At 45.1% G+C, this 70,327-nt stretch overlaps 4 protein-coding genes across 4 annotated transcripts; 3 read left to right on the forward strand and 1 right to left on the reverse strand.

Moving 5' to 3' along the window:
* The first annotated feature begins 7,697 nt into the window (after nt 1–7,697).
* On the forward strand, nt 7,698–10,375 carry pars2 (prolyl-tRNA synthetase 2, mitochondrial). Its single transcript, XM_080550356.1, has 3 exons — nt 7,698–7,809; nt 8,209–8,839; nt 8,979–10,375. The coding sequence occupies exons 2-3, from the start codon at nt 8,243–8,245 to the stop codon at nt 9,858–9,860; spliced, it is 1,479 nt and encodes a 492-aa protein (XP_080406482.1). The 5' UTR covers nt 7,698–7,809; nt 8,209–8,242; the 3' UTR covers nt 9,861–10,375.
* Nucleotides 10,376–10,941: 566 nt separating this feature from the next.
* Nucleotides 10,942–26,934, forward strand: ttc4 (tetratricopeptide repeat domain 4). The gene is made up of 10 exons (XM_080532257.1): nt 10,942–11,115; nt 22,113–22,230; nt 22,508–22,669; nt 22,994–23,071; nt 23,544–23,668; nt 24,493–24,579; nt 24,702–24,934; nt 25,178–25,262; nt 25,617–25,699; nt 25,811–26,934. Exons 1-10 carry the CDS (start codon nt 11,011–11,013, stop codon nt 25,908–25,910), a joined length of 1,176 nt encoding a protein of 391 aa, XP_080388383.1. The 5' UTR covers nt 10,942–11,010; the 3' UTR covers nt 25,911–26,934.
* A 1,052-nt stretch (nt 26,935–27,986) lies between these two features.
* ttc22 (tetratricopeptide repeat domain 22) lies at nt 27,987–35,871 on the reverse strand (the record flags this gene model as incomplete). Its single annotated transcript, XM_080528271.1, has 7 exons — nt 27,987–28,520; nt 31,731–31,883; nt 32,118–32,279; nt 33,857–33,975; nt 34,560–34,672; nt 35,015–35,070; nt 35,302–35,871. 7 exons carry the CDS (start codon nt 35,869–35,871, stop codon nt 27,987–27,989), a joined length of 1,707 nt encoding a protein of 568 aa, XP_080384397.1.
* A 6,020-nt stretch (nt 35,872–41,891) lies between these two features.
* On the forward strand, nt 41,892–52,007 carry lurap1 (leucine rich adaptor protein 1; the record flags this gene model as incomplete). The annotated part of the gene is made up of 3 exons (XM_080541009.1): nt 41,892–42,107; nt 51,096–51,421; nt 51,659–52,007. The coding sequence occupies 3 exons, from the start codon at nt 41,892–41,894 to the stop codon at nt 52,005–52,007; spliced, it is 891 nt and encodes a 296-aa protein (XP_080397135.1).
* Nucleotides 52,008–70,327: the final 18,320 nt, after the last annotated feature.

The raw sequence follows: 70,327 nt of genomic DNA on the forward strand, positions 1-70,327 counted from the left end.
GTTCGCTGAGCTCCGTGGAGCCACAGTCTTTTCTACTATAGACTTAGCCTCTGCTTATCACCAGTTGCCATTGCATCCAGATAGCCGTGATTTAACTGCGTTTATCACGCATGAGGGTCTCTTTCGTTTCTGCCGAGTGCCATTTGGCCTCGCTTCTGCTCCTTCAGCTTTTCAGAAAATGATGTCGACTGTACTGACAGGCCTGCCAGGCGTACAGGCCTACCTGGATGATGTGATTTGCTACGGCATCACACAGCAGGATCACGATGTCAGCCTACGGAGAGATTTACAGGCTCTAAATGAAGTGGGACTTAAACTGAACATGCACAAGTGTAAGTTCAACCAGAAAGCTCTGCGCTTCCTGGGCCACACTGTGTCCAAAGATGGTCTTCATCCTGACCAAGACGGGGTCAGTGCTGTGGCGAACGCGCCTGCCCCGCACGACACATCCTCCCTGCGGTCCTTCCTAGGACTTGCATCGTGGTATAGTAAATTCATACCTGACTTCTCTACTGTGGTGGAACCGCTACGTGCTACACTCAGGGAATCTACTGACACTAAGTTTGAATGGACAGCGGATGCAGAGTCCAGTTTTACTGAGGTTAAGAGACTGATTACTGAGAGTCCTACCTTAGCATTATATGATCCTGAGTTACCTACTTATGTCACTACCGATGCTTCTAACTATGGATTGGGGGCTGTAATGAGCCAGATTCACCCAGACAATACAGAGAGAACCATAGCTTTTGCGTCCAGGACACTTTCTCCTGCAGAGAGAAAGTACTCTACCGTCGAGCGTGAGGCGCTGGCATGCGTTTGGGCGGTGGAAAGGTGGAGAACCTACCTGTGGGGACATCGTTTTGTCCTACGCACAGACCACCAAGCGTTGACAACCCTACTCACTTCCAGGGGTACGGGTCGCGCAGGTCTGAGAATAGCGAGATGGTCTGCACGTCTACTATGCTTTACTTATGATGTCACTTACCATCCAGGGAAACGTAATGTGACTGCTGACTGCTTGTCCAGACTCCCTCTGCCTTCGACAGGAGAGGTGGAGGAGGAGCCAGACATGGTGGCTACTGTGTTCACAGGTTCCTCACATGCCATATCTGTGACCGAGTTCACTGCTGCCTGTGAGGCCTGTCCTGAACTGACTCAACTGAGACAGCAGATACAGAAAGGTTGGCCAAAATGCAGTAAGAATGTGACAAAGGAACTTGCTCCATATTTTAGAGTGAGAGATGAACTGGCTGTGGATGAACTACTTGTCATGAGAGGCCCCGACCGTGTGGTGGTTCCTACTACACTACGGTCTAAAGTTGTAAATTTAGCTCATGAAGCGCATCAGGGAATAGTGCGTACTAAACAGAGACTACGAGAGCTATATTGGTGGCCGCAAATGGACAGATGTGTCCAGACATTAGTAGGCTCATGTGTACCCTGTCAATACAATGACAAAACAGCCAAAACTGCGCCTGCACCACTTACCCCAGTGGAACTGCCAGGTGGACCATGGGAGAAGGTGGCCATTGACATTGTTGGTCCCTTTGACTGTGCGACATGGGACTGCCGTTATGCTATTACACTCACAGACTATTACAGTAAGTGGCCAGAGGTGGCGTTTGTCTCTACTGTAACTACAGAGGCGGTTATTAGCTTCTTGACTACAGTGTTTAGTCGTGAAGGTAACCCTTCCTTCCTGGTCTCTGACAACGGATGTCAGTTTACCTCCCATGCTTTTGCAAGCTTTCTGGGAGAGAGAGAGATAAAGCACCTGCGTTCCAGTGTTTATTATCCAAGAGCCAACGGGGCTATTGAGAGATTTAATCGAGTTCTCAAAGAGTGTATTCAGACGGCTGAGAGAATGCACAAGCCATGGAAACATGCAGTAACAGAGTTCTTACTGAACTATCGCGCTACGCCGCATGCTACTACAGGAGCTACTCCCTTTGAGTTGCTGAGGAACAGAAAGATGCGTACAAAACTAAATGTCCTCCCTGTCTCACAACAAAGTAAGTCACATGAGAAAGTGCAGGAGACAGTGAGACGCAAGCAACAGGAGAGTAAGGAGTACACAGACAGAATGAGGGGAGCGAAAGTGCCCATGTTCCAAGTGAATGACACCGTACGTGTCCGCAGACCGGAGCATGTAAAAAAGGGATCATCAAGATTCACAGAACCGCTGACAGTAGTTAGTAAAGCAGGACAGAATACATACCTGCTCAGTGATGGTCGAAAATGGAATGCATCCAAGCTTACACGCTTCCCCAAGGATGCTCTGTCTGGCACCAGTGGTGAAAAGGAGATTGAGCTAGAGGAGTTCATGGTGCCCGAGACAGAGAATGTGTTTAATGAATCAGGTCCAAGAAGGAACCTTAGAGTCAGAAACCCACCTAGGTGGCTGGTAGACTTTGTGCCGTAGAGAACGTACTAAAAGGGTAGGATAGAACACGGTTCTAACTTAGTACAAAAAGGTCCTACAATGCAATGACAAAAGTGAATGTTCATTTCATGTTTCACTGTCATAAACTGTTTATTGTTGTTATTCATTCTGCTGATTCATTCATTTTCATTTCCTTAGTTTTCATTTTATTTCAATTGTACTGACACCAGTCTACAGAATATTGCATTCTTTGAGTACTGTAATTCCTTTAAGAAAGGGGGAAATGTTGTGTCCTGTTTATACCGCCAGTGGGCGCTAGTAGGTTAGTGATGTATGCAGTGACGGAAGTGATGTATGCACTTACGGATGTGAAGAAGAAGAAGTTGAATAAACGTGCGAAGTGAATAGCAGCTGCGTGTCTCCCGGTCTCATTCTTTCCTAACTACTTTCTTACTACAGAATACCACATGGTGCTTATTTTTTTACTTTCCTGTTTTTTTGCTGCTTTTGACAACCGATCAATTCTCACTTAAAATATAGCTTTTGGTCTTTATTCATTTGTAAATGTTGAGTATCAGTACCTGTACTGGACATACATCGGGGCTTTGGGACAAGCTAGCTAACTATGATTGGAAATGAAGTAGTATCCAGTTGTGGAATTATATTCATCACTACTTTGGCTTGGTTAATTAGCCAATTCCGTAACATTAGCGGAGCAAACCAAAAGTACAAAGTGAGAAACTACTCGCTATCTTGGTTAACTTGTTAGTGAAAACGTGAAACGTGAAAACGTCTTGCGTCAGACATACGTAACCCTTTACGTGACGGACCAGGCAATGTTCAGGCTTCTGTTACACCTAAGCCGTCCTGGTAAATTCCATGGAATCATACAAGGTCCTGACCAAGGTAATTGCCTGAGCGAATTTCCCTGTAAATCGCTTTCACACATACCCCTTACCAGGTAAATTCCATGGAATATACTGAGAAGGCTTGTATGTGGGAAAGGGGTTTTCAGATTAATTCATGGGAGGCTGGTGGAGGCAGCCTCCACTAGATTCATTTAAGGTTTCTTAAACTTGGGGAGACAGTCAGTACGCACAACCTGGCTCTCATAAAGGTACCATACACAGAGGAGATCGTATCACACACTCAGTTCCCTGAATCCAAGCAGGAACATGTAATATAAAACAAAAACAATTGGAAATGAAGTAGGTCTACAGACGTTTCTCTTCCCTAATATGATTGTTGGTCCAAAATTAAGATCTGCTGCCGGCATCTCAGGGGACCAAACATTACAGCGACAGACGATAACTGCCAAGTGGATGTGGCAGGCGTGTGTGTGTGTGTGTGTGTGTGTGTGTGTGTGTGTGTGTGTGTGTGTGTGTGTGTGTGTGTGTGTGTGTGTGTGTGTGTGCGTGTGCGTGTGCGTGTGCGTTTGTGCGTGTGTGTTTGTGCGTGTGTGTTTGTCCGCTGTTATTGGTAGCCGCTCAATATGGAGAAGGCGGTGCTTCCTGTACCCATGAGCGGGATACTGTCTGTCTTATTGTATTGATACTGTATCTGTCAACCCACTGGTATCATCTGGTGCGAATAACATCCTGTGTGTGGCAGAACTGGTTGTTGGCTCAGCATTACTGTAACAGATTGTTTCCATGATATCAAAATGCACTGTTAGTATTTATGTCCTTTAGAATTGTACATGTATGTGGACATAAATAAAGCATTTAAAATGTGTGTGTGTGCCTGTCCCCCTCCACCTGGCTGTATCTGGGTGGCTCTCACAGCTGGCTGGCCAGGGTGTGTCTGGGTGTCTCACATCCTGGCTGGCCAGGATGGAGCCGATGATGTCCTCTAATGTGTCCAGCTGAGAGAGAAGAGGAGACTCTCAGCTCTGTTTGCTCAGCAGGAGATAAGTGCAGTGACCCACCCACTCACAAAAGAAACAGTGGTTTCAACTGTACTACAAAAAGGCTAAATGTTGTGGCCTGGGGTGGTCCAGTGGTCTAGCACCGCAGTCTACAGTGCACACATATGCCCATGTTGGCATGGGTTCGAATCCGGCCCATGCCCTGCTGCCCATGTCCTCTCTCCTTACTTTCCTGTCTGTCTTCACTATCTCTGTCAAATAAAATGAAAGATATGAGTGGGACTGCCCCACTCCTAAAAAAAATTTTTAAAAAAAAAAGGCTAAATGTCTTAAATGTTTTAAAGGCTACATTCTCACTGATTATGGAGAGTGATATAGGTCTTAGGGTACATATTGTACTATGATCAGTGATGTACTGTAATGGAGGAGAAATAAAGGTAATTGTTACATTAAATAAAGGTAAATTTTACCCACCCATTCAATCCATGATGTTCAGGGTTTATCCACTCCATCCCTGACTAGGATCATCCATTTCTAAGAACAGCCCTACAACACTGTATTCGCCTGATATATACAGTGGCTATATCCACATTTTGTTGTGTTATAGACTCAATTGAAGATTTATTAAATCCCAAAAAATTGGCATCAATCCACACGCAATACCCCATAATGACAAAGTGGAAACAAGTTATTGTAATTGATTCCTATGCAAATCAGAGACCCTGAATACAAACATTATAGATTAAAGATATTGATTCCAAAATGACATAAACTATTATCCTTGCGTTAAGATCAGCGTAATTGGATGGCTCTGCTCTGCATAGCTTCCCTGCCTGAAGTAACACCACCACAACATACACAAGTACAAACTGACATGGAGCCCGTGACTTATCAGACCCTGCTGGGGGTGGTGGGTGGGATGAGGTGAGGTGAGGAGTGTTAGCCTGGCTGCTTATAGGCATCTGTCTCTTTGAACATGTGATGAATATATGCACAAGTAAGAGAGAGAGAGGGCTATATTTTTGAGATGCAAAAGTCTTAGTATTAGCAGTGGCGCTACTCCACCCGCCTGAGTGCAGGCGAGACAGTGCTCCAGCGCTGTGGTAATTTCACCTGTTACCACAGACACACATGACCTGTTTTTACCTGTGTCTGTGTTGTGCCCACTGAGAGGGACAGAGAGAGAGAGAGGCAGAAAGAGAAAGAGAGAGAGAGATAGAAATGGAAAGAGAGAGATAGCTAGTTCCCTCACATGCTGGCCCCCAGGTCCCAGATCTCCACCCTGTCCTCTTTGACGACTCCGAACATGGCGGCCCACTTGGGGGACCACATGACATCAAAGACGGCTCTCGGAAGTCGAGGTGAAGCCCAGCTCAGGCAGTGAACAGGTCCTGCCTCCACATCTGGAGGATCCAATCAGAGGAGCCGATCAGGAAGACGTCGGGGCAGAAAGGAGACCATGCGGTACAGAGGGCCCTGAGGACGAGGAGAGAGAAGAAAGAGGAGAGAAGAGGTTAGGGTCAGAGAACATGGGGATTACAGTCTTAGAAAAAAGGCTTCCAAAAGGGTTCTTCGGCTGTCCCTGAGGAAGAACCCCTTATAGAACCCTGTTGGGTTCCATTTAGAAGGTTTTATGGAAGTAGAATCCAAAAGCTTTTTTTTGTTTGTTTTGTACGCTTGAAGGCCCATCCTGCCATGAAGGCCCTGTGTATTTCTGTTCATTTAAGCAGGGGAGTGGGTAACTCTCCTACTGTACAGCAGGGAGGCTGTATATGTATGTATGTATGTATGTATGTATGTACGTACGTATGTATGTATGTGTGTGCATGTAATGTATGGCATTTACAACCCTCCTACCTTGTGTGCTCTGTATGTCTCCAGGAACTGTCCGTTGTAGGAACAGGAGTACTTGTGGATGTGACCCTCCTCTGTGCCTGCCAGATAGATGTTGGAGTCATGGAAGCACAGCCCAAACAACAAGGTAGATATGGTAGATATGCATCACTCAATTAGATTTTACATGTCTAACCAGCTACTATCGGAGAAAGGCTGTGGAAACAAGGGTAATACTGCCAAAGGCTTATTAAATGTTTGTTTTGGCTGGGAAGTCTGCGGTTGTTTCCTTTACTACATCACGTTTGGCCTTTCCCTTTCAGTGTACATGCATCCTGTTTCCAGGAATGTTGGTGGATGTTTGCTACGCAGTGAAAATGACTGTCTGTCTGTGAGTAAACAGCTCCACCTACTGTCCATAATAGGGCGCCCCCCTCCCCTCTCTGGAAGAGCTGTACAACACAAGCTGCCTCAGGAAGGCCTCCAAGATCTCCAGAGACGAGAGACCCATCCCACCCTGGGTACGAACACTTTGCTCGGCTGCCCTCGAACAGGCGGTTCAGGACCATGTTCGCAAGGACAAACAGACTGAAGCTCAGCTTCTACCCCAGGGCCATTCAGGCCCTGAACACAGCAAAGACCTAGGTTCTGGGCCCTGGACAGTCTGGACGGATTGATGGCAGCTGCTGGATTGAAATCAGGTGTAGTGCTGAGGCACAAATGTGCACATTTCAAGCCTGCAAACTGCGACACTTTAAATGAATGTGCAATAACACTATGTGCAATATGACAACCCTGGGGTACATAAGGTTGCAGAGAATAGGAAATGTTAGAATAGGTATAGCATAGCATAGAGTACAGCACAGTGTTTTATTTGTATAGTATAGTATAGTGGATAGTGTACATAGCCTTTATTTATGTAAACCAGCTCCTTTCCCTTCTTGTTTTTTAGTTGTTTTTTTTCCTAGTACCAGGGGAGCCCCCCTCCCAAATTTCGTTGTTTGGTACCTGTACTATATCAATGACAATAAAGACCATTCATTCATTCATTCATTCATTCATTCTCACTCTCCTGTCTCTCCCTCCCTCCCTCCCTTCCTCCTCTCACTCTCTCTGTCTCTCTCTGTCTCTCTGTCTCTCTCTCTCTCTCTCTCTCTCTCTCTCTCTCTCTCTCTCTCTCTCTCTCTCTCTCTCTCTCTCTCTCTCTCTCTCTCTCTCTCTCTCTCTCTCTCTCTCTCTCTCTGAGGACCCTGACCCACCTGCTGTCTATGACAGGTGTCCTCTCCTCACTGCTTGCAGTTGATAATTTTTCAGTTTGAGGTTACTATAGCAACATACTCCTCCCCTCAAATCCTGATCGGTCGAGAACGAAATAGTATCCACAGTTGTGTGTTACTCCAGTCATTTTGTTTATTTCTTTCATTTTTTTTCCCCCTGTCAAATATACCGTCCATACACAGTCCGGTAGGTGGCGGTAATGCGCCTTAAGTTGGTCGCAAACCGCCATTCAAACTGGGAAGAAGAAGAAGAAGTTACTCCAGTCCCGTAGGTGGCGGTATAACGTTGAAGGCTATCCCGCCCACCCAGCAGCACACAGAGAGAGAGAGGAAGCAAGGCAGTGTTATTTAGCTAACAACATGTTTACAATGTGGCCGTATAAACTTAAATCGTCAACTTAGATTAATTATAATTGATTATTTACCTTCAGTCAGTTAGCAACATATAGGTGAGTTATTCTCCATCAGTTTGTTCGCGATATGGTACTGATATATAACCTGATATGTCAGCTGTCAGTCTTTTAGCTGGCTAGCTACCAGAGGATTGACCAACACTTGGAGTTTAAAAAAAAAATTCATGCATGTGATAACATGCTGGTTGAATGGTTATGATTTCAGCAGGAACAGGACACTAAAGTTGGCTTTTTGGAGTTTAATGCATGCCAAACCTATTCTAACTATAGCTACAGTAGCTGCTACTGACCTTGAGGTTATGATTCCAGACTTGAGCTTTATACCAAACATAGAGATATAACTGCAATATCTGTTTCCAAACGTATATGACTTTACATTGTAGGAGCCGTTATACTTGATACTGTCATGCTAATCTTAACTCGCATCTTTCACAGATTTTTAGGAGATTGATTCACCTGAATCTGGTCTATGGAGGTCCTAATGCATCAGTTTAGGCAGAGAGTCCTGCCATGTTTGCCCAGAGCCATGACCATTCCTTGTAAAAGTCATTCAAGCTGTACTGGACATGCCTCAAATCCTAACCCCGACTCCACCACCACCACCACCCCCATGTACTCCAGACCGGCCACACCCATGCCCCTGGTGTCCCGTCTCTTCCAGCCCTCTAACCTACGTGATATGGGCCAGGAGGGCCGGGCTCAGAGTGGGGAATTGACCTGCAAGAGCCAGAGACTTATGCAGCAGGCGGGTCTCATCTACCCCTCCAACCCCGGCTGCTACTACTACCTCCCGGCCACCGTGCGCTCCATGGAGAAGCTGGTGAGGCTCATCGACCAGGAGATGCAGGGCGTTGGCGGACAGAAGCTGGACATGCCCAGCCTGTGCTCCGCCGAGCTGTGGAAACGCAGCGAGCGCTGGAACCTGATGGGGAAAGAGCTACTCCGTCTGAAGGACCGCCACGGGATGGAGTACTGCCTCGGCCCCACCCATGAGGAGGCTGTGACGGAGCTGCTGGCCTCCCAGGGCACCCTGTCCTACAGACAGCTCCCTCTCCTGCTCTACCAGGTAGGCTACTTAGTATGGCACCCGTCCTGTCCTGTTATCACCCTGTTTTGAGCTGATGAGTCTATTCAGAGTAGGGGCTGCACTTATTGTTGTGATGTCGGCGTCCTAAAATAAAATCATCATTTTATTTCTTTCGCAGATCACCCGTAAATTCCGCGACGAGCTGAAGCCTCGGTTCGGGCTGCTACGAGGGCGTGAGTTCTACATGAAGGACATGTACTCGTTCGACGTGAGCGAGGAGGCCGCCTACCACACGTACGAGTCCGTGTGCCGGGCGTACGCCAGGCTCTTCTCCCGCCTGGGCTTGCGCTGCGTCAAGGTCCAGGCCGACACCGGGAACATCGGAGGTAAACTGTCCCACGAGTTCCAGCTCCCCGCGGACATCGGAGAGGACAGGCTATTGGTCTGCGAGAGCTGCTCCTTTTCTGCCAACGTGGAAACCGTGCCGTCGGGCAGGACTGACTGCCCACAGTGCCAGGCGGGCACGCTGGCGGAGTCCAAGGGGATCGAGGTGGGCCACACCTTCTACCTGGGCACCAAGTACTCGCACGTATTCAACGCCACCTTCAATAATCCCCAAAACAAGCCGGCTGTCACAGAGATGGGCTGCTTCGGCCTAGGGGTGACGCGCATTCTGGCCGCAGCCATCGAGGTGATGTCGACGGAGGAGGGTATCCGCTGGCCCGGGATGCTCGCCCCTTACCAGGTGTGTGTTCTACCCCCGAAGAAGGGCAGTAAGGCGGACGAGGTGGCTGGTCTAGCCGAGGAGATGGCCCAATTTCTGGGGGAGGCCCTGCCCAACCTGAGGGGTGAGGTGGTTCTGGATGACCGTACCCAGATGACCATCGGTAAGAGACTGAAGGACGCCAGTCGGCTTGGATACCCGTATGTTGTGGTCGTGGGGAAGGGAGCTGCAGAGGAGACGCCCAAGTTTGAGGTGATCTGTCAGCAGACGGGTGAGACAATGTTCCTCAGCAGAGATGGGCTGGTAGACCTACTCAGGAGAGTAGAGACGGTCTGATTGGTTGACGGAACTGGACAAAACGGAAAACTATTGACCCTAATTTACCCTACAGAGTTGAACTGTACTAGGCTGGCCGGGTTACACATCCACCATAGTTGCTGTACCAGTGCTAGAAAAGACAATGCGAATGGAAAATATCTGAGCCAGCACAGTACAGTTCAGGTCGGCCCTGTATTGTGTAAAGCCCCTAGGTCTTCTGAAATGTCCATTGAAGGAAGGGTGGAATAGTGGATGGGTGGATTAGGCTATGTGGAATCACTGTTTATTACTGTATGGCTTCACAAGTAAAGTTACTGATAATCAGCCCTATACCAACTCACAGTCCAATAGAAGTCTGATCTAAACTGAACTGGGTTCAGATTAACTCTATGGCCCTGTTCCCCAGACACAGATTAAGACTAATCCTAGACTAAAAAGCATCTTGGATTTTCCATTAAAAGTGTAATTTAGTCCAGGACTAGGCTTAATCTGTGTCTGGGAAAACGCCTTTATTATTCCAATGAGACGTGTACTGAAGGTGGTGGGAGAGATGAATATAATGAAATGTTGTTGGAGAAAAAACAGATATGGCTGTTTGAATCTGTTTTTTCTGTGATGAAAATCAATAAACATAATTTAATGTAATATGCTGCCTTGCATCAATGCTTAATCCAGACGGACAGAAGAAATAATGAGCATTTCATTGTAGGTGGAGGATGCTAGTAGAATCATGATGATGGATTCACAAAGCCCTACTGTCCGTGTTCAACGTCTTCTGTGCTGTACTATCACTACTGTGAATAGGATGCTGCTCTAATCCTCATCAAAAGGGAGAGAGTGTCAGGTTCAGACATAAACTAAAGAACATAAACACATTTTTAATAGCAAACTCGTTGATTTATGTCATGCACTGATGCAACAACCTCTGTTTATTACAGGGGCTGCTGCGGAACCTTTGAATCATAGCCCTGTTCCCGGGACGGATGTATTTTGTGGTTGCACAGCATCACACACACAGCTAACCCGTGGGTTTGCTTTAGTGATCTGATGCGTTGACACAATCTGGAGAAGCTGACTGCATCACTTAATAACTCCTATCGTTTCGTGTCTCAACAGCCTTTCAAAGCAGACGTGTGGCTCAGTAGCTAGATAGGATAGCTTGGCGAACATGGCAGAGCAGGGTCATGACAGTGATGATGGAATGGACGGGTTAATGGACAAATTCAAAGAAATAAAATATAAAAATGCTTTCAGCGAGAACGACTGGGAAAAGGTAAGACATGTTTATCTCTAGCCAGCTAGGTTAGGTAATTACAATATATAAATTATCCAGATAATACATAGCTAGCTACGTATTATACAATACATAATATCTATGCGTGTGTAAGGCGATCAACTTCTCCAGTATCGATTTAATTGAGTCGTCACTTTACAAGCGAGTTCGTTTAATCTCAACGAGACGTCCTTGATATCACTTCTTAAGATGATATGATCCAATCAAATATTAGGCACCACTACTGAACTGTTCATTAAGATAATATTTATTCAAGCACATCAGCAAGCAATATCATTTCCATGGAAAAGTGGTCTCATCTAGTTTCACCTCTGCAGGCCCGTCTCAGCTAGCCGTCAACAAGTTAACTGCAAGAGTTCCACCAGACCAGACTCCCGTTTAGCCCTGGTACATAGTCTTTATACAATTTCATCAAACATTTTGGGCTGGGTGATGCCCCCCCCTCTATCTGGTAGTTTTCCAAGTGTCAGCACAAATCCGTTGCAGCTGCAGAAGGTCTTCTCGTTAGCGTTGGCCTTCAATTCTTCTGGTATGTGGGTGCGAGAGTGTATGTATGTTATCAGCCTGAGTGTCCTGCTAGCGTCTCGTTCCCATGGTGATATCATACTTTGTGAGCAGAGCTGTGAGTTGAGTTCTTATCAGTAGCTTGTGAAAACATTTGAAGTTGCACAGTAATATGAGTTAGGATTCGATTTACAAGTTAAAGTATAGTATAGAAGAAATAGACTTATCATTAATCATTAGTTATGAAAGTATAAAATCAGTACAGAAAAATAGAATATCATAACAGCAGGTATACAATGGTTGTTAGCACATAGGTAAAAATAAGTAATTTATAGGCAGTTTGAATCATAAAACGTTCTTTTAGTCAGGAGCTTGTCTTCTTGTCGCTCAAAAACAGAACCTCTCTTTTGGCTTTGCGTGACCTTCCTATTGTTCTCAACTGACCGCATTCACATATTATTTAAATGAGCACATAGTACATGATTTATCACTTCTAGTGATTTTAATACAAATTCCCAACAAATCCCCCCTTTGGTCATTAAAACAAAATTATGACCATTACAGAGAATTTGTAGCCAGAAAGGTGAGATGGGTCGTAGACCGCAAATGCCTTTATTTACACCATTCCTTCACAAAACTCCATAATTACAACATATCTTCAACTCCTGTATCATGATCCATCTCCTCACCCTCCAACAGTGACTGCTGCTGCTCAGCAATAAGCATTTGTAAGTGCATCTGTGTTCCAGCATCAACCTTGGTTAGGGCCGTAGTAATCAGTCGCTGTGCCAGGCCTCTAATGCAAGGGACAATGCAGCAGCCAAACAGGATCAGCACTGTGGCAGAGATGAGGAGGGCAGAGAGCATAGACATAGCCAGATTTTTCCATTTACCAAAAACAGATTCGAACCACTCTCCAATAACATTGTTAACTCCAGCGTTTGCATATACCTCTTTTAAACATCCTCATCACCATCTACCAAATGTGCCTCAGCACCAATAACATTAATTAGACCTGCACGGGCCACTATTCTTCCGTCATGCTTTGCGTCACCCCCCTTGTTACCCACACTGACCTTTCTTGGGGGGAGGCGGCCCCCTGTATGTCATCTATAGTCTGTACAGAGCATTTAGGTTTGTCTAGCTGGATTGAGACCAGCTGATGTTCTCTGGGGACATATCAATGGACTGCGCTTACATACCGCCGTTATCCAAAGCGCTTCAATGGCTTCTCATTCACCAACACACACATTCACACACCAATGGTGGCAAGCTGCCATACAAGGCGCCGGCCCTGGGAGCAATTCGGGGTTCAGTGTCTTGCCCAAGGACACTCTGACATGTGGCCTGCCGGAGCTCGAACCGCCGATCTGCCAACCTTGCGATCATTAGATGGCGGCTCTACCTCCTGCATCACAGCCACCCCCCTCCTGATTTAGCGGCTGCATCTGCAGCATAATTTCCTTTTTCTTCGTCTGTGTCGGCTTTCGAGCGTCCCTTCAGCGGTGCCTCTAATCTAAAAGCAGATATCTATGGGGTGAGCCCCCACCTTTCCAAACATGTCTGCTACAGGTTTACTGAAATTGCCTGGCAGTCACGCATTCTAAGGAAGCAAAACAAATTGCAAGGCATTTAGACAAGAAACTGTAAAGTGATGATTAGGCCCAATGGATCTCCTGAAACCTCCAAAGGGATTATGGTGAGAGAACAAATAATGACTGTGAAATACCTGAACAGACAATTGACTCAAATCAGAGTGGAAATACTTGAACAGACAATGACTGACAAAATGGGAATGGACAAGGATTATTCATTTCCACTAAACGATATAAATGATGATGAGTTTCGAGAAATGGGATCACTGGACTGTGTGGATTATAATCCAGCTGCACCTAAAAACTATGAAGAGTTGAACTTTGAAAACTTTTGACTTTACAGAGCACAAAATGTATGACATTGAGAACAACATCGACCACTTCTACAACAATAATAACCGTCTGCAACTGTGACTATTACACAGAGGAACAATTCAAAAGTAATATAATATTGGATGGTATTTTATCAACAATACACTTCAACAGTAGAAGTCTTTATAGAAACTTTAAGAAAACTAAGGACTATTTGAGACAGTTCACCAAGTTCAGCATCATTGCTGTATCGGAGACATGGCTCAGTAAAGAAAAAGAAGCCGATGTGGAACATGAGGACTATGAACTATTTACCTCCAACAGAACAAACAAGAAAGGAGTAGGAGTTGCCTTGTATGTAAATAATGACTGTGACTGTAAAATAGTAAAACATATGTCAATAACAATAGAAAACATTATGGATTGTGTCACTGTAGAAATAAAATAAGGAGAACTCTAAGACCATAATAATACACTTTGTATATAGAACTCCAGGATCCTGTCTTGACACATTCAAAGATATGATGGTTGATATGTATGATAAACTAAATGACAGAAAGACGGTCTTTGTATGAGGGGACTTAAATATAGATTTGTTGAACCCAAATGAACACAAAAAAAAATGTTACAGACATCATGGACACAATGTACAGTATATGTGTATTTCCTACAATCTTAAAACCGACTAGAATAACAATTAACAGTGCTCCTTTAATAGATAACATTTTTACCAATGAAATTGGGAGTAAAATAGTAAGTAGAATGCTATTACCGTAAATAAACAGAGCTGCCTATCAAGACCCAACTAACAAATTATTCATAAACTCCTATGATCTCAAATTTAAAGAATTGGTGGACTTCAAAATGGCACAAGTAATTCTACAAAGTAAAAAAATATATAAGATGCTCCCAGACTTTATCCAGAGACTGTTCCAAGTTAGACAGATTAATTACGAACTCAGAGGAATATGTATATTTATGAAAACAAAGATTAAAACAAATGCAAAACAAAGATGTATAACAGTGAAAGGAGCCTACCCATGGAACACCGCCGAAAAGGAAATGAAAATGTGCAGCACACCTAAAGGACTAAAAAAAAAATCACAAAAAATAAGATGATTAACAAGTATAAAAACAGAGGCATAAACCCAGCCCTTGTTTGGTATCCTTGAACCCCCCCCGCCAACATGCGCAAGTAAAGTCCTGTTCACAAATGTTTCCCTGTCTTTGACCATGCATTCATGAACATATTGCAGAAGTGCGTAGCATTAAGGCGTCCCACGTCGCCCCCCTTTCCCGTCCTGTTAAGGCAGTCGTAGGCTTTTTCTAAGTGTAAAGGGTGATGTCCCTCATATATCATGGGGCCTTTAGTTCTATTTATACCGGGGCAGCATGTTCTCCCCCTCGCTTGTAGGGGGAGAAACAGTGTACCGTACTCTCTCTAGGTTGTTTCAAGCAGACTAAACATGTTACCTTATAAATGGTGGATATTGTGTAGTTAACCCAGTTAATTTAATAATTAATTAATAAATTGTTTAAATAATTGTGGCTATAACCCAGTTGTACCAAACATTTTAATTTGATTTGATTTGCTTCTCCATTTATCTCGAACATTTCAACCACAAAAACACACACATCTGCAACAACAAAAAACAACAAAAGCAAACCCCAAAAAATAAATAGAAATACAAATAAAATACAAATAAAATAAGCTATAAATTGAAATAAAATATATCTTCCTTGACATGGAAGCAACAGTCGGCAATGGCCCTGTTCGAGAAAAGACAGAAAGAAACAAAACCCATGGTCCTGCCCCTTCCCCACAATATCATATCATTACGCAATAGATTATCTATCAATATCTATAATAATATGGCTATCCACTATAGCTATCCAGGAACCAAATATCCACAAAAATACCAGTTCACGTCATTCTCAAGCTCCTCCAACCTATATCCCTCCAAACCACTCAATAGTATTACTTGTTTTCATTGTTACATCAAGGCCATTCAAAATGGACACCCCACAAACTGAGATGCACCTGCCCCTGAGCGCTGCACGGACAACAGGCTGTTCTCCACAATTTCCCTCCTAGACTACAACCCCTATCTCTGCTCATGAACAAAACAATTTTAGTAAGTTGCCAGCGACCTTATTTTGTGTTACTTTAAACATGAATCGTGCAGCTCTGAATTTAACCAATTCTCAACATTTCAGAGTTTGACTTTTATTTTATTTTATTAATAATTGGTATGACCTCTATACCCAGCATGAAGTACAATTCTTATAGCTCTTTTTTGCAATGTGCATATCTTTTCTAGGTTGGTTTTATATGTATTTCCCCAAACTCCAACACAATATGACAGATAGGGTACAATGAGTGTGCAATATAGAGTGTATAGTGATTTCTGATTTAAGATGTATTTAATTTTACCCAGAGCTCCCAAGCTTCTCGCAATCTTTGAGCACAGATATTTTCACTTTGTTTCCAGCAGAGTTTGTGGTCTATTTAAGACACCCAAAAACGTGATTTCATATATTCTATTGATTTAGACATTTTCAATTTCCAGATGGAGGTCTGTATTTATATTGCAATTTCCAAATAGCATGAATTTGGTTTTATTCAGATTTAATGATAGCTTGTTTGTCTCAACCCAGCATTTTAATTTGTACAATTCCTTCTTTGCCACCTTTAAAAGCTGCTGCAGATCTTCCCCATAACATAACATATTTGTGTCATCTGCCAAGACAACCAATTCGACCCCTGTGGGCACCACAGGTAATATTTAAGCACCTTGATTTGTTCTGGCCTATTTGAACAAATTGCTGTCTATTACTAATATAGCTTTTAAGCCATTCAAGTGCGACCCCTCTGACACCATACCTGTCCCTTTTTTTTTTAAAGTAGAATCTCATGATCTATTGTGTCGAATGCTTTTTTAAGGTCAATGAATATGCCCAATGCATATTTCTTTCTCTCTGTACAAGTTGTTATTTGCTTCTACTAGCTCCATTAATGCCATGTCAGTAGATCTAGCTGTTCTAAAACCATACTGATTATCCATTAATAGTTGATGTTTTTCAATGAAATTGGCCAGTCTTTCATCATATAGTTTTTCTAGCCCTAACCCTAACTGTTATAATAAGGATACCGGTCTGTAATTGGTGAAGAGGTGTTTATCTGTTTTGTTCCTTTAACATTATTTTTTATTCTCCTCTAATAATCTGGTATAATAATCTTTCTTACATATGCTCATAATACTAATTAGTTAGTTTTTTGTATTTCTTCTATGTAACCCCTGCCTCCTTTGTTTGATGCTTTATACATACACTTTATAGAGTATACCTTTTCTTGTATGCATTTTGAATGCCCCTGGACACCCACAGATTTTCAGAATATTTATTCTTATTGCTACATTGTTTTAGTGGGCAGTTTTTGTCATATAGAACTTTAAATGTTTCTAGGAATAACCCATACGCTTTGTCCACATCTGATTCTTCATATCACTTTGTTCCTTCAGACCTCCCCTCTTCCCAGGGTGCAGTCTCAGGCTGGAACCCTTTCCGATGGAGGTTTACTGCCCTCCAACCCCTTCTTGAGTCAGAGTCAGTCAACCTCCACCCCTTCCGCTTCCCAGACGTCTCCTTTTCAGAGCTCTGATCACGGAAAGCACTGCTCGCTTACTAACGCATTCGGTTTCAGCTTACAGTGGCCTGACTGTACATTGAGCTGAGCGCAGCCACCATTTCCCTATGGCTTAAGGCTTTTGCGACCCAACCGGCCGGTGACCCAGTCGATAGCGATCCCCAGTCAGTGTCTAAACACCAACCCTGTAGCGGTGATTGGCCGCCCAGTTGGGAACCGACGGTCTGATCCCTAGCCCACTTCGCTATGGGTCTAGAAACTTTGACCGTTTACACCAGCCTTGCCTGTTCACGGGTGTGACTTCCCTTCACATCCCGCTAGGTGTGGGCTGTCGCCCACGTACCACGCACTGCCCACACACCTAGATGCGACAGCTGCGCCGACTAGACGGTACCACGGTAGTATGTTCATTCATACTTCATCAGACACGGGGGCCTTCAGTCCTCTCCCCAGCACTATATAGAGTCTTTAACGTGCCCTCGGAACTTTGCAATTCCACCGCCGCCTGTTGAGTACTAAGGTTCGGGGTGCCCAATCCCCTCCCTAATACTCTTCTAATTCCATTTTAATAACTCATTTCTAAAAGCAGATATGGATTCCTCAGTTCTACTGTCTTGTATGTAATTTCCTTTAACTCCCTCTTCTTTCTATAATTACATTCATAAAATGAAAAGACAGGCAGGTGATCGCTAATATCATGGATTAATAGTCCACTTGTTGTGTTACTTTCCACATTATTTGAGGCTTAGTGCATGCTGACAGAGTCGCCAGGAATTTGAAAATGTTATACATGTGGTGGGTCTGCTTTGGTACAGTGTGACAGGAGAGGCCACCCTGTACCCGGTTTACCTTCGACTCTGACAGCGTGTGAGGTGGTCAATATACCTCCCACGGTCTTGTCCACCACGTCGCCTGGGTCTAAAATAGGAGTCTGTTTTGCCGTTGTCTGCTTTCTCCGCAGCATTCAGTTCCTGTGAAGAGAAAACTCGATTGAGATTAGTTTAGAGTTTTGACATATATTCATTTTCATGGAGAGGGGGTTCAAGCCCCCTCCCTCTGTCTCTGTATCATGTCGGCAAGCTTTCTTTTAATAGATTGGTTATCCCTCTCAACCTAACCCTAACCCTGTGACTACTGGGGGTGGTAGACTGAACCAAATCGATGCTTAATCCCCATTGCTGTCTCAATTGCAGCCATATGGACTTTTATTTTATTTTATATGTGACCCATTATCAAAGCGTATTATTGTAGGGAAACTAAACCGTGGTATGAATTCCTTTAAGAGGCACTTTATTACAGATGCGGCATCCTCCCGTTTACACGGATATGCTTCAGGCCACCTTGACAATCTATCAATCACTCCCATGTCCGTGAAGTCAATACATATCTCTCATTATTAGTATTCTGCATGGGGTTTCTCCGGTGACTTTCCTGCCGCCGGGAAGTGTTACTGTTAATCCGTCTGGTCCACAAGTTACCTCCGCGTTCAATTTACATAGCAGGTCCCTCCCCATTACGTTTACGAGGCATTGGGGAGCGAACAGGTAGTTGTTTGACAATTTCTGGTGGCCTATTTCTGTTTCTAGGGGGATTGTTTATTTCTGTGTCTGTGCCTGTCCGGAGTAGCCTACTGTCGTCATGGCCAGATTTTCCGACAGAGGAGGAACTCTACCCTTGTGGTTTGTCATGGTGGACGCTGCTGCTCCAGTATCCATGAACTGTTTTTTCTCTCCTCCCATCAGTATTACAATCATTGGTTCTTCGTTCGGGTGGAAGTGGTAGGTTCCTCTTTCGCCTCCCGGGCATCCCTATAGGCTTTGACCATAAGGAGCCCCTCCTTGTGGTTGATTCATCATGGGGGCCATTATGGTTGGGGCCGGTTGGCCTGGCATTGGGCCCCCCCACTGTTGCTGTGTGGGGGGTCGAAACTGCTGGGGCTGCCATTGCTGCTGCTGCGTTGGTCCCCATGACTGCTGTTGGCCACCTTGGTTAGGGCATTCCTTCTTCCAGTGTCCTGTTCCTCCACATGTGTGGCAGGCACCTGCTCCTGGTGTTCTTGGTCCTCCACGGCCTCTCCTGCGGCCTCCTCGCCAACGTCCTCTCCCTCCGCCTCTCTGTTGATATTCGGGGAAGGATTGGTACTGAGCCGGGGGCTGTGGTGCTGCAGAGGCCTGCGGCACCTCTCCAAGCTGGACCAATATCTTGCATTCTTTACATTCCTTCTTCCTTGTCGTAGCCACAACTACGGTCACCTGCATTTTCAACAACCTCTCACGCTGCACGGCCTGTTTCTCCTCGGTCTCGTCGGTTTTTCTTTCTTCTGAATTAATTAAGGTCTTATATTATATCTGTGTGTATCTATCTTGTCGGTCCTCTATGTATTATGTCTTATATAATATATACTATGTATACTATATACTATGTCTTATGTGTTCTGCATTATCTGCTCATCTAGATAGTCATTCTACTGAAGGTTCACTGTATCGTGTGGCTATGCTGCCACCCTTATATCAATATTATTATTGCCAACCAATACTAAACAAACTGAACAACTAAACAAAACCACAATGTAATCAAACACCCCAAATATACCACTATTGCAAAGACGACGAGACACAAAATCACCGTGTGTCAGAGACACTCCTAGTGAGCCTTTTTTTCCTTTTTTTTTTTCTTTTTTTTTTTTTCTGCTGTCTGCGCTTCAATGGTGGGTCACACCCGCAGCACAACACTTCTTTAAACACCTTGAACGAGGCATAACATACAACTATCCCTTTTAATAGTAATAATTACAATAAAAATAACAATTCCATCTATGATTCACATACAATATTACGTAACACCTTTGCATGAGTTTAGAATTATAAGGTTATATCTCCGCCTAGGGTAGTTCAGAGATATTGAGCGTCAACGCTTCCACACTCCATCACGTTCCGCGAGATGGAACCCCCGCATTCCACGAATTACCCACTCAAAATGCCAACATTTTAAAAATAACACCACACATTAATAAACCACTTAATGGATCAGATTATGCAAAAAACTCAATTTTGACCAAAACGATGATAGAACCTTATAATCCTAACGTCACAATTGTTTTAGCGCCCGCTGTGAGAGGAGGCACGCTAATACTAGGACCTCTACCGGACTGCAGTCCTGCCGTAGACGCTACCCTACTCGCAATGACCTCACTTCTCACTTGGTTTGCAAGGTATTTCAACCTTCGGGACACCGTCCTTTCATTAGACCTCGTCGGGTCTAAACTGGGGGCTGGTTACCTCTTAATATCCAGGACTGTCGTGTCTTTCCTTACCTTAGACCTCGGCGGGTCTATCCTGGGGACTGTTACCCCTCTTTATTTCCAGGACTTAGCTACTGTCCCTTCTTTAGACCTCGGCGGGTCTTATTACACGTTAATACAAGATGTGCTTAAATATCAGACAGTGGTGTTCAATAATGTATAGAATGTCAATTTAATTAATGATTATCCTTACTTTTGACGGATTCTTCACAGACACAGATCAGAATGGGTTTGACACACGATTCATGGCCCAGCACTTCCACCTAGAATACTATTGTCTACCTAAGCAGATTTCATTAAATGGCTCTGCTCACCTTTTTTGTGTTGGTACCGTGGAAGTGCTTAGTCCGAACCCAGCCTCGCCCACTCCTCCTTGCATCCCGTTGAAGATCACGTCGGGGTCACCAATTTTGTAAGGCGATCAACTTCTCCAGTATCGATTTAATTGAGTCGTCACTTTACAAGCGAGTTCGTTTAATCTCAACGAGACGTCCTTGATATCACTTCTTAAGATGATATGATCCAATCAAATATTAGGCACCACTACTGAACTGTTCATTAAGATAATATTTATTCAAGCACATCAGCAAGCAATATCATTTCCATGGAAAAGTGGTCTCATCTAGTTTCACCTCTGCAGGCCCGTCTCAGCTAGCCGTCAACAAGTTAACTGCAAGAGTTCCACCAGACCAGACTCCCGTTTAGCCCTGGTACATAGTCTTTATACAATTTCATCAAACATTTTGGGCTGGGTGATGCCCCCCCCTCTATCTGGTAGTTTTCCAAGTGTCAGCACAAATCCGTTGCAGCTGCAGAAGGTCTTCTCGTTAGCGTTGGCCTTCAATTCTTCTGGTATGTGGGTGCGAGAGTGTATGTATGTTATCAGCCTGAGTGTCCTGCTAGCGTCTCGTTCCCATGGTGATATCATACTTTGTGAGCAGAGCTGTGAGTTGAGTTCTTATCAGTAGCTTGTGAAAACATTTGAAGTTGCACAGTAATATGAGTTAGGATTCGATTTACAAGTTAAAGTATAGTATAGAAGAAATAGACTTATCATTAATCATTAGTTATGAAAGTATAAAATCAGTACAGAAAAATAGAATATCATAACAGCAGGTATACAATGGTTGTTAGCACATAGGTAAAAATAAGTAATTTATAGGCAGTTTGAATCATAAAACGTTCTTTTAGTCAGGAGCTTGTCTTCTTGTCGCTCAAAAACAGAACCTCTCTTTTGGCTTTGCGTGACCTTCCTATTGTTCTCAACTGACCGCATTCACATATTATTTAAATGAGCACATAGTACATGATTTATCACTTCTAGTGATTTTAATACAAATTCCCAACACGTGTACTGCCCTAGCCCTGAGATCAGGGTAGCTATTCGCCCTGCCTAGACATCACTGTAAGATTGTGGAAAGGTGGCATATACCAGTATATTACAGTATAAGAAACTGACGACTTTAGCGAGTCTAATAATTAGCTAGCTGTATTAGCTATCTAGCTTGCTACCAGAATTATGTTATGGCCATCAAACTGTCCTCTTGTCTTGGGTTTGAGTGGCTAAACTTGTTCTGTCCCTGTCCATTCACTGCTGTCATTCCCACTGTCAATACAGGAGTTCGATAAGGTGCCCATGTTCATGAAACAAGCCCCTGATGTGATCGACCCCATGAACCACCCGGAGCTGGCTGCATTGCAGTCAATTATCCACGATGATGAGAGACCTGCAGAGGGTATGTTGGAGATGGTTGAGACTATAGGCCACCTTCCTGACCACAGCATCCTATTGAAAGCCCAACAAGGTCAAATCCTAAATCAGACCGTGAACCAAAACCTTAACTGTAACCAATGTTAACCAATTCAGAAATTCAACATCGGTTTGCTGGTCGGGCATGTCCCCTTCTTTTTACAGTTTCCAGGTTCTTTAGTATGACATTGACAACATTGTCCCTCAGCCAAGTGCTTTTCTCAACCTCTGAATTCATTCAAATGTCTTTGTTCTCCTCCCAGAGCGGGCGCAGAGCTTTAAAGACGAGGGGAATGATTACTTCAAGGAGAAGAACTACAAGAAGTCTATCATTTCCTACACGGCGGGTTTGAAGTTAAACTGCAATGATTCGAACACCAACGCCGTTCTGCACACAAACCGGGCAGCAGCACACTTCCACCTGGGTAAGGGCTCTGTTCATCTGTAGACCTCATGATGACATCATAGGTCAGGTTCAGTGATACTCAATCCTGATCCCGGAGGGCTGCAGTGGGTCCAGGTTTCTGTTCCAGCCTAGTGCCATCATCACACCTGATTTGTATTCATCAACCCATCTTCAAAACCTTGATTAACTGAATCAGGTGTGTCCCTACTGAGCTGGAACAAAAGCTCTGCAGCTCTCCAGGACCAGGAGTGAGGATCACTGTCCTGGTTTCACCTTTGTCGGTGGATCTTTCCAAGGTCTGTGAGGAATGTTCTGGAAGTCAGCCTCTCCTCTTGCCCTGCAGGTAACATGCGTTCTGCACTGAATGACGCTGCCGCTGCCAAGAAGGTTAAACCTGACCACCTCAAAGCAATAATCAGAGGTATGTTCACAAATGGAGAAAAACAAATGTTCATCAATAGATCGTTGAAATATTTGACTCAGATCACAGCATGATTGAGGTTGAGAGATTAAGACTTAAAAATCAATGTTTACAGGTCAATCTTCTGTGCGTGAATGAAAATGTGTTGGATGAAGAACCTTTCTGGTTTACAAGGGTAGATGGCATGGATTTTCAAAAGAGATGAAGTAGTGGTAGGAGTTGGAGCGTACAAACGAAACGGAGACTTATGTAACTGTTGACATCGCGCCCATAGCAACATACAACACTTCCTTAAATGCTACCTATAACCCCCATACGTCACACCCCAGTGGCCGGCGTTAAAGTGCCCACACACAATTCCCCATAACCGAACACACAGGTGAATTGTGTACATCATGCTGCTTAGTATTGTCCGCTACACTACTATAGCTACGAAACCTACAGAAGCTGACTCCTGTTTGACTGTGTGCAGGTGCCCAGTGTTGCATGCAGCTGCGCAGCTATGCAGACGCCCTCCAGTGGTGTGACGAGGGACTCAGATTGCAGCCCACCGAGAAGAAGCTACTGGAGCTGCGAGCTGCAGCAGACAAACAGAAGGTATGACTGAAAATATCTTGATCGAGACAAGTAAAGCCTCATATGCACTTTTCTACCTTTTGCGATTACTCAAGTGGTGGCTGTTTTCCCTCTTTTCCCCCCCCCACAAGTCAGTTATCTACCCTAGTCATTAGTCAAAGAGCTCACTGTATACACTACAGGGGATGTTGGTCGACGTAGTAATCAGAGGACGAACTCATTGCAATGCATGGAATGGAATTAATATCAAATGTAACATGATCTGGTGAAATGGTCTGCATGTCGGCAATTCTCAAGTCTCACAATTGACTAAAAAGCTTGTGTTTTCTTCTTTCTTTTTCTTTTTTTTTCTTTTTTTTATATTACGAAAGTTTAAGTGTTGAAGAGCCCACTCAGTATAGCAAACAACATTTTTAGGATCACTAGAATGTTCCTCCTTAGCTGCTAGCTAGCTACCAACGTTTTCTCCAATATTTGGTTTGAGGTGCATCAACATTCAAATAATAATTCCAAATCGTCAACTATTTTCATAGTATGACACATCATTTGAAAGCTTACAATCTGCACTTTCATAATCTGTAATAAAAACTGTAAAAAAATGAGCTTGCCCTAGTTGGGGACTTTTTCATCAGACCCTGTCACAAATGTACCATTGCTGAACGTTTCTACCCAGAGGAGCACTCCAGCTTTTTTTGCTTCTCCTCTTAAATATCCTTCATGTTCCATTGCCTCCCATCATTCGTTACCGCTGCAAAGCCACATTGAGTGGCTTGGAGTTGGAGTTGGAGTTGATGTCCATGGTTTGGGGTAACTATGTAGACATTCTTCTTTTGTTGGTGGTTTAGAGAACAATAGAGAGAGATGCCAGGAAGAAGAATACCAAAGAAAAGAAGGACAGAGCTGATAAAGAGGCCCTGCTAGCTGCCATACAGGTGAGTGTGATGTCTAAATTGGGAAAAGACCACCATGACTTGCCTTATTCTTGTATAACCGGGCAAGGGAATTTCCTGTGTGACGAGGCCGATTTTCGGACAAACCCATGTGTGTCTTACAGAAACGTGGCATCAAGCTACTGAAGCCCGAGCTGCCCCGCAAGCGTGACTCTGACAATGAGGACGATGGGGGGGACGGGGGCGCGTCTGGAGCCATGGCTGGGATGGCCTCCCAGGAGGCCACAGGGGCGAAGGTGTTCCTGGATGAACAGGGCTCCATGCACTGGCCTGTCCTCCTGCTGTACCCTGAGCATCAACAGACGGACTTCATCTCAGCCTTCTGCGAGTCCTCCAGGTGTGTTTCTGTCTCCCAAATAGTGTTAAGAAAGGATTATTATTATTATTATTATTATTATTATATTATATTATATATTCATGTTTTTAACAAGTGCACGTAATATATTATTGGCAATTTAGTCAATTTAATCTCATAGTCTCATAAACTACTCCAATACTCTTTTAGGCTAAAGACTAAAGTAGACAGGCACTGTGACCAAACTAATGACCAAAATGTGAAAGTGACTCCTACTTTTATCAGCCTCGTAGATCACCTGGCTGTCATGTTTGGAGAGGAACTCCCACCCTGGGACACAGACAGGAAGTATCTTCCCCAAAACCTACAGGTTACTATAATTTGATATACGTCAGGGTACATTTATTGTTTCTCTATCAAAGGACCAGTGGAGGTAGAAATCAGAGGACAGGCTTCCTCATTCAGTTCCATGCATTACAACAAGCCCGTCCTTCAATGTCTACCTCCACCAGCCTCCTGTGCAAAGGACATGCTATACAACATAATTGTAAGCCTCTGGATCTCACTGTTGTGGCGGCATGTTACTGCCATCTTGTGGTTGAATAGGTATTGTGATAACTGCATCCATATGAATAATACGGTTCACATGTGATGCTTTTGGGACATTTTGAGAAATATTTTGGGTTGTGTTCAACTATAAGTGGCTGTCTCCTCTCCTTCTCAGCTGTTCTTTGAAGACCCTGTGAAAGAGTCCTTACATGAGGTCAATCCAGAGATGCCGCTCCTGAATGTCCTTCAGCATAAAAGGTACCTAGATGTTTACATCCGATACCATAATGATTTAATGTCTAATTTTCTGCTTGCAATTCTAAACATAGTTGCCGGAATCATGACGCATCTGTCCTCCTCTTTTGACAGGTATTCTGTGAAGGCAGGATCTCCTAGCTTCATTGTCTTGGTGAAGGGGTCGCCCTTCTGCAAGCGGTTCTTATCAGATAAGAAAACGTATGGACTGTAAATGGCACTCTCCTCAGCAGTCAGTCTCAGACTTGTCAAGCTCATGAACTCTCCTCCACCTCCTCCACACAGTCCTTGACCTGCATGCGTTCACATCTCCTCTCCTTTTCTGCGTGCCAGTGTGTGCCATGGCCAATTGTTTTTCGACAGTTACTCCCGGGCTTCAACAGTGCCTACTCCGGGTCTGTTCGGTGCTTAAAGTTCCCATATCCGGAACCGCGTGTTTTTTCACCGCGCTGCCACACGGTGAACCACCGATGATTTGCTGATCCGTGAAACAGCTGTCCAGAAAAGGACTAAAACAGAGGCGTTTAGAGGCATGCTGGAACGCCTTTAGATTAAATTCTGAGTGGTATTTTCAGAAAAAAAACCGTCAATGGCATGTTTTGGGGGCCCCAGAGACCCACATTAACGTGTGGAAAAAGAGCATAATAGTTCTCCTTTAAAATACAGGCTTTTAGCCTACCTCTACCGCCTCTGAGGCCAAACGGGGATAGGGGCACGGTTTAGAATGAGGACGGGATATTCTTATCAACCAAGTGCCTCAGTTGGCTATTTGGTGGGTGGAAAGCGTAATCCAAGTTAGCTCGCTGTAACTACTGTACGCAATCGAATTGATTTGAATAGTGCTGCTGAGTACAGTTTAGTACAAATAAAATTGTCATAAACTGCTTAGATACTAGAACCTGTTTAGAAACACGATTTGAAATGTTTTGCTGTAGTGTCTCTGAGTTTGCCACCTTACGAACCGCACAATGTAAACAAACTATACTGTGGGCCTGAACTGGGAATTCAAACACGCTTGTTCACTCGAAGCACCAGGCTTTCAGCACTAGCTGGCCGCTCGTAAGCCTTGGCATGTATTGGCACTGCTGTAAAAATAAATAAAAAAGGCTTTAGATAGGAGAGCCTAAGGATTGTTCCAGGTTCTGTGATTGACAGTATAGCTTTGTTGATAAACCGTGCATACTGTATCTATGAATGATGTAAACCTGAGTACCTGTCAGGGGAACCTGTGGTACACTATTTTGATCATGTCAACATTACTAAAAGGCTGTAATGAACCAAAAGTGATCCTGTGTCTTCAATGTAATTATTTCCTCACTGTTTAAATGTTTATATTTGCTTTTTCTGGACACATAATCTAGTATATTCAGTGGATTTATCCACAGACCAAACCAATCTCAACACGCTTACAATGTTTATTTGTGAATGTGAATTCTGATATTATACAGCAGTAACAACTCAACTAATCCTTCAGATGTTTGCCTCCACTGTATTCTAAGAATCATGGAAGCCAAAACCAACCCCATAGGATTAGGAGCAGTTGACGGGCCTCAATCTGACTAGACCAGCTTTTCTAGCCTGGTAGGATAGGACCAATCTCCTGCTGCCATAGTGCTCTACCCTAAAGCACTACTACTTCCTCCCAGAGCCCAGTAACCCTCTGTTTCGTTTTAGTACCCTCTATAGGATTACACAAAGGGGCAGTGGTAATGATTAGAGTTTGATGGGCAGGCAGAGGTTAGGCCAGGTAGAGTCAATAAAATGTATATCCCTCCTCACTCACAAGCTGTTATATAATACCACAGTGTTGTCCCCCAGCCAAGTGAATGTTGTTATCACCGTATGAAGGCACGGTTCTGCGCTAAGATATTAGGTGCCGCAATTATTTATTGCCGTCAGCAGTTTATGCCACCTTTGTTACACTACATTCGGGAGAGTAAGGGCATTAAGCTTGGTTGATTCACAACTGCTGAATTTAAGTAAGTCACGTCAAGTGAGTCATGCAGGTCCCAAAAAAAGCAAGAAATTCTCAAGCAGGATATAATACATTTACAGCCTTTGTCGACATCCATTGAACGGTAGATGACATCACTAAGTATAGACTTTATATGTACACAAATAAAAACAGACATTGTACAGTATTAAGTCTTTAAAAAAACTGTAAAAAAAAAGAGGAAACGGTTAAATTACTTCTAAACCCTCTTCCTGCCTATACTGGCCACACGGGTTTGAAACCTTCAGTTTAGCGCTTGCTTTTTACTAGTCTTCGTCCATCGACATCAGTCCTCCCTCACAAGGACATAGACCTGGTCAGGGGGCTCTTCTTGGCTGTGCGGTTGGGCTGCAGCGTCTCCAGCAGTCTCCTGACCAGGTCCAGCCTGCCCCTCCTGATCAGAGCCCTGGAGAGCTCAGCCACCTCGTCCATGTGTGCCCGGTACAGACACCTCAGCTCGGCCTGCACCGCGTCCTCAGGGTACCTCTCCTCAGCCCGCCTCACCCACACCTCCAGCTGGGTGATGGCCGGCCCGGGGTCAGTGTAACTCTGGGTGAACAGGGCCAGGAGGGTCTCCAGGAGGCAGTGCAGGCTGGTGGTGTCTCTGCTCCCCGGCCGCTCCAGCACCAGGGCCCGTTTGAAGCAGTCGGCAGCGTTCTGCTCCTCTCCCTTCAGGAGGAGACAGCGCCCCCTAAGGAGGTGGAGGTCTGGCAGGCTGTCTGCCAGGTCACACTGCAGGGCCTGGGACAGGCTCACTAGGGCACGGTTCACAGCCTCCTCATCCACCAGCAGGCTCGCCTGGAGGGCGTCCACACCCATGTAATAGTATACCTGCGTGCACACACACACACACACACACACACACTTATTGATACATAGAGATTGATACATGAGTAGTGCACTTATACCTTCAATCTACAGAAATAACAGATAGTAAAGGTGAAGGATGTTGTGTCTCTCCAAGTGACTGTTATTCTTTCACATACACACACACCTTGTTTATACATATGTCATCATACTTGCACCGCTTGTCAAACAGTTTCACACATAGTCATGGACAAAAATATTGGCACCCCTGCATTTCTGTCAGATAAATGCATCACTTGTTTCAATTACATGCTTTGGTATTCACATGTTTATTTATTTTGTTTGCATTGGAACAGAAAGAAGAAAGGCCAAATCTTATATCATTCCACACAGAACACAATAATGGACAGGATATATCTTCAAAATTGTAAGAAATAATTATATTTCAAGCATGTAATGCTCCTTTAATTTGTATTTAAACTCACCTGTGGCAAGTTACAGGTGCTGGTAATATAGAAATCACACTTGCAACCAGTTAAAATGGAGAAAAGTTGACTCAACCATTGTGTTGTGTGTACCACACTGAGCATGGCGAAAAGAAAGAAGAGCATTGTCTGAGGATTTGAGAAACAATTTGAGGATTTGCTAAACAAAGTTGTGGAAAAGCATGGTCAATCTCAAGGCTACAAGTCCATCTCCAGAGATCTTAATGTTATTTTGTCTACTGTGCGCAGCGTCATCAAGAAGTTTACACTGTAGCTAATCTCACTGGATGTGGATGGAAGAGAAAAATGTATGTAAAAAGATTGAAACAAAGGATTTTTCGAATGGTGGATAAAAAACCTCAATCAACTTCCAAACAAATTCAAGCTGACCTGCAGACACAGGGAACAACAGTGCCATCTGTTGCAATACGAATGAAATGGGACGCTACGGTAGGAGACCTAGGACCATGGGCGTCACCACCATATATTTGGGGGGGGACGTGTCCCCCCCACCTTTGAAACAAGGTCGTTTGGACCCCCCCACATTTGCCATCAAAAATATGTTGCATGACTGGTCAGCGTTATTTTCATTGCTTCACAATCAAATCCGTTCCACTTTATGAGTAGGGGATTGCCCATATCCAGAAATCCACTCCGCGTTTTACTTCTGTTTTTAACGGCACGCAGCATCAGACACGCACGCAGATTCAAAACATTCAGACTGAGGCAAGACGATATTTAGATCATCCACCAAGATGGATATAAGGATTTTTTTTTCTAAGAAGAGAAAAGTAAGTCAAAGTCATCCAAGTTTTCCCGTGAGTGGCCAAACAGCAACATTGCGTTCTCCCAAGGTCAAACACAGCCAGCTTTTCTGATAAGAATGTTAGCACCTTATGAGACATTCTCTGTATTAGCAATAGAATTAGCATAGCCTACTAGCAACCAAATACGAGCTAGATCAGCTATATGGCACTAGCAGTTTTGTTAGGCATTACTAGTGCGGTTAGACATGTTTAAATGCAGAACAGACACAGGCGAAATGTCATCAAAAGTACAGAATGGCGACAAACACCTCACAGTGCTTACCTGTCCTGTCATTATTGCATCTCCTGCCCGTGTTCATTGCCCTGAGCATTTGCACTATTTAATTTGGCCATTGCACCCACCCAAAGAATCAATTTTGCATCTGATTGCTTGAGCTAGGGTTAAAAAATAAGAAGAAAACACCTGTTCCATTTATTTTTCTATTTCTAAAATGCTTGTGATTGTATTTTTTGTATTGATGATTGTATTTCTATGTCAAATGTTCTATTAGAGAAAAACAATATGAACAAGTGCTCAATGCATCCCCATTTCTCCTGATATAGGTGGTTGAGAGTGAGAGTGAGTCAGAGGCAGGGGCAGCAGGCAGGGGCAGTGGAGACAGCTCTAATTCACTCTTTGATTTTTGTTTTGTTTGTTATAGTTGTATGTTCTGCAATGCACTGAAGAGGGCTAAGTTTGATTGTAATAGGCTCTGAGTAGCCTAGGTACATATTTTATGTTTCCTCATAACTTTTTTGACTCATAAATTTGTTGACTCAAAGTTACCTCATTCTTTTCTAATTCACTCTTTGATTCTTTTTGAATCTTCATATTTAATAAAGTACCTAAAAAGTGCTACGTGTCAGTGTCAGGCCTCTGTGAGTTAAACCAAAACATAATAGTAGTCAGTAATTGCAGACCATGCCAGCTCCAAGGAAAAACAAAGAAAGAGGGAGATTATTTTGGGTGTAAAACGCACCAGAATGCAGGAAATTGAATCTACTATTTAAAAAATTTCGGGGGGGGGACCCCCAGAACCCCCGAAAAATAAGTGTCCCCCCCACATTCAAAAAGCTGCTGACGCCCATGCCTAGGACGATCCCATTGCTGACACACATATAAAAATGCCAGACTGGATTTTGCCAAAACCTACCTGGGGAAGCCAAAATCAAGATCCTGTGGACAGATGAGACCAAATAGAGCTTTTTGCTAAAGCACATCATTGTAGTGTTTACAGAAAACGAAATGAGGGCTTCAAAGAAAAGTACACAGTCCTTACAGTCAAACATGGTGGAGGTTCACAGATGTTTTGGGGTTGCTTTGCTGCTTCTGGCACCGGATGCCTTAACTGTGTGCATGGTATCATGAAATCTGAAGACTACCAAATAATTTTGGGGAGCAATGTAAGACAAAGCGTTTCTGAAGTGGCCAACAATGAGTCCAGATCTAAATCCCATAGAACACCTGTGGAGCGATCTCAAAACAGCAGTTGAGAGAAGTTGTCAAAAGAAGAGTGGTCCACAATTCCATTCCAATTGTAAGAAACTCATTCACGATTACAGGAAGCGATTGATTTCAGTTATTTTCTCCAAATCGTGTGCTACCAAAAATTAAGTTGCCACTAACTTTGTCCAGTCCATTTTTGGAGTTATGTGTGGAATGATATCAGATGTTGCTTTTTTTCTCAACTTTTTTGTGTTTTGTGTTTCCAATGCAAACAAAAGAAATAAACACATGAATAACAAAGCAACACTTTTTTCTGTGAGAAGTGGTGCATTATCAGACAGAAGTGCAGGGGTGCCAATACTTTTGGCCATGACTGTAGGGTGAAGCAGGGAGTGACCACACCCAGCCGTTCAACAATGCTGTTTGGACAGCTGAATCTGGTTCACCGCTCCCTATCCCTCCTCACTCACTCACGTCCTATCCCAGCCGCCCTCACCTGTCCTATCTCCAGGTGTGTGCGTAGACAGGGGCGGACACTCAACACCCTCTCCAGGTCGGCCCTGGCCTCTGTCAGGTGATGTCTGTCAGGGATCCCATCCAGGCCCTGCTTGGCCCTCTCCAAGGCCCTCACATAGGCTGTCACGTTGATCTGACAACAGTAAACATCCATTTAGTAGAGGATTCAGGTGGTTCAGGCCATGGTTGGTGTGGTTTACCCATGATTTGTATGTATTGTATTGTATCAGTTGATATTACTGGTACTGTCTGGTAAGCTTGGTCTAGTATTGTATCAGTGGAGGTAGAAATAAGAGGACAGGCTCCATGTAATGCATGGAATGAGGAATGGTATGTTGTGTATGTAATGTCATTGGGGTTTATGTACCTTGGCGCGGGTGCAGTAGGCCTGCCAGTTGAGCTCAGCGTCAGGCAGGACATCCAGAGCCATGTTGCAGATCCCTGTGGCCATGTCATGTTTGCCCAGCAGGAAGAAGACCTTGGCCAGCCGGTTCAAGATGAACGCGTCCTCTCTAGCTAGCTTTATGGCCTTCAGAGACCAAGCGCCAAGGACAGGGATATATCTTATTAGGTCTGGGGCCTCATTTATAAAAAAAGTACTTGAACGTCATCTTTGACTTACACGTAAGCACATTTTTCTAAACGGAAGTAAGCATTATTTATAAAACGGGCTGCGCTTGTTTAAAATTGCGTACGTACTAAAGTCTATAAATACCTACTTGAAATTGAACACAAGTGAATGAGCTTTGTATTTACGCCCTGTGATAGCGGCTCAATTATAGCGGCTGAATTAAGCCAAGTGAGCGGGAGAGGGCAGAGAAGGGTGGCTTCTCGGTAAGTTGCATTTGTAACGTTTGATCATGACAACCAGTACTTAAGTTGTAAAAGAAAATCAGGGGGATGGTGGATTTTATCATATGGGGACAATTTTAGCATCCCCACAGTGTCAGTGACTTGGTAAAAATGTCATTGCATGTGTGCGTGCCCCCTCGCCCACAGTATTTTACTCAATATGCGCAAAACTAAATGTTGAAATAGCAGTAATACCACGTTCATTGATAAAATCGTTGAAATGGTATAAATCACTACTTTGACGTGGTTTTCTACGTACGACACGGGTAAGATCAAATTTGATCCAAAGTACTTTCTATAAATGAGGCCCCAGGTAAATACTCTTCCTCTGACACATTCCAATGGTTCCACACATTCCATTCCACATTTCTGTGGAAAATAATTTTGTATTCAATGAACTGTTCCTTTGACTGTTATTCTATTGAAATTCACACCAGAGGCTGAGGATGGATATATAGAGAACAGTCAGAGACCATAACCCTATTCAAGAGCCGGCGCCAAGTTTATAGCCCTTTTATGGGTGCTCAGGAAGCAGCCATGGGCTCTCATATCTACTTACATCTAACATAACCTCCATTATGCAAAGTTCTCCTCCTATCCATCTAATGAGCATGTGCCGTCTGACAGCTGTGGTTTGATTCTGACACAATGTCATGCATGTTTGATACCGTTCCTCATTCCATTCCATGCGTTTACAATGAGTCTGTCCTCTGATTTCCAAAACAATCAGCTGATCAAAAGCATTTTTCAACTAGACGGTTAGGGTTAGGGTTACACTTGAGTGGAGCCTGAGGGATCGGCTGTGACTTTACTGCTACTCTATAACTATCTGCCTGGCTAGTGGTTAGAGAAAGGTCAGGCAAAGTTTTTTTTATAATACTAAGGGCCGGTTTCAGAGACAAGGCTTAAGCCTAGTCCTGGACTAAATCACACTTTCAATGTAAAATCTCCATTGAAGATGTTTTTTAGTCTAGGATTAGGCTTAAGCCTTGTCTGTGAAACCGGCCCTTAATCATTTTTTAATACTAAATCATTTTGTTTTGTGCTTTTCTCAGTACTCAAAGACACTGCATTTCATGGAGAGAACAAGATAGATAAATAAAAAGTTTAAGTACAGTTTAAGCACAGTAAAAACAACTATAAAAATAGAACGTTTAAAAAGATGGGTTTTGAGGGATCATTTGAAAGGAGGAGAGCGCGCTGGGCTCTTTGATGTGGTTTGGGTGTTCATAAGAATATAAAGAATATACGTACAGTTCCATAGCAGGAAAGGGGATCTGAGCCAGAGTAGCCACAGTCATGCACAGACATGGGTACAGTGGAGAACTCTTCCTTCCTCTCCAGAAGGATGCCCACATAACACCAGGCGAGGGCTGTGGGGGAGAGAGAGAGGGAAAGGACAGGGATATGTCTTATTAGATCAGGTATACTCTTAATATAATATCATAATATTACAACCTGTATAAGAGTCTATGACACATTCCATTCCATTTCACATGCTCCATTCCACATTTCTGTGGAAAAGGGTTTTCCTCTTCTGAGGACAATGAATGGTTCCATTCTATTTTCTATTATTATTCTATTGAATTCTATCACACACCTGGAGCTGAGGGCAAATATATACCGTACAGTCAGAGACTATAACCCCATTCAAGAGCTGGCGCCAAGTTTATAGCCCTTTTATGGCTGCTCAGAAAGCAGACATGGGTTCTCAGGGAAAGAAGGAGAGTGACCGATCTATCCATCTCTAGAACACAGCTCTAATTAAGGAAGTGGATTTGGATGGAATGAGAGAAACCATTATGGTGTAAGGCAAATGCTATGTCTTATGTTTGCTTTGTTGATTGTTTGTTAAATGGTCTAAGTTTATGTTTGATACAGTGTCAATGTCAAAAAGTTGATCAACCAGAAAATGTTGTAAAAAAATGGAAAATCTCATTCATTCATGAATGCATACCTTGGTGATGTGTTTTCTTAGACTTCAGGGTCTCTGTGAGCAACTTGAGCCCCTTATTGTAGTGAGACAATCTGGAGTACTCAGAGTCCTCCGTCTTCACAATATCATCTAATCTACAGAGAGAGAGAGAGAGAGAGAGAGAGAGAGAGAGAGAGAGAGAGAGAGAGAGAGAGAGAGAGAGAGAGAGAGAGAGAGAGAGAGAGAGAGAGAGAGAGAGAGAGAGAGAGAGAGAGAGAGAGAGAGAGAGAGAGAGAGAGAGAGAGAGAGAGAGAGAGAGAGAGAGAGAGAGAGAGAGAGAGAGAGAGAGAGAGAGAGAGAGAGAGATTTACATTAGTTTTCTGGCATTATTAATTTCATTGTCATACTATGAGTTTAAAACGTTGAAGACTCTGAATACAGACCAAATGCTCTACTACTGTATTGATGATCATTATGCTAATTGTAACACTGCCTACCTTATATAGATTGTTGCCATTTTGAAATACCAGTTTCTCTTTTCCTCCATTGGTATCTGAAACAAATCAACATGTCTTATAACTGAATCACTGCAGTAGGTGAGGTATGACATGTCATTTTCTCTAAACAACATCCGATCTCAGCAGCTACAATGAACTGAATGAAATTTGAATGTATATAAAGTTTTCTTTGCCTGGACAAAACAGCATCTATCTCTGTACAATATAATGATTGGGACATATGAAGATATACACATTTTTAAGAAGTTGTTAAAAGATGATCTCACCAGCTCTCCCCCGTAGTCCAGGGCTCTGTTGTACAGTCTCAGCGCGGCGGTCAGTCTCTCCCTCAGGTCCTCCTCTCTGTCCAGCTCCACGTCGTAGGGGTACGCATAGGCCTGCTCCGCCAGGCACCGGGCCGCCAGAAGCCTGGCCTCCGCCTGACCCGCCTCCCCAGCCTCCAGCCCCATGAGCTGGGAAACCTTCTCCACGCACTCCCCTGCGTCCAGCTCCCTCTGAAGGCGATCGTAGACGTAACCCAGGTTGGCCCAGGCGTTGAGGTTCCCCGGGTCCTCCTTGCAGACGCCCCTGAAGAGCTCCTCGGCCTCCTCCAGCCGGTCCAGGTGGAAGGCCAGGAGACCCAGGAGGTTGCGGACGCCGTACTGCAGGAAGCCGGCCTCGGCCTCCAGCTCGGCCCGCAGGCTGTCCTGCTTCAGGTGGGTGTCTCTGCGCCGCAGCTCCCCGGGCCCGCGGGGCTCGCAGTTCAGGTTGAGCTCCAGGTGGAAGTGGCCCGGGATGTACTCCATGCCTTCCATGAGCTCCTCGATGTCCACCTCCTCGGTGCTGCCGTCCTCCATGGCCGGTGTCCTCCTCCTGTGCACTCTACTGCCTGTCAAGAGTGTTCTCCTCTACTGACTGTTGTCTTCCTTCAGGTGCAGACAGGTAAGACAGGTTGGTCCAGTGTTAGGGAGGGACTGGGAGGGGACAGAGGCAGGAAAGATGTGCAATACTGTACTACTGGTTTCCTTCTCTGTCCTCTGTCATTTGAATAGGAGATTTGAATGTGTTTGAACACCTGTGACTTCCTTGTTTGTGTGTGTCCTTTTTAAATAGATATATCACATAGCTGACGGATGTACAACGGCTCTGACGTTTTGACCTCCTATGTTATGCTTAATCGTGTGCTCCCAACAAATTAAGAGGGCTAGGGTTATTGCTTTAGACAGGTTTCGAAACAGAAGTCGTGCGGGTTGACATTATCTCTTGACTTGCAGTCAACCTTGTTTAAAATCGTTTTACTTTACGTAGCAGCTTTTCCATGCCGCCCCCGTCTGCTGTTTCCACGGTAACTGCAGAATGTGACCCATCAGGCTCAGGGTGAACTGCTGAACTAACATGTGTGACTGTGAGAGAGGGAGAGAAGGAAGGAGAGAGAATGAGAGAGATGCAGTGAGAGAGGGAAGGAAAGAGGCACTAGAGATGGAAGGAGAGAAGGAAGGAGAGAGGCACTGAGAGTGGGAAGGAGAGATACACTGAGAGAGAGAGAGGGAGAGAGAGAGAAGGAGAAAGACACAGTGAGAGAGTAAAGGAAAGAGGCACTTAGTCAAAGATAAGAGACCTTTGATTCAGCGCATGACCTCAGATCAGGTATGCAGATAAAATACCTCAAAAGCTCTATGAACTCACTGATCTCCTAATGATAACACTAGGTATTTACCTTATTTCCCAGTATTGGGAGAGATGTCTTATTTTATTAAGGTAACGTATTGATTGATTTTTTATTTGAATTACGCAACCTGTAGTAAATCAAAGGTTTGTATGAACTGTAAGCCCACCTATCACCACCAGGGGGTGAATGTGCATTGTAGTGTGCAATCATTGTGTTTGGATGCCACGCTGTTGACTGAAAGCAGGAACATCTAATTAATGGCCCCTTTAAAGGGGTAATCTGGGTTTGAAACAACAACAAAACGGTTCTACCTGCCACTTCTTTTGATAAACAGACATTATGGGACATTATGTTTCCAAAATATACAGTGTTTATAGACAACAGAGTAAAACAAGCTTATATTTTGGGTTCTGATGGGGTAAGAGAGTTGAACTAAGTTCATATCATTCCATATGTTCTTCTAGAATCAATGTCTATATATCATTGATTTAAAAGTCCCAAAATCTATGTACAAATTCCAGACTCTCTTTTTAATGTTGACGGTAATTTGTGTGTCAAAGGACCAAGGCCAAGAGGTCATGTGAATGAAGAATAGATACATGATATGTAAAGGTGTTTACTATTTAGAATGTTTTAGTTTTTTTTTCTTCTTCCAAATCTATGTGCTTGTGACAGCAGAGATGTAATCTTTCTAAGGCCTTTGAGGTGACCCAATAGAGCCACGACTTTGATTACGATGTTTTCACGAAAAGTAATTATGATTGTAATTACCCTAACCCTAAGTAATTATGATTTTGTCAGATTGTGTCTCACTTGGCAGCCTGTTTAGGATGTCTAGACATCACACATCATTCTTGATATGTCGTGTCTGATTCTTGGGCCAGACCCTACTCGTTTGTCATCGTGCTCGTATCAATCCTTCAGTCTCTCTCTCATAACATCCAGCCAAGATGTGAAGTCTTGATCAAACGTCTTCTATTCCACTCCTTCTGGACATTGGCGTCATAAACTAGCACTCTGCAGCCTTCATTGAAGGTTCCAGGGCTCTAGTGTGTTAACACACTCCAGGGCCATTTCTCTACTGCTCAGACATTTGATCTGCGTTCAGTACACAGACCCTGCAGACCCAGACCCGGTGGTTGGTGGTTCTGTTCACCTCAGCTGGACAATGACTATTTTTCTCCTTTTTTCGTTATTTTCTTTCCCGTCTCTTGTTCTATTTTCCACCTAAATGACTTTAACAGGAGAGGGGATGAGGGGGGGGGGATCACCATTGTGCTGTCTGCAGCTGCTTGGTGATGTCATCACTCCGGGACAAGGGCCAGGGAGAACACCACCAAGGTGAGTGTCAACGGAGAGGATGAGGTAAGGGGAAGTTACACACACACACACACACACACGCACACTCACACACATACACACACACACACACACACACACACACACACACACACACGTGCATGAAGTCATCTCTGTTCTTGGTTCAGTCTGTCATGATGTACGCTGACAGGAACTCAAGAGTTGCTTCGAGTTTATTATGAGTTCTGCGTTTATCTTATGAAATCTGATCTGCTATCAGTGTGCTGTATGTTGCTTAATGGAAACACTCTGGGGTGTAGCCTTTGTGTAAAGCAGATTTCTAACTTATTCTATGTGGGGGTGTGTGGGTGTTGGAATATTAATCTTGCATACTTGCATATTAATCTCATGACCTACTACTTGTACAGTATAGACCCAGACAAAGGGAGTGTGTGAGATGTCTTATAATGCTCTAAGAGACTTTCCATGTATTGGGGGATTAGAATGTGGGTCCCTGATAATGTTAATGGTTCTGTTGTTGGGAGGCTAAGCTCCAGTTAGCCCAAGTATTAATGGTCTTAATGATAAGGTCTGTCCTGACTCCTGAGGTAGCAGAATCATACTGAATGAATGAATGAATGAATGAATGGTCTTTATTGTCATTGCTATAGTACAGGTACCAAACAACGACATTTAGGAGCAGTGGCTCCCCTGGTGCTAGGAAAGAAAAAAAAACAAAAAAAAACACAAGAAGGGAAAAGAGCTGGTTTACATAAATAAAGGCTATGTACACTATCCACTATACTATACTGTACAGATAGACGACTAGGGTTGTCATATTGCACATAGTGTTATTGCACATTCATTTAAAACTAAGCCTGGATGTCCATTCATACTCTTAGCCTGGATGTCCTCTTGGTATAATGGTTTACATCTATGGTATCCATGCGAGTGGTACCAGGTTCAAACCCCCAATGGTTACACTGACACAATGCTGGTGGATGAACATGATGTCTGTTCCTTGGGCATATATGAGGTATGTCATTGTGATCACCACATACCTGTAGCGTTAGCCTTAAGGCCAATGCACAAGGCGTGCAATTTTGTCGCTCGACAACATTCGATTCTCAATTCACACCACCGAAGTGTGTGGGTGTGAATGGAGAATCGAATGTTGTCGTGCGACAATATCGCATCGCACCCAGTGTGCATTGTCTCATTCAAAACAATGGAATCGAATTCGGCGGTGCAACAAAATCGGGGCCGTGTGCATTGGCCTTTACTATTAGCTTCCTTCAGCCATTAGCATGTTTCAATTTTATTCCTCTTCAATGTCTTTCAGTTGAAAAGGGGGCTCTCTACTTCAAAACCTTTCACCCCCTCTTTATTTTCCAATGAATTTCAGCGGTTTGGTTTTCATCCTTGTACCTTCGTTCTGTAGAATAACTCACAAACCCTCTTCATCTCTTCTTTCCTGGGGTACCTTGTATCCCCAGAGGCTAAATGAGCACTAGTTCAGTCAGGTACTGTTGAGAGCTCAACAAATCTTTCTCTGCCTTTGTGTGCACGTTCACTTGAAGCAGAATGAAAACATACTTTAGTCATTTCCCCCACCTTCCTTTAGTTTCCATCACTGTTATCTGCTAGATCTCTATCTTAATCCCTGTTCCATGTTCCTCAAAGTGGGCAAACCCCCTCTGCCTGGCATCTCGGAGGAGAGCTCACTATGCCAGAGATAGATCCCTTCAGCTCACTAAAGAAACACCCACTGACTGCAGATTAGAGTTCTAAAGGTCTTACTGCCACTGATGCGGCCAACTGACTGTCTCAGTGGACTGGACCGTGTAGTTGGTTCTAAATGTACCTAAATAACTCCATTCTGAAATTCAGTATTGTTGCACTGATCCTCGTGGATTGCAAAAGATGACCCGAATGGCCATCGTATGCATAGGCTTTGTTTCGAAGTTGGTCATAACCTCTTAGAACGAATGCACTCATCAATTGAAGACTGAAAAGTGGATTTTGCTTTAGGGTTTAGCAACTCCTCAACAACGCAACAATCAAACGATATTAATATCAGTGCAATGTCATAATAATAACAACAACATATAACAACAATAATAATAGCAAAACCAATGGCAATAGTATAAAGCGTAAAGAGTACATTAAATCAAACATCACTTCTGAGGTAAAACAAAACAACAACAAAAGTAAAACAAACAAACAGAGAACATGCAAAATGTCCCGGAAAGAGAAGGTTTAGTTTTTGACAGTTATCAGAGACAGTTATCAGAGACAGTTATCAGACAGTTATCAGACAGTTATCAGACAGTTATCAGAGACAGTTATCAGACAGTTATCAGACAGTTATCAGAGACAGTTATCAGACAGTTATCAGACAGTTATCAGAGACAGTTATCAGACAGTTATCAGACAGTTATCAGAGACAGTTATCAGAGACAGTTATCAGAGACAGTTATCAGACAGTTATCAGACAGTTATCAGACCTGCTGAAGAATTGGTTCTGCTCACTCATAAACGTATAAGAGTGGGGCAGTGTTAGATGAAGGTAATGTTCTGTAGCCCACAGTAAAGTGGTACAAAGTCAACTGACTCGCAGCTGTGTAGGTCAGCTGACTGATAAAAGGTAGTCTGTGTGTGTGCGTTAGTTGTCTGATAAAGGGTTGTCTGTGTGTGTGTGGGTGTGCGTGTGTGCGTGCGTGTGCGTGTGTGGGCGTGCGTGCGTGTGTGTGTGTGTGTGCACATGCATGCGTGTGTGCATGTGTGTGTAACACTGCACAGAAGTGTTTTTATCCAGACTGAAGCCAAACAGTCAGCTGTCTGATAAAGGCTAGTCATTGTGTGTGTGTATGAGAGAGAGAGATTAGATTATAGGTGTGATTTGATGTTGTGATACGGCAGTATGGCAAAACTGAAGTAAGATCAGGTCAGATGAATGACTTAAGTGACACTGACAGCCCCCTCCATTGTCCTGATCAGAGACTGATACACCATCCCTCCTCATCTTCTGGCTTTGGCAGCACTGGATCTCAGAGAGCTCAGATGAGTGGAAATGATCTGGAGTCAGTGTGAAACTAATCCAGTGCAGCTTTCCTTCTATGGTAGGCTACTGCTATTGCGGAACATGACATGACTCATCTTTGAGAGAGCAGCTGCAGTGTGAGCTTTATAGGCGAAGAGTCGAATAGTAAAGTATTGTTATTAACTCTGAATGACTGTTTGTGTCGGATAGGACAGGGCGCGTTTCTCATCAGTACGGTAAGACGTTTCGCTGTAGAGCTATTACAGTACTTACGGCAGGCAAGTTTGTGTGCGCTCTTGTACAGTTTGCATTCTGCGGCTGTCGCTGACTCGCTGTCATCATGCAGGTAGAATCTGCGCCTGGCGCCTGGGTTCGCGGGCGTCCAGCTCGTCGTTGCGTATTTGAACGATAATAACAATATATCAGTTATTCCGTATTGATTATTGACACGTAGTCTTTTATGCAAATCCAACCTTATAGAAAGATCTTTGTTTTTACCGAGCTGGGTAAACTCAAACGCCACGGCATTCCAATGACAAATTAGCAAATCCATTTTTCAGTCTTCAATTGATGAGTGCATTCGTTCTAAGAGGTTATGACCAACTTCGAAACAAAGCCTATGCATACGATGGTCATTCGGGTCATCTTTTGCAATCCACGAGGATCAGTGCAACAATACTGAATTTCAGAATGGAGTTTAACTGAAATAGCTCTTTATTTTCTTTCTAGCGCAGTTTCTCAATTAGAGAGGAGTCGCGTAGGATGCCAGACACTGCAATTAGAGGTTGCTGCAGTTTGACAGTCACGGATATTCAAGAAGCAAGAAGACGTACTGTACTTTTGAATTGACGCAGAAAATAAACATTATGGATGAAGGCACTGTCCACGACTCTGTTCCAGATTTAAAAGATTTAGAGGTCAAAATCGGACGGAAGACACCGGAGGGTTTGCTCAAGTGGATGCGGGAAGAGGCGTCTTCTCACCGGGGAGATCATGGCAAGTTGAATTCACAGGAGACCAAAGACCGTGACACGGGAAGGAAGAGCCTCGATGAGAAGATCCGAAAATTAAAAGTCGAAATGGTAAGTTTGGTTTTAATATGGTAATGTTTTGTTTGTTTGTTTGTTTGTTGTGATCAAGACATTTTCAAGATGAATTTCCTCTAGTGACACTTTGAAGGTAGACTATTTATAAATGTAGGTTAATCACCAGTGAGCAAGATAAAGGTAGACTATTTATAAAAGTAGGTTAATCACCAGTGAGCAAGATAAAGGTTTATTTTCACATCCTAACATCAACGATACAACAAATAATTGGCATCCAATCAATAATTCAGCCATGCTCCCCGTGCCAACCGCGGCAGGTGGCTTGGTTGCTATAGGAGATTAGGGGATAAATTGGCTTTGTCTCCCCAATGCATTTCCATCGTCCGATGTGTATCTGCGACTCCCCTTTCAGTCCACAATAATAAGATCATGGCAGACCGACAATATGAATGTATGCCTCATGTCAACATGCTGTTGTTTACATAGATTTAAGACTCCCCAGGCCTACTGAAACGGCAGGTTATATTGTAAAAACTGGTATTTCATGTATAATCTCGTGACCTTAGAATGATAAGGTTCTATCTCCGTTTAGGGTAGTTCAGAGATATTGAGCGTCAACGTTTTTACATTCCATTATGTTTTGTGAGATGGAACCTTTGTATTTTATGACTTACTAACTCAAAAATGTCAACATTTAAAAAATAACACCACACAGGCATTAATAAACACCTAATGGATCAGATTATGTAAAAAAACTCAATTTTGACAAAAATGGAGATAGAACCTTGTAATTCTAACGTCACGATTGGACAATAAGCCCTGTCTTTGATGAATTCCTGGTTTATCATAACAGATCGTCTTCCGCCGTAAGCTTAGTGCATCAACATATCTCAAGCGGAGCCGCTCCAGGCTTGTTGTTTTTCCTCTCGTGCACAGATGTCTTCTTTTGGCAGAGACCGGCGCTCCGTGGTGGCTTTGGTTGTGGCGACAGCACAGTGACGCATCGCCTTGGAACTGTTTTACGCGAACGGCCACGACTAATATGTCTTCCGAAAGGATGGATGATCACAGAGACCAACATGATTCCTGTTTGGTCACATTGGTTTGGGTTGTAAAACAGCAACACGGATGGCCCTTGTTTAAAGGTTCCATGAACAAGTTGTTTTGCCATCTTCACTGATCATCATGGACAACCCTCAAGAGGCTAGCAAAGAAAAAAGAAAAACTGTTAAGTAAACAATGCCATAATAACCTATGATTTAAAGGCAGTAGAGGGCCAAGTAGAAGTCCAAATCCAATTTCATCCACATGTTCTCTTATTGTCACAGTGGAATGGAGCTTATACAGTTTAATTGAGGAAGCTTTTGGGTTAGGGGGGGCAATCAATGGTGTCATAAATCTCTGAGTGGCCAGAATCACATAACGACCGCTTGATTTGTTTGCATCCCACCCCCATTCATCAGCCCTGCTTGGGCCTGGGAAGAGGCAAACGCTGGAGGCTCCAGTGATTAAGTGAGTCAGCCAGCTCAAGGCTGGGCTGGGCTGGGCCAGGCTGGGCCGGGCTGGGCCGGACTTAGGAGGCTCTGTGTCCCTGGAGGCCCTACATTTAATCTCTGTGAGTGATGGTGGTTAGCAGGAGTGCAGAAGGAGGGGGTAGGCCTACTGAACATTGCGCTCTCATCAGAATTACGCTTACATGCATGTACACACACACACACACACCACACATACACACACACACACACACACACACACACACACACACATACACACACACACACACACACACACACACACACACACACACACACACACACAACACAAAAGGCAGTAAAGACAGAGAGATGGGGGGGGGGGGGGGTATGAGAAAGAGACTCTATCCCACAGAGATAAAGGACAGAAGCATCTGTCTGTTTGGAGGTCATTGAGAGGCTAGCTTGGACAGTAAGAGAATACCACTTGATAAATATTTGCATTCCATTCTCAGGAAGTGTGTTTTTCTCTCAAGACATTAGTCACAACAGGGTTATTATTAATAACATTGGTTTATTGTTACTCCCCTAAAGTCATCAGATAATTAATTTGTAATGAACATCCTATTATTCCGCGATTGCCATGATGCCCGAGAGAGAGAGAGAGAGAGAGAGAGAGAGAGAGAGAGACAGAGAGAGAGAGAGAGAGACAGAGAGAGAGAGAGACAGAGAGAGAGAGAGAGAGAGAGAGAGAGAGAGAGAGAGAGAGACAGAGAGAGAGAGAGACAGAGAGAGAGAGACAGAGAGAGACAGGCAGAGCTTGTTTACTTGAGCGGCTTTTGGCGGTTATGTTCTCAGCTGTGACATCTGGCCTGTCTATCCTGATAATGTCTTTGCTGGGGCAGACTGTGACGCGCTGCAAGGTGAGGACAGACAAAGACACACAGTACTCTCTTCAGGGTCTGGGACTGCTACAGTACTGTCTACTGACTGCTGTCTGAGCGCTGCCTGTCTGCCTGCTGTTTGTTTCTTCACGGGGTATAACCTGATTTATTGAGCTAAATCAACACTCCTCAAAGACAGGACACCATCTCTCTTTTTGGAGGAAGACGCAGACACACGTGCACATGCACACACACACACACACACGCACGCACGCACGCACACACACACACACACACACACACACACACACACACACACACACACATAGACAGACTGACCCTCTATCAGACAGCTGGCTGTTTGGCTTCAGTCTGGAACTCCACACACACTTCTTTGCAGTGTCACGTCCGCCACCTGTATGTGTCCTTTAAAGGGCAGATGTAGTGATGGACGTCGCTCAGTGTCGTAGCGCGGGGTATGACTCACGCTGGCTCTCACCACTGCACAGATGGAAGTCATGGGGGACAGAGAGCAGGCAGATGGAACAGGAGGGCTGTGGAGAGAGGTCTCTCTATCTCCCTTTCTCTTTCTCTCTCTCTGTCTCTCTCTTTCCCTTCACTCTCTCTCTCTTTCTTTCTCTCTCTATCTATCTCTCTCTCTTTCTCTCTCTAGCTACTGGTCTTCCAGGATAAGAAGGAGAAGAGATGGAAAGAGAGAGAGAGAGAGAGAGAGAGAGAGAGAGAGAGAGAGAGAGAGAGAGAGAGAGAGAGAGAGAGTGACAGTGTGTAGACAGATAGAGGTCAGAAGGGAGGCTGTGGAGAAAGATCTGGCCTGTCTCTGAGCTACTGGTCTTAACAGAGATGAAGGGAACAATGCAAGAGAAAGAGAGAGAGACACTACAGCAGGAAACACAGTATACAGAGAGAGAGTCTAGGTTGACTGAAGATTCCAAGTAAGCGAGTAGGTGTTAATCTGTGGACTTCTTTTCGGTGAAGCCTTTATAGAGAGAGAGAGAGAGAGAGAGAGAGCTCAAGGATACAGTATAGGATACTGTATAGTCCGTATAAGAGAAGATAGATAGAGAAGATGAACAAGATATTATCTTGTTCAACACAGTGGTAAAAACAGATATAGCCAGGTGTGTGTGTGTGTTCCTGTGCCTGTGTGTTTGTTTGTGTTTGTTTGTGTATGTGTCTGAGTGTGTGTGTGTGTGTGTGTGTGTGTGTGTGTGTGTGTGTGTGTGAGCCTGCGTGTGTGTGGGGCGGGGGGCGGTGGGAGAGAGGGACATTTCAGTGAGAGAGTGTTATTTATTTCCTGCAGGATTGCAGCAGTCTGGTCACGGAGGCTGTTTGCAGTGTGTGACATTGTGAGACTGTTCTCAACATGGGAGAGTCTGGCTGGGGCCCACTGACGTATGGCATCAGCTGTGTGTGCTCTCACACTAATGATAACACACTCTTTGTTTGCGTGTGTGTGTGTGTGTGTGTGTGTGTGTGTGTGTGTGCATGCGTGTTTTGGGGGGTGAGTACATGGCATACATATGGATGGGTTGAAGGGGGTGTGCATGTGACACTGTGCCTGGTGCCAAGCGAAACACCCCCAAATGGCAGACAGTGAATGTAAAAGACCAAAAGGTGTTCAGGTCTTCAGCTTGGTGAAATGGCGCATCAAGCTCATGAATATCTGGTCTTGTCTTCCAGTAAGAGCTGACGGTTTTTTCCCCCTCAAAGTCTCCTATCCCTCAAAGCCCTTTTATCCCTGCCACTCGGCTGATAAACGAACGTGCCAAGAAGTGAGCGACTGCTGCTATCGATCTAGCCTCGATAGTCATTTCACGCCGGAGGGTCGATGATACTAGAATATAATGTGCTGCAAGCACAACATTCGCTCAGAGGTTTAAGTGAGACAGTGATTGTTATTTTTAGTGAAAGAATTTCACACACACACACACACACAGGATTGTATTCTAAGACTAATACTAGAGTGGATGCTATGCAGCCCAGATGCCAGAGAGAGGAATAGGAGCTCTCCGAAATCCCACGGATTAGCCGGGAGGTGTCTGGCCCGGCGCCTCAGTCGGAAAAAACAGGAATCTTTTTTGGCTGTGAAAACAAACTCCTCCATCCTCCAGGCTGCTCAGGGCTGGCTTCCCCCATCCCTCCATCCCCCCCCCCACACACACACACACATACTGTACACGCACACACCCTCATCCGCCCTCACATGGTAGACTGCATGGCCTTTAGTATGGCAGCCTTACAGACAGACATTACATTAGGACAGACAAGCATGTCAATGGATGTGTGTGTGTGTGTGTGTGTGTGTGTGTGTGTGGATGTGTGTACATGTACATAGAGATTCACTGAGGTGATCTTATGGGGAAGGCGGTAGCCTAGCGGCTCGAGAGCCCGGCTAGTAATCGGAAGGTCGCTGGTTTGATCCCCGCCTTAGGAGGGAGCTGCATGTGTCCTTGAGCAAAGCACTTAACCCCTAATTGCTCCAGGGACGCTGACTATGGCTGACCCTGTGCCTAGAGCATAAAAATACAACATTTCAACAAGTGATTGAATTGACTGCATGGTGAATAAAACATTATCATTATCAACTGGCATGTTTATGAGACATACCAATAGGCATACAGAGAGCCATGTAACTAGCAGGGCTTTCAAACGAGGACCAGGGACCTCTCGCATGGATGCCACAGACGTGAACAGTTATACCAAGAGGACATCCTCATGGTACAAGGGCCCTATCTGGACTAGAAGTCGCAGACAGGCCTACCTCATCATGAGAGCGTGATTCCGAATCGACTCCGCCACACGTAGACAGGCCCAGACCAGCCCCCAGACGGGTGTAGTACACAGCCGCCCTGTCAGCAGGAGCCCCTGCCACCTCAGCGCTGAGCCTTGGGAATCTGTTTACAACCATGCTCATTAGGCGCTCAGCTCCATGACGCTGTGCCAGACCAAACCCCAACCCCAACCCCAACCCCAACCCCAACCCCAAACCTAACCCAACCCCAACCCTGCGGTCAGCTATAACCCAGGTCGCTAGACACATTCCTGCAACAGCAACATCTACAGCATGAAGAAAACGAAGAGCAATCTTTATCCTCTCACTTTGCTCTCTTCTCTCAATCTGTTTCCCCTCTCTATCCCACGCTCCTTTGTTCCTCTGACGTGTTGAATGTGCTTGTTGTGAGTAGAACCCGTCTGGTACATTTATAGATGCAGATCTCCAGGTTCTCTTGTTATTTTTTCCCACCTCCAGGCCAGCAGAGAGAGTATTCTCTCTCTCTGTCTCTCTGTCTCTCTCTCTCTCTCTCTCTCTCTCTCTCTCTCTCTCTATGTGTGTGCGTGTGTGTGTGTGTATGTGTGTGTGTCTCTCTCTCCCTGCCCCCCCCCCCCTCACTCATTCCCTCCTCCCTTCCCTCTCCCTCCCTGTTGGTCTTTTGTCTTGTGATTTGTGTGCTCAGTGCCAGGGTAACTCATTAAACCAGAGCGTACAGTGTGACTGGCATCAGCAGAACTCTTGCTACCTCATTTACTGGGTGCTGTGGTGTGCTTTCTCCTGCCTCCTCTGCTGCTCCCCCCCTCCCCTCCAGCTCTGCTTTCTCAGAAAGATCCTGCTCCTCCGCTCTCCTCAGCTCTCCCTCGCCTCATCTCCTGTCATCGCCTGTAGGGCGCCATACAGGGAAGGGAGCGATTTAGACGTTTGGATCGGAGAGGGTCAAAATATGAAAGTGATATGGGGCGGCTGTGGCTCAGGAGGTAGAACCGGCGTTTAATGATCACAAGTTCGGCGGTTCGATCCCCAACTGGCCATGCGTCAAGACACCGAACCCCAAATTGCTCCCAATGAGCGGCCTGGCGCCTCGCATGGTGGCTTGCCGCCAGCGTTGTGTGAATGTGTGTGTGAATGGGTGAATGAGAGGCCATTGTAAAGCACTTTGGAATAAGGCGCTATATAAGTGCAGTCCATTTACCATTTATGTATGCACATCCTCCCAAAAGCCATTGTAAGCGCTGTACAAAATAGTACAAGGATAGAAAGAAGTCCAGCGGTGGTATATGAAGCTTCCCCTGTGCTTTATCGCTGCACCACACCACACTCCAACAATGTGTTGGATCGCAACAGAAGTCTTTATCAGTATCACACCCAGTGGAGGCTGATGCAGTAGTGGGTCTAGAGTCAGGGAAGGCTGGTGAATGGAGAAATTAGAGGACGGGGCTCATTGTAAATGCATGGAATGTAATAAGGAACACATGTTTGATGTGGTTCCTCATTCCAGTCCACGCATTACCAATTGCATTGTTCCCCAGGATGGAGAGAGTGGTTCACTCAGAGGACACTCACTCACCCAGTACAACAAGACTGTGTGATGAAATGTCTTTGTTCTCTGTTATACAGCAGTTGCTCCTCTACCTCTGTTTGCCTTCAAATTCAGGGGTGACTGGTGGAGGTAGAAATCAGTGGACAGGCCTCATCGTAAATGCATTGAACGAAATGAAACGGAATGGTTTCAGACACACGCGTTTGTTTACCAGGGCTACAAGCACAGGAGGTCACGAGGTCTTTTTACTAAATCGTGTTTGTTTTTTACTCATATACCAAGATCCAACAATTTTCCCCTCTACAATACTATGCATTCTCACAGACAATACAGAACCAGAGAGAAAATAGCCATTTCCTAAAAAAGATAAATATACTGTATGTTCAAATCTATCAGTGTCTCACTGTGGGGACAAATTACCTTTTTTACTGCCTAATCCTAGACTGAAAAGCATCTTCAATGGAGATTGTACATTGAAAGTGTGACTTTAGTCCAGGACCAGGCTTAACTCCAGTCTGTGACTCCGGCCTTTTATTTATTTATTTTTTTTTAATTTTTTTTTAATTTTTAATTTTATTTATTTTTTCTGATTTTATCCCTTTTTCACCCAATTTGGTATCCAATTGAACCCAACCTAGCATCCACATATCCCCTGCCTATTGCGTAGGATCCGCCGCACGACCCCGTGGCCGGCAGCCCCAGAGGAGATCGCCAGGCAGACTAGCTGTCTGGCTCCTCAAGCCCGACACCGTTACTCCAGCACCAGACGGGGGCGGTGTTGCGCGACGGATCCTTGTCCGGAAATAGTCCTATACCCCCCTTGGGAGCGGCCGCTCAATATGCCGCTCCCTGTGAGCCCCGGCCATATCCGGGTCTGGCGAGACCGGGATTCGATCCCAGTCCCCGGTGGGCAGCTTGCACTAGAGGCTAATGCTTAGACCGCTGCGCCATTGCGGGCTGACTCCGGCCTTTTATGATGCATAAGTAACAGAGAATAATGGCTGTGACCAATCCATAGCCAGATGTATGGATCACACTGACGCATCCAGAAACGATAAAGCACAGACATTAAACAATATGCAGTGGAGGAGGAGTTATGGAGAGTGGTAGGATAGATCAATCTATAGGTTCCACTCGGATACTTTATTGACTTGACCTGCAGGGTCACGTGGTGGTGCACGGGGGAGGGGGGGCGCAAGGGGGACAGGGGGGGTACACAAAGTCAGCGAAAGGTCAGAGGGCAAAGACCTTTGCGCTTTAGGCGTGTTCATCTCATTGTGGCCGGCTCGGAAATCTCTTGAGCTACGGGACGCTACGCCTGGTGTAGGAGAGAAGCTAACGCTGCATCCTGAGAGTGTGGTGTATCCTGTCGGCAGCTATTCTGCTGTCCCTGGGGCCACTCCAGGAAACACTGTATACCTTGGAGAGCCTGCAGACAGAGAGAGAGAGAGAGGGAGGGATGGAGCGGAGAGAGAAGAGAGAGAGAGGAGAGAGAGAGGCAGACACAGCTTATCTGCAGAGAGGGATGGATGTTGTCAAGCTGAGCCATGAATCTCAATACCATACAGTATATTACCTCCTGGCTCTCTCCCCGCGGGTGCACATCTCTGCTAATGCGTTCTAGGGGATTTTCCATGACCGCAGTGTTTTTGCTGTTCATTCTCCATTTAGCTTTTTCAACCCCCCCCCCCCCCCACACACACACACACTCACATACACACACACACACACACACACTCACAGACACACACACACACACACATTAATAAACAGTGCCCCCTACTTACTTTGAGTAATTACAACGTTCATTTCTTTTCCACGAATTGACTCATAAACAGACACCACTTTCACAATTTACTGCTTTTGGCAGATAGATTTATAGAATGATGAAGAATGAAACGTAATCGTGCTTTCTTTTTCTTTCCCCCTCAAATCCATCTTCCTATCCTCCCCTCCCCCCACCTCCACCCTATAACCACTATACTAATCCTCTTTATGTTCCATTCTGTTTTACACATTTCTCCTCTCTTCTGTCATCTACCAACATAACACTTTATTTTCCCTGACCACTCATTTTCCTGACCCTCTTCTTCTACACCCCCTTCTCTCTCCTCATTTCAACTCCTCTGTTTTCTCTCCGTCCTCCTCTCCTCTGTCCTTGTCCCCATATCCGTCCATCCTTAACTATCTCTCTCTCTTCCTCAATCTTCTACTCCCTTCCTCAAACGTCTCTCCCTCCATCCCTGTCTTTCCTCCCATCCCTTCCCCTCTCTCTTCTCCTCCATCCCATCCCATCCCCTCCACCCTCCTCTCCCCTCCGCTCTGCTCCTTCAGGCCCACCTGCGGTCTGTAGACGTGAAGATCCTCCACCAGCTGCTGGCCGTGCACGAGGGCATCGAGGCGGTGAAGTGGCTGATGGAGGAGCGGAGCACCCTGACCAGCCGCTGCAGCAGCCTGACCAGCAGCCAGTACAGCCTGGGAGAGGGTCCCGACACCTCCTGGAGGGGCAGCTGGAGCAGCCTGCAGGACCCCAACGACAAGCTGGACAACATCTCCATTGGCAGCTACCTGGACACGCTGGCCGACGACATGGACGAGTACGGCCCCTCCAGCTTGGAGTCTGTGCTCTGCTCCACGCCTCTGGGCATGGAGACATCCAGCCGGACCGGGGGAGGGGCTGCGGCTGGGGTTGGGGCGAGGGCTGGGGTTAAGGCCGGGGCAGGGGCAGGGTCTGGAGCGAAGGTTGGGGCAGGGGCTGTGGTGAGGGCTGGGGTCGTTGGTGAAGCAAAGGTTGGGGCCAGGGCTGGAGGTGGAGGTGGAGGTGGGGGTGGAGCAAAGGTTGGGACTGGGGCTGGGGCTGGGGCTGGGGCTGGTGTCGGGAAAGGGGTAGGGGTCAGACCTGGCTCTCCTCAAGTTAAGTCTGAATGCCTCAAAGAGGAGTTTCCCATTTGGACTAAGGCCACAGAGGAAGTGAAGGGAAACACCATCGCCAAAGACCCCGCCCAGATAACGCAGCCCATTAAGAGCAACGGTGTAGGGGAGAAAGCAACCAGGCAAGACGGGGGCCCGGAGTCGGCCCGGGCCTGTTTGGCTGAGAAGCTGGGGAAGAGCCAGAGCCCCAAACTCAAACCGTACAAGAACGGCAAGATAGATCTGGACGGGTGCAAGATGAATGGCAAGATGCATCTGGAGTATGACGCGCACTGGCGATGGGTGCAGTCACAAGATGATGTGACATTTTTATGAGAAGGATGTAATATCGTAGGTGCTTAAAGAGGCTCTTGAACCCCCCCCCCCCCCCCAGTCTGGGACTGTTGTTGTTCTGATTGGTTGCACGATTTCATTAGGATTTGCCGTTGTGGAATATTCCACAGTTGAAACACACAACATCATTACATGTGTTTGTACGTGACTGCACTAACTTTCTACAAGGAAACATTGATGTCAGTATTAGGGATTAAAGCACAGTGAAGAGAACTGTTACTAAATCGTGTTTGTTTTTTATAATGTATATCAAATAATATGCCCCTCCAGAATACTATGCATTAAAAATAGCCGTTTCCAAAAAAGATAAATATGTTATGTTACAATCACTTCCATCAGTAGAAGCTAGTTACACTAATGACCAAAGTTTTGTTAATCGATCCCATCAGTTTCATAAGGCCAAAAAGATTGTACGCCCCTACTAACTAAACTGAATCATTCCTACTATACAAGTCTGTTGAGTATTAGCAAAAGATCTGCAATGCAAAAGTTCTAATTACCTGAGAGTTTGTTCATGTTGAGAACCAGAGAGCCAATCACCAGTCTTCTTCCTCTTTGTTGTCTAGACTTTCAGCCGGTTAGTAGACGGTGGGCCTCAATTCGCATGTACAAAAATTGCTACAATTGCTACAATTGGGGCAATGCCAGCTATCTTCACCGTAATAATTCTAATAGACGCAATGAGAAATAATACATTTAAAATAAATAATCGAATGGGAGTTTTGAATACTGCGTGTAGCGTCTCCATGATATGCAACGCATTCTCAGACAGTTTACAAAAAGTCCTGATTTCATAATTACAGTTTTCTCAAAAGTAACTAAGTATACAAAAGAGTATTCTGAGGTGTAAGGTGTTTTTTTCCTCTGATCAGCACTATTTGAATTTAAAACGGTTAAGCTAAGCTACGGTGTTATGGTTGTGTTTTAGGGTAGGGTCATGGTTAAGGGCAAGGGTTAGGCTTAGTGTTAAAGGTTAGGGTTTACGGTTAGGGTTAGAGTTTAGAGTAGGGTCATCTCAACCACTTAGCATCTACCATAGATATACTGTAACATCTTAGCATAGCCTATAGGGAGACCATTGGTGTCACTAATGCTATTTAGCTCTCATTCTAGACTGCCCCTACTGTCCTGTTTGCACACCTGTGTTGTTGTGGCTGTGTTTGGAGCTGATGCCTACTTAACCAATCACTTGCAATATGTATAATCAGTGAATTACAATACAGTTATTCTGTACATCAGGTACTTGTGTGGATGGTTGTTGTAGAAATATCCAAATAATGGCTGAGTATTATTGTTGTTCTTTTTGGGATTATGAAATTAATTTAGGAAAAAAAAGCATTCGTTGTTGTGATTCGAGTATGCATACCGAAACTAAATATGCCTGTATTTTCTCTCCCAAAATGACTGCACTGTTGTTATGATAATCTGGATTCTTAAATGAGTGATTCTGCCTATGTCAGTCCTCCACTTCTGTGTCTTAATGAGCCCTGTCATCTCTCTCTGTTCTTCCCCTGTGCAATGAATGTTGAATTTTGCATGTGATGGGCTGAGTGTTTTATTGGTTAAATCGTGACAATAATGTCTGAGAAGCTTAATAGAATCATCAGAGGGGATAAGCATTGTTCCTGGAAGCCTTTTATACTGTGTTATCAACAGCGTCCGTTCCCACAGAACTGCCACCACTGAAAACTAATAATGTCTCCACTTCAAGGCAGAGGTTGCCAAGACTACTAACAGGAGAGAGTGATTGTGTGTGTGTGTGTGTGTGTGTGTGTGTGTGTGTGTGTGTGTGCGCAGCTGGTCTGTCAGATTTGGAAGAGAACCGAGGGGTCCCAGGGGAGTGTTCTTCAGCAGAACCCCCAATCTTCATCATCATGGGATTTGCTCGCCCCACCACCCCCTCCTACCCCATTGCTATTAGTCATGTCATTGCTATGACAACAGAGCATTTCGTTTGATAGATAGGGGAGACCATAATATGACACCCTATTGCATAACCATGGTTATATCATACGCACAGCAGGGGAGGCTTGTGGAGGTAGAAACCCATGGAATCCATGGAATGGATGAGGAATGAGGAATGGATTCATGTGATCTCTGCTTCCACCAGCCTCCCCTGCGTACAGTGTTACATGTAAGTAAGATATGCATTGTCAGAATAACAAATCAGGTGGTAGGCTATTTTTCAATGGACTATTTTTGTTCTGTTGTTGTTGTCGTTTCTGTTTACGACCCTGTTAAAAAATTCTGACGAACTCAGTTCTAATTCTTCAACAAGGCCCTCCCTGTGTAATGTCTTCGCACGGCTGGGTTTCTGTGCCACTCAGCACTCCTCTCTATCAGCGCAGCTTGTTAATACGTTTCAGATGAGGTCTCACTTTACTAAGCCCAGCTACACCCCGCAGCCCGGCACTCCCACTCCTCCTCCCTCACTTAGAAACTGCATCGTGGCGTTTTTCTCTTTCTTCTCCTTCTCCTCCTCTCTGCCTATGTTTTTTTTCATCCAGTTATTTTCACCACCACCACAATGACTTGCTGGAAACATGCTGTCAGTGCCAACACACACACGTCCAGACCAGCCCCCTGTGAGACGGTACAGTAAGGATGGCACCACGGAAACACTGAGCAGGAACCAGTCTCTCTCTCTCTCTCTCTCTGAGTCCGTGGTTAGAAATAGGATATGCATGCCAATAAATGAAGTAAAAGACCATCCGTGGTTAGATGACTGTTCCGTGATGTATAGTAGGCCTATGGCGACTCTGTTATGTGGATTATTTTTTACTTAAACAGATGTGTTGGCTGGTACAAAGTCATTGCATGCCAAAGAGGCAGTGTTTTCCCTTTGTTAGCCCACCCTTATGAAAAAGACACATTTTTTTTTATTATACCATAATCGTCAAACGTGTCAGATGACACAGAAACATACATACAGTACAGTATCTTTCAAAGGATTTAACATACTAGCGAACTATATTTTCTGATGTATTCTACACAAGACAATACAGAATGAATCCGGAATTGAGCTCCAAATATTTAAGCTGGATCAATCACTGACAGTTTAAGCTATTTGATTTGAGGCTTGTTTCACGTCAATGCCTTATTTAGCTCATTGTGTAACATTTGCCTTGGCACAGGTGCCAAGTGCCCATTATCTATTCTGGGTACCAGACAAACACAGCGTGATTACATAAGCCAGCGGATATGCCATCAGTTACCATGGCAACACTACCCAACAAGGCTTTTTTAAAATATACGGTATTGGTCTTTCGCTGCTAAAGAGATGTTGTGCACATTGTTTTTGTGCTATTCTAAAACAAGCCAGCGCCATGGGTGAATGCTTACTGTAGTTCATTTACAAACATTATCCTGGGCTAAAATAATAATTAATTAATAAATAATTTTGCCATTTAGCAGACGCTTTTAATCCAAAGCGATTTACAATTACGAATTACAGGGACATTCCCCCTGGAGTAACTGAGGGCTAAGTGCCTTACTCAAGGGCACACTAGTAGTGGTGTGGTTTCAGGCGGGATTTGAACTCACAACCTGCCGATCACAAGTCCAACTCACTACCCTACTATACCCAAGGAAAGGAAATTAGTCTTGGTCCATTACAGTTTAATACAGTGAATTACAGTCATTGTCATCAGGCTGCATATTTCCCACACTCCCCACCATGGCGTGGGCACATTCAGGATTAGAAAGCCAGTCACACTCTGTAGCAGCCAGCTGAGAGGCAGTAAAGAGGCTTTTGGCCGCTCGTGGTCGTTTCTTAAAGCTGGGGTTCCGTGTTTTGAGTGGCCAAGGGGGGGGGAGACCGGCTAATTACGTTTCCCTGGATTTGAGGGCCGGAATGGGGGGAACTTGGAGAGCCGAGCGGTGCGGCGCGGCACGCAGGATAGAGTTGAAAAGAGCTTCCGCTTCCAGTTTCCTGCTGTTGGTTCCCTGCATTATCCTAGTGTTCATGTGGGTCTCAAAGCACCTGGCGGTTCCTCAAAGAAAAGAGTTGTTGAGACAAGTCTTTCCTTTCCTTCACTGTTTTGTTTCTGCCATCCCTCCTTGGGTGTGTGTTTTGTTCTTGTCCTGAAATCATGTTCGGTGAAGTGAATTAGGCCCACTGTCTTCAAACTGTGAACTGAATTGACTCCAAATCAGAAGTGTACACTGTAAGTGTAAAGGCCAATGCACACGGCGTGCGATTTTGTCGCACCGCCGAATTCGATTCCATTGTTTTGAATGGTTCACATTCATTCATTCATTGGTGTGAATTGAGAATCGAATGTTGACAAAATCGCACGCCATGTGCATTGGGCTTAAGTGTAGAAAAAAGGGCTTCCGTAAGGGTTCTTCAGCTGTACTTGTGGGAGAACCCTGAAGAACTTATTTTGGTGCCATGTAGAACCCTTTCCACCGAGGGTTCTACCCTTTTAGGGTCTTCTAGGTAGAACTTTGGAGAAATTGGAGAAAAGCCATTGAGACTGACTAAAATGCACTGGATCCTGAAATTGACATGTTACTCTTTGTAAGTGGAGATACTGTTTTGTTTTCATGGTACAGGTTTTTATTTGTATTGCAATGTTTTGCAGAAATACATATTTTTTTCCTTCGGAAATTGAGACAATACATCTAACGATTGACACGTGCATTGGTGTTGACAATTATATGCAGTATGCAAATGTGCAAGCTTATGAAAGTGATTAAAGATATTTTAAATGTTACACCCATGTCTTTCTTCTTATCTTGAATTTAGCTAAGATTAACATTACTATAATATTTTATAGATACAGTCTGGAATTTGTAGACTACACTCCCTGTGTACGTTGTTGTCATAGAGACTCATACAGTCACTGAAAAAATCCTGTCTTGGTAAAGAATTTCTCTCTTAAAAAACAGACCTCAAAGTTGCTGTGTGTACCACCAATGAACTTAACCCTGGGGCCTCATTTATAGAAAGTACTTTGGATCCAATTTGATCTTACCCGTGGCGTACATATAGAAAACCATGTCAAAGTAGTGATTTCTACAATTTCAACGCGAGTTGAAAACTTGACTTGTCGTACACACATTACCTACTGGTTATGGGGAGTTATTACAGGCATACTGGAACACGTTAATGCCTACTGTAATCAATGCGAAGTGAAAGTGGCTCGTAATAAAATTAACAATGTTATGATCAGCTGAGAAAATGAGTTTAATTCAAGATTTAAAGGGAACTGATGTTTATGATTGTATTTCAGTCTTCCTTTATATGCCATTAGGCTATTGTATGGTGTAATCATTCTAAATTGAGGCGTGTTAAAGCCTCAATTTAGAATGATTACACCATACAATAGCCTAAATAATGCTTACGTCCATTTAGTAAAATGTGCTTATGTGCAAGTTAAAGATGACGTTCAAGTACATTTTTATAAATGAGGCCCCTGAATTGAATTACCTGACTGTATCTATGCCTGAAAACAACTCAAACTCAACAACATCCATGGTCAAACCTCCCAGTTCCCTAGGGCTGTTTTATGGGTACATTTGGCACTTCATTAAAATATTTCTCCCCAGAGAAAGCACTCAAGACAGAGATCCTCCTCAAGCCCTTCTTACTCAGCAGATGTGAGTCTCTGTCCACTGTTCTTAATGGGCTTTCAGAAAGCATCTTGTACTGTCTCTAATCAATACCCTCCAACCAGCACCTGTACCACCCACCCCCTCCCCCCCAACCACCCTCCATCCTCCATTCTCCCTGCAAACCCATTAGTACTTTCCTGTATATCAGAAGCATTTATCAAACCTCCCCTTAGAGCCTCTGCTGCTGAGGCCATTCTGAGCAGCACCAGGTCCACTGCTGGATTTGAGCAGAGGGTGCTATCATGGATCCCATCGGTGAACTACAGATCCCATCGGTGAGAACAGTCCATCAGGGAAGGCTGGTGGAGGTAGAAATCAGAAGGACAGGCTCATTGTAATGCATGGGATGGAATGAGGAATAGTATCAAACATGTGTTTTCATTTCATGCATTATGATGAGCCCATCCTCCGATTTTTACCTCCACCAGCCTCCCCTGCACACATAATTAACGAAGGTCCAACCCTTCCACCCAACCTATTTGACCATTCATCTCATAGTAGAAAGGTGAATGGTTGTGTGTTTGCAGTAAAGGAAGGAAGATTCACTGAAGATTCAACCTGTTTTTAGGCCATTGTGCGCCTCAGAAGTGAGGAATGTTGCTCTCTTGAGTCAAAGTTCTGCCATCAACCTTTCCTGAAGTTTATTGTGCTCTAACACTCCTCCACCCTAACCAGTCCCACCTGTCGTTCAACCTGTGGTCTGCATCAGGGGGGGGGCTGGTGGAAGTAGCGATCGGAGGACGTGGTCATTATATTGCATGGAACGGAATGAGGAATGGTGTCTGATACCATTCCTAATTCCGTTCCATGCATTACAATGAACCTGTCCTCTGATGTCTACTTCCACCAGCCCCCCCCCTGATGTGTACTGTATGTGTTTGTTTTTGTACTGGACCTTAACTTGAGGTGAGATATTGTATAGGCCTTTGTAATACAGTACAGTATGTGTTGGGCTATGGGTTTGTTGTGTGGTGGTTGTAACCATGGTACTGTTAACCATTTGAGCTTCTCTTCCTGTATCTGAACAGAGGTTACAGGGCTATAGGCTCCCTTGGTGGCGTTCTCCTTTTAGTGGAGCTTTAAGTGCACAGACGGCGTCAGCCCGTCTGATCTGATCACTACCTCTTTGCTCTTTGTCTGTCTGTTCATAAATCATATTTTCTCTGGATTATGGATTTTTCTGGATTATTGGGGGGTGGTGTTGTCTGTGTTGTCTGTGTGTTGGTGCTAAGACAGAGGGATGGATGTGACCATGCCCGCTGTGCAGACACAAAGAGGTGGGGTAAGAACCAGGACGTCGTGCTGTCGACCCGACGTTGAGGGTTAGAGGTAAATGGAACCATATTGTTGCCGTGGTGAAAGCTAGTCGACCACCACATGGCCGCTTTGTTGTGGCTGCTTGGTGTCACTTTCACAGATTTTTTTTTTTTTAAACTGTCTGGCCTCTGGAGACAGCAGTTGTGTCTGATAATGTTTGGAATTACTTGCGTGACTAAATAACACATGTGGGTGGTGGTTTGATGTGTGTGTGTGTGTGTGTGTCTGCCTGCCTGCGTGTGTGCGCGTGTTTGTGTGTGTGTGTCTGTGTATGTGTGTCGACATGTGTCGATGTGTGTGTGTGTGTGTGTGTGTGTGTGTGTGTGTGTGTTTGTGTGTCAGCAAGGGTGCACCCTGGGATTGTAACCACCAGCCCCCAGCCGTCACAGTGGTGGGTAGCCTAACACTTAGCCCGGGCCTGTAGTGGGGCGTGGGGGAGGTTGTAAAAGGCCAGTGAAACAGTGGGGACGAGAGCTTACTACTGCGGTAGACAACAGGGCAGGACAGGGTGGGGAGGAGAGCATACTGCTGGGGTAGACTAAGTAGGGAGGGAGGAGGTGGGGGTCCCATTATTGCTGGGGTAGGCGGTGGAGATCCTCCAATCTCATAAACATTTTTGGTTTAACACAAATCAGCACCAGATGATCCTAATGCTCTATAAAGTTTTGTTGTACAGAGAGACAATGGGCGTGCCCTGGACCTTCCATACTGTGCTGGTGAAGGCAGAAATTCGGAGGACAGGCTGATTGTAAACACATGTTTGATACCACTCCTCAATTCCATGCATTACACAGATTCAGCCTGGAAGAATTCAGGAGCTGGAGTCTCGTTTTAAGGGGCTCAGAGCCCCTGGGACGTACAGTATAAGCAGAAAGAGGACAACACAAAATTAGAGACTGTTGCAAACTGGAAAACTGATCAATTAAACAGTATAAAGCAGGTGGCCTGAGGCCCCCAGCCAACCCAAAGCCCACCCACCACTGAACGTGAAGAAGCACCCAAAATTGGCCCAGGCAACAGATGCCGCCAATGAGCCTGTCCTCCAATGTATACCTCCACCAGCCTTGTGTACTGTACAATACTGTATCTAATATATTGACAAAAAGAACTCTATTAACATAGTGATAAAATATCAATTTAACAGGAATTTGACCCTGTAATCCAGTGTAATCCTACAACTCTCTCCCTCCCACGTGAGGTCCTTCAATTGAACAGCGGAAGAGCTAGTGTGTGCTGCTCTCAAATTCTCAAATTTGATAAGAAGTAAACATAGATCTTGCGTTTCGATAGCAATGATACACATGAAATGATGATAGTTTTAGACGGTATGCATCATGGATGGACCCGAAATACATATGAAAATGGGTCATGATAAACTTCCCTTTTAATGCGTTAATTCTCTATGCACACAGTTGACACACTCCAATACGTTACGTTTCAAGCTCACTGCGTAGTTTGGACAAATTTGTATAGTGCAGTGGATCTATCTCCATCATGGTTTAGGATATTGTTAGAATGATGACCACACGGGGCAGAAGGCCACATTGTACCACAAATCTCCAGAACCCCCCCTCCACGTCAAGCCAATCACAACCCCAAACGGCTCATACTTGTCCAAATCTGGGGAGAAATAACACCACAGGCCAGTCAGGCCACCTCCGTTCCCCCCTCAGAGCAGACCACAGACCTGGCACTGGGACACAGCTCCATAGTCACTGACTGGGCTCTAAGCTTTGTTTTGGACATACTACGGAAAACCCCACTGCATCATTCTACTTGGGCCAAACCCCTTAACCCAGTGTGGCCTGCCTGCTTCCCCCATCCCTCGCAGATATCCTCCTCTCAGACCACAGTGAGAGAAAACCTCAGCTCTCGACTGGAGTCTTGTTGTGCTCGCCTGGCCCGACGTGGATCATGGTCACACACACACACACACACACACACACACACACACACACACACACACACACGTTCTTATACTCTCGTATTCTGTGACAACAACAGTCAGATACAAATGTTTTTATTTCGGGGTTGTGGTGAGGAGGACATGGAGCAGTATATGTTTGGGTTGCCAGTGCTCTGGGGAGGCTAGAGTTCCACTGAGGATGCCCTGGCTAATATTTTGTACAGCTAACGTTAGCTAAACTGTAACCATAAAACACATCACGTCATGAACAAACCGTTGTATGTAGGATAACTTACCATTGTTGTGTTGCTGGTTGCTAATATGACTGCTGGCTAGCAACCACAATGATATGACTGACTGTTGGCTAGCCAAGTGGCATATTAGATCTTAATCTGCCTTCTTGGTAAAATCATTAAAATCATAAAAACAACATAACCATTCTCTCCATACAAAATTAATTAAACAAATAACCACCAAGTGGCATATCAGGTCTTACATTGCCTTCTTGGTAAAATCATAAAAAAACAACATAAAATCAAACATCAATTAAACCATTCAAAGAAACTCCAAAGAATGCTAAAACAATAAAGAATGCTGAAACAATAAAGAATGCTAAAACAATAAAGAATGCTAAAACAATAAAGAATGCTAAAACAATTAAGAATGTTGGAACAATAAAGAATGCTAAAACAATAAAGAATGCTGAAACAATAAAGAATGTTAAAACAATAAAGAATGCTGAAACAATAAAGAATGCTGAAACAATAAAGAATGCTGAAACAATAAAGAATGCTAAAACAATAAAGAATGTTAAAACAATAAAGAATGCTAAAACAATAAAGAATGCTAAAACAATAAAGAATGCTAAAACAATGAAGAATGTTAAAACAATAAAGAATGCTAAAACAATAAAGAATGCTAAAACAATAAAGAATGCTAAAACAATAAAGAATGTTAAAACAATAAAGAATGTTAAAACAATAAAGAAAGCTGAATCAATAAAGAATGCTAAAACAATAAAGAATGCTAAAACAATGAAGAATGTTACAACAATAAAGAATGCTAAAACAATAAAGAATGAAAAATGTATTTAACCAGGTCGGTCCCATTGAGACACAGTGATCTCTTTTCCGAGGGAAACCTGGCCAAGACAGCAGCTTAAAACATTGAGTTTCAACAGTTAAAACAAACAGCAGAATTACACAATAAAACACCAGATAGTTGGAGAAAAAATAGACTAAATCCAATTTGATCAGAGCAATAGGATAAAATAATGGGACTTTCATATAAAATATAAAACAGGAGCAAGAGCGATATGAATGAATAGAATAAAAATAATGATAGATAATAAATATAATTTTAAAATGATAAAACAATAAAGACCAAGTAGCATACCAGGTCTTACATTTGCCTGGTAGCTCTTGGTCACCTCTGAAAAATCATAAAATCAATATAATACTGCACTTAGTACACATTGACCCCAAAAAGGTAAAAAATAAAACTAATGACCAAGTAGCATGCCAGGTCTTACATTTGCCTGGCAGCCAGTGGCGGCTGGTGCTAAACATTTTGGGTGGGGCACAGGTTATGGGGGCATGCTCCACGGGGAAGAATATCAACTTTAAAATCTGGATTTACAGTCGATTTTAGCATGAGAATATACTGTATATAGTACTGTCCAGACAGTTGTCTTGTTTAGCCATTCAACTAGGCATTATTTATTCAAATGGAGAAAGACATGGAACACAATGCAATTGTGATAATAAATGTGTTCTTTGTTACTTCTTTAATTAAATTAAAGTGTACCTTTCTATTATCATACAATATTTCCGTGAACATGTAAACTCTATAATCATACAGTTGTCTTTCTATTAGTTGTCTCTGTCATACTGAACTGTTTGTTACCACCTCAGTTCTGTCTCTATTGCTCACCTCACCTCAGTTCTGTCTCTATTGCTCTCCTCTCCTGTTGTCGTTTCCGGGTCCAAAGTTGGCTGAGTGTTACGTCTGTGTTTACGACAGTTTGGGCTTTACGACATGTGCCGTATTACGTTTTGTGTTACACTCGTGTTTGATTAAATGGAGTTGCCAGCTCCGACTACAAGCTCTGAGTTCGACTCCGTTATTGAACATAACATTGGCGACGAGCGATGGCTGATTGTTCTCTACCAACACCCCCTCCTTTCCTAGCAGTCCCGGCAGAACCACTGATTCCGTGGGGCCGCTGGATTTCCTCTTTCGAAACATACATCCTAGCTGCCAGCTTGGAGGATGTATCAGACAAGAGGAAATATGCGCTTTTGCGGCACTGCCTGGGAGCGGAGGGTCAGCGCGTGTTTGAAACTCTTGGCCCTGCGGCGAGATACACAGACGCTGTGGAACTATTGAAGCAACACTTCGCCCCTCCACAAAGCGCTCTTCTCCGCCGCGTCATATTCAGACGAAGACACCAACGAACAGGTGAGACAGTGACACAGTATGTGGCTGATCTGCGGGGTTTGGCGAGCGTATGCAAGTTCGGGACATTACAGAACGAAATGATAAGAGACCAACTCATCTTACACACGAACTGTGACAAGATTAGGGAAAAACTGTTACTGGTAAATGATGAACTTACATTATCAGCAGCTCTGAACATGGCGGCCCAGGTTGAAACAGCTTTAGAATGTGCAGTTAGTTTTTCAGCCTCTCCCAGCTCACCGGCAGAGGGCGCGCACAGCCTACAGGTGCCCCTTCTCCACGTGAGTGCAACCAGCGGCGGGGAGAGCATTTTACTGGCCTCTCGGTCACGCGACCAGCCACACCAGCCGTGTGGGAATTGCGGCTCTTCTGCACACAATTCAAGAGCTCAGACATGCCCAGCCCGTGGTAAAACCTGCTCCAACTGCGGGAGACGAAACCACTTTCACAAGGTCTGCAGGTCTGCCCCAGCTAGAGCTTCCCAGTCACCTACCACAGTCATCCATAATGTCAGCTCAGGACGAGCGCCATTCAAAACATGCTCGTTGATGGTTGGTGATGTCACTCTGCCGCTCCTCCTAGACACTGGAGCCACAGTGTCCCTTGTGAACTTGACGACCTATACACAGTTCTTCTCCCATGTGCCCCTGGGGTTGCCCTCCACCACCCTGCGTGGCTATGCCAACTCTAAGATTGACATTGTGGGCTCTTTTCAGCTGCCTGTGAAGTACGGGGAGAGGACACTGCCGGCTTTCAGGTTCAACGTTGCACGCCACGGGACCAACTTGCTAGGCCTCGACCTGTTCAACGCCCTCGGTTTCACCCTGCTAGACACAGCTGGCTCAGAGATTCACACCGTTTCCATCCCCTGGCAGCAACAGTGGCCTGCGCTGTTCAGCGGTGTAGGCTGCCTCGACACTTTTGCCCACCAGCCTCTGTTAGATCCTACAGTGATGCCTGTTATACAGCCCCTCCGCCGCTCCCCCCTGGCTCTCCGCGATGACATCTCCTCTCAACTACAGAGCATTCTCGATAGCGACATCATTGAGCAGGTGAATGCATCGCCTTGGATCTCCAACCTGGTGGTGGCGAAGAAGAAGTCTGGGGGGCTGCGCATCTGCGTGGATCTGAGAGCGGTAAACAAGGCCATCATCCCTGACAAATACCCCTTGCCAACGATAGAGGAGCTCACCGCCCAGTTCTACGGGTCCAGCGGGTTCTCTAAACTGGACCTCCGTCAGGGTTACCTCCAAGTGCCACTACACCCCGAGAGCCGCAACCTCACAGCGTTCATCACTCACAGAGGGGTTTTCCGCTACAAACGCATGGCTTTCGGTTTAAGCTCCGCCCCCAGCTGCTTCCAAAAGATCATGGCCTCCATCTTCGCTGGGATCCCAGGTGTGGCCATCTATCTTGATGACATCGTGGTTCACGGGGCCACCGTCGAGAGCCACGACGAGCGTCTCCACAGTGTGTTCAGTGCATTGGCCAAGCATCACCTCACACTCAATGGTGAGAAGTGTGTATTCGCCGCCCCAGCCATTGACTTTGTGGGGTTCCGCCTCTCAGCTGATGGCACGTACCCGCTGCACTCGAACACCGAGGCCATCCATCATGTCCCGGAGCCCACCACAGCCGCTCAGGTGGCCTCCTTTCTAGGCATGACGGCGTACTACCTCCGTTTCCTGCCACAGTACTCGGCCACAACCACACCGCTGCGGAAGCTGTTGAAGCATGACGAGCCCTGGCTCTGGACGTCTGCCTGCTCAGACGCCGTACGCCTCCTGAAGGCCCAACTCACCTCGCCACCGGTCCTGGCGCATTTCGACCTGGCCAGCCCCACTCTTGTCACGTGCGACGCCTCTGCCACAGCCATTGGTGCGGTGATGTCCCAGCTGCAAGGGGGGGTGGAGAGACCGATCGCCTTCGCCTCCCGTGCTCTCAGCCCCACGGAACAGAAGTACTCGGTGGGGGAGCGGGAGGCCCTAGCATGCCTCTGGGCATGTGAGCGCTGGCACATGTACCTCTATGGACGGCTATTCACACTGAGGACAGACCACCAGGCCCTCATCACCCTCCTGGCCACGTCTGGCACCGGTCACAAGCCACTCCGCCTCCACCGCTGGGCCGACCGCCTGCAACAGTACAACTATCGGCTACAGTTCACGCCAGGACGAGACAACGTGGTAGCCGACTTGCTATCACGCGCAATCCCCAGCCCACCCACAGCCCCAACCTTGACCCCCGGACTGGACCAGGCTGAGCATGACCTCGTCCAGCTCCTCCACACACCCCTTCAGGAGACGGTGTCGCTGAAGGAGCTCCGGGATGCCTCAGCCGATGACCCCACCCTCTCTACACTCTCAACCTACATCACGCAGGGGTGGCCGGTAAGAGTACCTGACGAGCTACTCACTTACTCCAGGATCAGGGAGGAGTTGTCGGTTTGGAATGACACCTGTGTCGCTCGCGGGTTCTGCACTGTGGTCCCAGGTGTCCTTCGGGCGCGTATCCTTGCTATGGCGCACGAGGGTCACCTGGGCATAGTCAGGCTCAAACAGCGCTGTCGTGAGGTTGTGTGGTGGCCAGGCATCGACAGGGAACTCGAAACCCTGGTCAAGGATTGCACTGCCTGTCTCCTTAGTGGTAAGACCAGGGCTCCAGCTCCACCCCCGCCCATGCAGCCGTTGGACTGGCCATCTCAACCCTGGGAGCACCTGCAACTGGATATCTGCGGCGAGCTGCATGGGGTACCACATCACCAGCGTTTTCTCGTTGTGACCTACGACCTCCACTCTAAGTGGCCAGAGGTGACACCTGTGGGCTCGGTCACAGCAAAGGTGCTGATCGGCATTCTCGACGCTCTGTTTGCGCGTTGGGGCCTGCCCAAGAGGATCACGACTGACAACGGTCCTCAAATGGTTTCCCATGAACTGTCCTCCTATCTAGTGGGTAAAGGGATCCACCACATCCGCACAGCGTTCTACCACCCTGCTGCGAACGGGGGGGTGGAACGGCTGAACCAAACACTGAAGAATGGCATCAGGGCCCACCTGGCACAAGGGTGCACGCTCACCACCAGCCTCCTCCAGACGCTGTTGCATTATCGGGCCACGCGACACGCCACTACAGGAGTCTCCCCAGCCTCCCTCATGCTGGGGCGGGAGCTCCAGCTGCCTCTCGATAGGCTCCGCCCTACACTAGCTCAGCCCCCGGTCCATCCAGTTCAAGCCACAGTCACCAAACACCAGCGCTTGATGAAGGATCGTTTCGACAGGGCCAGACGTGCTAGGCCACCTGTCATCGCTGTGTCGGACTGGGTCAGGATCCGACGACCTCATCGGGACAACAAACTCCAGTCGTTTTGGTCTGACCCTGTCCAGGTCAGCAAACAGCTTGGCCCGGCCTCGTTTAGGCTCGCCGACGGCACTCGCTGGCATGCTACCCGCCTGCGTAAGGTGCAGCCTCCCCCTGGCCCAGCGCTGAGTGTGGCCTCTTCCACAGTCTTGCCAGCCGCACGGTTGGATGAAGCAGCAACCCCGGCCTACCAGGCTCAGCCCCAAGGCGTGGAGCCGCCACCAGTGGTTGTGGCTGCACCAGAGCCACGTCTGGTTCGAGCACGCAACAGGCCCGAGCACTTGCGTGATTACATGACTGAGTATCACACCTAGGTTGTGTGAGGGGGGGGGAAATGTTACGTCTGTGTTTACGACAGTTTGGGCTTTACGACATGTGCCGTATTACGTTTTGTGTTACACTCGTGTTTGATTAAATGGAGTTGCCAGCTCCGACTACAAGCTCTGAGTTCGACTCCGTTATTGAACATAACACTGAGGCGCTGTCTTCGAAATGCCGCAATAATAATAATAATAAATTATATTTATATAGCGCTTTTCCGAGGCTCAAAGACGCTGACAATATGGGGACAACGGGAAAGTGCTGTGTCCCTTGTTGTTTGAATAGATCCGAGTCTAAAAAACGATTAAACTGTCATTCTACCGCTGTAGTACACTGGTATTCTGGTGCGGAGAATTTCTGGTTTGGAGCCGGAAATTGCAAAACGTCACGTTTGACGTCAGACTTAACAACCGGATATTCAGGGATATTCAGGGCATTTTTAAATTTGTACTACCCCTAGTGGTAGTGGCCCTAGGCTGCAGCCTAGGTAAGCCTATAATCTGCGCATGCTCGGCCGAGAAATAGGAGACAGCCAATTGGAGCGCTGCTACAGCTCACGTGTAAGCCAAAAGTATTTGCAGTGCCATAGACTTGCATTCGGCCGGCGCCCCGACTCCTCCCCTATGTATTTTAACAGTGAATTTTACACACACACAGATAAAATGTTTATTGTATTGGAGGATTTTTAATGAATGCTGATAGGCGCCGACAGAATATCAGCCGCATTTAGTGAATAAACAATGTTTATTTAAAAAAAAAACTTTTACAAGTCGCAACTAGGAAGTGAAGGTGGGGGCGGCGCCCCAGCGCCCTCTATTGGCCAGCCGCCACTGCTGGCAGCCCTTGGTCAACTCAAATAAATCCAATAAACAACCTCAAAACCCTAGAAATCCTATTCTAAACTGAACCCTAACCTCCCTGCTTCTGTCATCCTAACTAACAATCAACTAAAACTGCCAAAAGTGCTCACGCGATACCTGCCAGAAATCGTCTACTTCTTACAGGCACCCCTGTACAGAATAACCTGAGAGAAATGTGGTCTCTTTTTGATTTTGCTTGTCATGGGGCACTCCTTGGTACATCTAAAACCTTCAAAACTGAGTATGAAAATCCCATCACCCGTGCAAGGGAGAAGGATGCCACCCCTGGTGAGAAGGCACTGGGACTCAGGATGTCAGAGAACCTCATGGCCATCATAAGTCCATACTTCCTGAGGAGGGCAAAGGCAGAAGTGCAGAGCAAAAAGCAACACTGTACAAAAGCCAGTGAAAAAGACTTATGGTGTGCCTTCACAGATGTTGGTTCGTGGCCACATTCTCCTTTTGATGGGCGACACCGCCTTCACTCCCCAGTCCCGCAGCTTCTTTAAGATCTCCTCGTCCTTCGTATATACAGGGAGTCCTATGAATGAGGCCACCATCCTGTCGCTCGTTAATTCCCTCGCCATTATGCGCGTGTCCTTTATTCTAAAGCCGTCCAAAAGTCTTTGCTTTCCTTTCGGGTGGTTCATCGTTAGTTCATATTTTTTAATCCCCATGTATCTACACCCGATCACCAGTCCACACACCTCCTTTGTCGCTTTCAATAATTCCATCATGGTAATTTTGTCCTCTCCTATCATTTCCACCGCCAACTTCTTGCAATACTGCACCTCCGTCTCCTTTCCTCCGTTTTCTCCTCTCCCTGCATTGGCTCCTGCTCCGGTCCACGAGCAACAGATCCACGAGCAACAGCATCTTGAGGTCTCTGGGTCAATGTTTCATGCTTCAGTAAATGATTCTTTAGAGCTACTTGTGTCGTGAAAGAGCACACACAGTCACTGTAGATGCAAGGCAAGGGACAAGACCTACTATACTGTCCGTGTTTGAACTTGTTGTGCCTTATTATACTACGCTGGTTAGCTGAAGAAAACGTGCAGAACTTACATTTCCAGTTCATAGGGTTGCCTAGCTCTGCAATGCAAAGCTCCTCTTACTTTCACACTTTCTGTGAAAAAAAAGTAAAAGTGGTTTAATGTTAGTGCGCACACAAAAAAAGCACTGAAATTAATTGCAGCCCCCCCCCCCCAATTCTCTAACTACACATGCACATGCGGTCAAATGACCCCACTCGGCGTTTCTACAAACCAAGCTAACTACCTAGCCCACAATTAAACTTTAGCTACACCTGACTCAGCCAGCTAAAAGCCATAGGGCTGGTTTCACAGACAAGGCTTAGGACTAATCCTAGACTAAAAAGCATCTTCAATGGAGATTTTACATTGAAAGTGTGATTTAGTCCAGGACTAGGCTTAAGCCTTGTCTGTGAAACCGGCCCATAATGTTATATTCCAGAAAACAAAACCAATTCTCTAGCAAGCTAACACGGGCCATATTCAAGTGATGGTGTTACTAACTAGCTAACTAACTAAACATGATGCACATTCTTTCTTTCACTGCAGTCGGAAAAGCTAGTGCTAACACCTTTGAGCCCCGGAAACGCACTATATAAAAACAATGAATTATTATTATTATTATTATACTACATGAACTCATATTTCAGCAAACGAAATCAAGCTTCTGAAACCCTCTTGCATCGACTGAATTCACTTGTTAGCTATATTAGCTAGCTAAATAGATCATGTCACTGGTGAGCTAAAGTTAACAAGCGGGGCAAACGGCAAAATTATTACACAATTGAACATTAAACTCTGAAAAATAAAATTATTAACTCACCTTTTGTAATTCGCACTCCTGATATTCTTGATATTCGTTATATTCTTGATATTCTCGTATATTCCTACTACAGGCTACGTTCATCACGACTCAAGACGGGTGAATTCAGCAGCATCTAATTGTCAATTAGAATCAGGTGAGGGAGAAAGGCTGCTGGATGCACAGGTTGACAAACGGAATTTTGCAGGGGCAGTGTTCTGCGCATGTGCAACAACTGGAAACGTTTTTGACAAGTTGAGTGATCTCATCATTCTGATTTGAGTGGACTATTTTAATTTCACAGACAGGTTGAATGGATTAAAACTTAACATTTCTAGTTGTCTCAACTTTTTGGCAACATTTAGTTGACCTGACTCACAAAAATGTGTTAAAGGAACTAAAATCCAAAATATTTTTTTACAGTGTATGGGACATCGGGGAGAGTGAACAAAGGGGCAGAAATAGGCCACAGTGTTCCCACAAAGTGATGCAATCAGATGTGGGTAGAGGTTAAGGGGGTGTGGGGGATGCGGGGGGTGGGTGGGTGGTGAGAGTGGGGGTGGGGGGGGGGGGGTGAGGAGTGATGGGGGGTGTGAGGGTGGGGGTGGAGTCCCAGGGGGAGTTGTTGT

Source organism: Nansenia antarctica (assembly GCF_963989245.1).
Source record: "Nansenia antarctica genome assembly, chromosome: 1".
Lineage (NCBI taxonomy): Eukaryota > Metazoa > Chordata > Actinopteri > Argentiniformes > Microstomatidae > Nansenia > Nansenia antarctica.

Excerpts from the sequence above, each read along its gene's own strand:
- pars2 (XM_080550356.1), top strand. The coding sequence starts at position 8,243 with ATGGAGGTCCTAATGCATCAGTTTAGGCAGAGAGTCCTGCCATGTTTG. Across the intron at positions 8,840-8,978 it reads TCCCTCTCCTGCTCTACCAG|ATCACCCGTAAATTCCGCGA; the intron begins GTAGGCTACTTA and ends TTTCTTTCGCAG.
- ttc4 (XM_080532257.1), top strand. The coding sequence starts at position 11,011 with ATGGCAGAGCAGGGTCATGACAGTGATGATGGAATGGACGGGTTAATG. Across the intron at positions 11,116-22,112 it reads GCGAGAACGACTGGGAAAAG|GAGTTCGATAAGGTGCCCAT; the intron begins GTAAGACATGTT and ends CTGTCAATACAG. Across the intron at positions 25,263-25,616 it reads ATCTTCCCCAAAACCTACAG|CTGTTCTTTGAAGACCCTGT; the intron begins GTTACTATAATT and ends TCTCCTTCTCAG.